Source organism: Benincasa hispida, chromosome 8 (assembly GCF_027475165.1).
Source record: "Benincasa hispida cultivar pf3 chromosome 8, pf3_genome.v1.1, whole genome shotgun sequence".
Classification (NCBI taxonomy): Eukaryota; Viridiplantae; Streptophyta; class Magnoliopsida; order Cucurbitales; family Cucurbitaceae; genus Benincasa; species Benincasa hispida.
This window is the reverse complement of record NC_143485.1, coordinates 37,214,044-37,286,132: the sequence shown is the minus strand read 5'-3', so window position 1 is coordinate 37,286,132 and position 72,089 is coordinate 37,214,044. Positions and strand designations below refer to the sequence as shown.

At 32.2% G+C, this 72,089-nt stretch overlaps 5 protein-coding genes across 19 annotated transcripts; 3 read left to right on the top strand and 2 right to left on the bottom strand.

The window, feature by feature from the left end:
* Positions 1 to 16,461: 16,461 nt before the first annotated feature.
* On the top strand, positions 16,462 to 21,620 carry LOC120083525 (Biotin/lipoate A/B protein ligase family). Of its 8 annotated transcripts, XR_016531624.1 has the most exons (8): positions 16,465 to 16,926; positions 17,376 to 17,641; positions 18,353 to 18,588; positions 18,711 to 18,859; positions 20,224 to 20,277; positions 20,376 to 20,479; positions 21,036 to 21,382; positions 21,472 to 21,620. XR_016531624.1 is itself a non-coding variant. In XM_039039307.2 (7 exons), exons 2-6 carry the CDS (start codon positions 17,463 to 17,465, stop codon positions 20,436 to 20,438), a joined length of 681 nt encoding a protein of 226 aa, XP_038895235.1. In that variant the 5' UTR covers positions 16,465 to 16,926; positions 17,376 to 17,462; the 3' UTR covers positions 20,439 to 20,479; positions 21,036 to 21,620. The 8 variants fall into 8 exon arrangements, 6 of the variants coding, with proteins under 6 accessions (XP_038895234.1, XP_038895235.1, XP_038895233.2 ...); XR_016531623.1 differs by having other exon boundaries at positions 20,224 to 20,479; XM_039039307.2 differs by having other exon boundaries at positions 21,036 to 21,620.
* Positions 21,621 to 23,425: 1,805 nt separating this feature from the next.
* On the top strand, positions 23,426 to 28,218 carry LOC120083230 (agamous-like MADS-box protein AGL65). 8 transcript variants are annotated; one of them, XM_039038895.2, is made up of 11 exons: positions 23,426 to 24,258; positions 25,034 to 25,093; positions 25,197 to 25,215; positions 25,375 to 25,439; positions 25,554 to 25,569; positions 25,654 to 25,718; positions 26,297 to 26,393; positions 26,660 to 26,707; positions 26,795 to 26,925; positions 27,114 to 27,483; positions 27,825 to 28,218. In XM_039038895.2, the coding sequence occupies exons 1-11, from the start codon at positions 24,074 to 24,076 to the stop codon at positions 27,831 to 27,833; spliced, it is 1,065 nt and encodes a 354-aa protein (XP_038894823.1). In that variant the 5' UTR covers positions 23,426 to 24,073; the 3' UTR covers positions 27,834 to 28,218. The 8 variants fall into 8 exon arrangements, with proteins under 8 accessions (XP_038894823.1, XP_038894820.1, XP_090172435.1 ...); XM_039038892.2 differs by having other exon boundaries at positions 27,822 to 28,218; XM_039038893.2 differs by having other exon boundaries at positions 24,028 to 24,258; positions 25,657 to 25,718; positions 27,822 to 28,218.
* Positions 28,169 to 29,557, bottom strand: LOC120083231 (chlorophyll a-b binding protein P4, chloroplastic-like). Its single transcript, XM_039038897.2, has 3 exons — positions 29,090 to 29,557; positions 28,591 to 29,006; positions 28,169 to 28,499 (listed from the first exon to the last, which is right to left on the bottom strand). Exons 1-3 carry the CDS (start codon positions 29,293 to 29,295, stop codon positions 28,366 to 28,368), a joined length of 756 nt encoding a protein of 251 aa, XP_038894825.2. The 5' UTR covers positions 29,296 to 29,557; the 3' UTR covers positions 28,169 to 28,365.
* A 502-nt stretch (positions 29,558 to 30,059) lies between these two features.
* LOC120083575 (expansin-A10-like) lies at positions 30,060 to 33,485 on the bottom strand. Its single transcript, XM_039039395.2, has 3 exons — positions 32,776 to 33,485; positions 31,565 to 31,850; positions 30,060 to 30,549 (listed from the first exon to the last, which is right to left on the bottom strand). Exons 1-3 carry the CDS (start codon positions 32,906 to 32,908, stop codon positions 30,243 to 30,245), a joined length of 726 nt encoding a protein of 241 aa, XP_038895323.1. The 5' UTR covers positions 32,909 to 33,485; the 3' UTR covers positions 30,060 to 30,242.
* A 34,968-nt stretch (positions 33,486 to 68,453) lies between these two features.
* Positions 68,454 to 70,380, top strand: LOC120082536 (thioredoxin-like 1-2, chloroplastic). Its single transcript, XM_039037744.2, has 4 exons — positions 68,454 to 69,177; positions 69,286 to 69,468; positions 69,595 to 69,759; positions 69,840 to 70,380. Exons 1-4 carry the CDS (start codon positions 68,938 to 68,940, stop codon positions 70,095 to 70,097), a joined length of 846 nt encoding a protein of 281 aa, XP_038893672.2. The 5' UTR covers positions 68,454 to 68,937; the 3' UTR covers positions 70,098 to 70,380.
* The last annotated feature ends 1,709 nt before the right edge of the window (positions 70,381 to 72,089 follow it).

Below are 72,089 nucleotides of genomic sequence, written 5' to 3'. Positions count from 1 at the left end.
TGTATGATCTCGGATTGAGGAAGACATAAGGTAGACGATTGAGTAAGTAGGAGATGAAGACTGTCTATTGTATAGACAATGTACTTGATCGTTTAAAAGATGAAACCTATCGTATAGACTTTGCTACTTGACCATGTAGCAACGATCAAGCGAGTAACTATCATATAGTCAACTCGTAGCTCGATCGTGTATGCTTTCAACGCTATCACTTAGTAAAAACACTTTTTACTTGATAGCATTTTTCGTGAGATTAATTTCAAATGAATCATCATCTAATTTTAGAAAAATAATTTTCCTTTTATCTCAAAGTTACCATAAAACTTCCAATAACCTCCCACTCAATTTGGTTATTAGAGAAAAAGAATAATTAATATATTATAAATAAATATGATAACCAACTTATCATATTTATAACATATAGTTTTAATATTTCATCATATGAAACATATAAACCATAGTTCTTTTTCTATTTTATGGTATTTAATATAAATCATATTTATATTAACTCCTCCATTTAATGTATCTAATACATCATATCAATTATATCACATATAATTGAATTTTCTCTTGTTAATTTGAACACTTCAAACTAACCCAAAATCTGATTCTCAACTTGTAGCAAGAGCTTTCTTCCTCGTGTATAGTTGTGTTCCCAACTCCCTAATCAGACAAATACCCAAAATGGTAGGCTTGTTGAGTCGGCGATCTGACCACTCTCATCCATACAAATCAAAAGACTGCCCTCATAGGCAAGAGTTCACAACTCACTCGAGATTCAGGTCATGTTACCCTGGTCATCTTGGTGAAATGTAAGTCTCTATTATGAACGACGTTATATAATGAGACTAAACATTTCGTGGTCCGATCTTATATAAACTCCTTTGTATAGAGTATCCCCGCTCACATGTCTATACATGAATGACCAGAATCAGATCATTAGTAGCATTTTACAATAACTGTATCACCTACAAAGCAGGTCATACTCATAGTGTCATTAGGATAAAGTACCAAGTCTTACAGACCATTTAGGTTATCACTTAAACATGATCTACCTGTATGTCTCTACATACATGTTTAAGCTACAAGTTAACCTTGGATGTTAGTTTATTGGTTTGTGGTTAATGCAACTAAAATATAGAATAAAATATCATATATCTTATTAAATAAACAATGAGTTTGTATAAAACATATACAAACTATAGGACCCTACGAGATTTAAGGCATCAATCCCAACAACCCACACATGTTGAAAGGGTGTTGCTGATTATCTTCCATACACAGTGACAACCAAGTTTTTTTTTTTTTAATCAAGTTTGGTTACCGTGGCCTCGTTTTATTCCTGAATTTAAAGCCCATTATCAAGTCCCATTTATATATTTCAATCATTATAGTTTAATTAAAATATATATATTTTCATGACAATTACTATAAAAATTAACTTTACAGTTTTTGAATGGTTTAAAAAACGTTGCAACAGTTTTTTAATTAAAAAACTGTAACTGATTGGCAAAGAATAACATCGTAGGGTTTGAGCCAAAGTGAGTTAAGCTAATAATTTACATCACCTTTTATTTTAGAGGGGGATTTAATTCCTCTCCACAATTGTTTTAAAACAACTTTGGTTTTGAATATGTTCTATAATTAATTATATTTTTTAAAGAATTAATGTAAATAATGATGAAATGACATATTTGTATTTTATTAAAAATTTAAAAGGTAAAATAGTCTAAAAATGTTTTTCAAACATTCTTGCTTTTTAATATAGTATAGATTATAGATTAGTGACCAATAGTTATGTTCTTCGAATCTTCCCTGTACTAAAACCGAAATATTATATTTTTAGAATTTCTTTCTTTTTTTTATGGATTCTTTAATAGTAATTTTCTTTCGATACTTAACCATTTAATTTAATTTTTAGTGAAAAAGTAAACAATTCATTCGAACATGTGAACTCTACACGACCATCCAAATTCTTAGGAAATTCTCAAATTTGTCTACTTTTGAACCCTTTTATAAAGAAGTTTTAAGTCCGTCTGACTTGGTGTAACCAGGCCGATTACCAATTAAAATTTTCTATGTGGTAAATATATTTTTCAAATAAAAATTTTATTTTTTTACTGGATAACAAAATGGATTGCATGGGATATTATAGGGTTCATTAGATTTGTAGGGTTTTTTTTTAATTTTAATCAAGTAAAAAGGGATTTTTTAACTTATTTAGGGAAAATGGGTCCTTTTTTTTTGTCCTTATCCGAATGCATCTCTTAGAGAGATGCATTTGGGAATATTTAATTTATTCCCTTTTTTTACCGCCTTGAATGCGTCTCTTTAAGAGACGTATTCATTAAAAACATTACAAATAGTCAAATCGTCTGAAGGTGTCTGTTACGTTGCAGCCTACACACATGACCCAAGACCTCGTCGATCGTGCATCGCTTTTTTATTTTGTCTTCTTTCCCTTCAATTTCAACATAAATTCTACCTACCTTCTTCCTTCATTTACGACCTAAACACCAGAGAACCATCTTCATATTTTCTTCCTATCCATTCTTTTAACATCTTGAAACTATTTCACCCCCAAATTTAACCACCATCGCAATTTCCACCATCTTCATAGTATTAATTTGTTTCAGTGCAATATTTTATTTGGTAAGTTATATTTTTGTTACTTAACAAAAATTTAAGTTTTTTTTTAATCTTTACTTTTTTTTCCCCTTTTATTTTGTTTACAGTGGATATTATATCGAAGAAAAATTCTACAAACAATCATTCAGAGTTTTTTTCTTTTGGTAAGGTGCAATATTTTCCTTTTAATAAGTTGATGTATTTTTTATAGTAGGTTAATTTTTTTGTATTGATTCTCATAATTTTTTTTTATATTGGGTTAGTTTCATAGTTTCTCATAAGGGGAGAATTACATGCAATTAATATTGGGTTATATATGTTTTGGTTAACTATTAAAAATAGGTTATTAGACTTCTAAGTGATTCTAGATTTTTTTTAAAAAAATATTTCACTAAGTCAATGATCTAATAAATTCAAAATCAAATGTACTATAAAAAATTTATTAGATGGACTATAAAAGAAATTTATTAGATGGACTATAAAAAAAATTAGAGATTTAGTAGATAATTTTGAAGTCTAAAGTAATTGTAATTATACATTCTGAGAAAAATTCTACAAAGGCTATGTATATAGTTATTTTTTATTATTTTTTATTTTATTTTTGCAAAGGTATTGTAATTAAAGTGTGAGATGGGGGAATAATCGAACCTCAGACCGCGAGATTGATAGTATGAACACTATGCTAGTTGAGCTACACTCTTGTTGGCTATGTATATAGTTATTTACTTTTATTTGAAATGATGTATTGAATATTGAATATTGAATGTTTGAATGTTAATGTAAATGTTATTGTTATTATTGTTGTTGTTGTTGTAATGTTACCGTTTATCTAGTCAAGTTATTCTAGATTATTCACCTTAGTATTGTAAATTTTATGATGATTAAAAAAATAAAGATTCATGTCAATATAAAAGAATATTTATTATTGATTTCCAAAATGATGATGCATGCCTTTAGTAACAATATTTATCATGATTTTGTATTTATTTTTTTATTATTATTTTGTTTAAGGTGGATATTATTTTTAAAAAATATTCCTTTACGAAAATAGGAATAACATATACTTATTTATCATGATTTTATACCTATTTATTATTATTATTATTTTGTTTAAGGTGGATATTATTTTAAAAAATATTCCTTTATAAAAATAGAAATAACACAAACTTATTTATCATGATTTTATACCTATTTTTATTATGATTTTGAACTTTTTTTTTATGTTATTACTTTTCATTTTCAACCCATTGTTCAAAAATATATCTTAAACAAATGAATTGATTTTTGAATTTAAGTTCAAATGTTTGAAATGAATACAACCAAAAAGTTAAATATTTTTTTAATGTAGTTGGCCTAATTAAACGTAAAAATGAAAACCTATTAAATGTTTTAAATGGTCAAATTAAAATTTCATTTTGAGTGTAAATTTTTGTAATATAGTTGACCTAATATATACTTACATAGTCTATGATAAATATCAAAATGCATTGACCAAACTACAATGGACGTTGTGGAATTTTTATGTTATATGCATGGAAATATTGTTAATGGGCCAAACGGGATAGAATATGATACGCAACCATCTCTTCGTATAAAAATGCATTGTCAAGTTGACTTCAACACATTAATCGATAGTGATGTTCCAGTGGAAGAGTAAGGTGATCCAACAAGACATCAAGACGTTCTTATTCGATCTAATGTTCAGAATGGGTATCCAGCAACCCCAATTGATCACTTTATACTTCCATGATGCCTTCTCCCTCAACATTTGAATTCTTTCCTGTTGGGATTGGTGTCCTAATTCTCCCGAAGTCTCTTTGTTTGTAAAGAGACATATTGTTTGATGAATAAGATAATTGTTATTTCATTCTGGAATTTACTCATATCCAATAAACAAAGCTCCTTGGTTATCTTATGTGATATACAAGTGGATCATGCCTTAAGTGATAACCTAAATAGGTCTGTAGTATAAAGATTAAGGTGGGATACCTAATCTTAGTGACACTACGGATACGGCCCACTTTGTAGAGGTTTGTAAGTGTTGTAAACTACTATAGATGGTAGATTCTGACCATTCATGTGGAGACGTACGAGCAGAGATGTCCTATACAAAGAGTTTGTATAAGACCGGACCACGAGATGACTAGACTCTGTATATAACGCCGTTGATACTAGAGACTTACATCTTACCTAAACAACCATAGATGACACGACTTTGATCCTGAGTGTTTTGGGAACTCCTGCCTTTAAGGGCAGTCCTTTGATTAGTATGAGTGAGAGTAGATTGCCAGCTCAACATGCCTATCTTTTTAGGGACTTGTCTGATCTGGGAGATGTAAACTCTATCCACAAGATGGAATTCACTCCTTTCCCAAAATAGGGATAAGTAGAGAGATTGCTCCCTTAAGGACTGATTCCAGGGCTTGAATATAGTGGCCACAACTTCTCTTTGAAAGAGAGGACTCAGTCATAGTAGGACTATGACTTATGTTCATTAGAGGGATCATTGGTACTTAAAGAGTTAGATGTAACTATAGGGGCATAACGGTTATTGGCCCAACTGTACTTACAAGCGATCTATGAAGGGTTGTTGCATGGCTGATTGGTTAAGATGGACACATAATATATTTGTCGTAGAGAGAGTTCAGTTGTCGGTCTTTAGTGGAGTGTCTGGTAGTTAATAAATGGTGGATCCAGTGACTAAAGATTTTAGTCAGTTATTCATGTACCGTTGGAGCTTCGAGCTACATGTACATAAGATCCCCTTGGTAACTCAATAGATTCAGTTGAGGATCAGTTTTTGGTGTTGGTTTGAAATGTTCAAATTGACAAGAGGTAATTCGATTATATATGATATGATCGGTATGATGTATGAGATACATCTAGTGGAGGAATAATGTAAATGAGATTTAAATTAAGTGCCATGGAATAGAAAAAGAACTATGGTTTATATGTTTCATGAGATAAAATATTAAAACTATATATTATAAATATAGTATGATAAGTTGGTTATCATTTATATTTATAATAATATTAATTATTGGATAATTAAATCTTTTTCTCTAATAACCAATTAAGTGGAAGGTTATTGGTGGTTTCATGGTAACTGTGAGATAAAAGAAAAATTGTTTTCCTAATTTTAGTAATGTTGAAATTTGAGATTTTGTGAATTCTCTCTCGGAAAAAAAATCTTACGGAAGTTGTTAAGTAAATATGATTTACTACGCGACAGCTTGACTAAGGTAAACGATTGTGTAATGTTTTGTAAGCAACAGACTCGGTACTAAGCGATGAGCTAAACGATTGCTTAGCTTTTGCTAGACGATCGCTTAGCTTTTGCTAAACGATTGGGCATCGACCTATACGATAGATTTCAGTCATCTCCCACTTGCTCAATTGTTTACACGATTGGTGTTTCCTCCATTCTTCTGCCTCAAACCAAGTCCACACAGAGCCCACCCTTTGGATTCTCACACCGAGAATACAAAGATAGCCTTCTTTATGGTGTTATACTCAACTCGACACCGTCGAGGTTCTGTGGAGTCTATTCATGTTGTTGAGGTGTTCGTGACCGAGGCGATCGCAAAGGACGAGTGCGCGGTGTTTGTGCTGTGGAACGGTCGTGTTATTTGAGCGTTCGAGGTTGCTGTGTTCGAGCGTTCATGATCAAAGAGTGTGGAGACGAGTCTACCAACGTGCGTAGAGATTTATCTTTGATTTCTTGTTGTATCATCTGTAATTTCTATAAATGCATAACTATTTGTTTATGTTTTGACTGTAATTTGTAATGTTCATACATGATTATAATTTTGGAATGATCTTTTCTGCTGCTCATGGAAATCCTCATGATCGATTTCCTTCAATTCGTATCAGAGCCAGGTTGTTCTGATATTCCAAATTATAAGTCTGTTTTGAACTTCATTTTACATCATGGTGGGTTTCTGCATTTGTGTTTAAATGTTAAGTGTATTTGTGGATGGAGTTGATGAATGTTTCGGGTTTAATTGCCTTTTGATAAAGCTTTTTTTAATTACAAAGTGTTAATTTGTAAGGGCCTTGGTGTTTTTGGACGTAATTAACTTGCAATCGAGTCTGTAATTCAAAGAGTTTAAGTTAGTCGAGTCATTCGTGATTAAGTTTTGAAGCATTGAGATGCAATTCTCAACGAAGAAGAAGACCAAGTGTTAGTCGTGTCATGTAGTCTAAGGTAAACGATCGTTGGGATTTAACTAAGCGATCGTTTAGATTTTTCTAAACGATCGTGTAGTATTTACTAAACGACCATTTAACTAATGCTAAGTGATGGGGTAAATCGTTTACTCAATCACATAGCGTTGGTTGCCCGATCGCGTAGGCGCTGGAGGTAGACGATCGTAGTGGGAGTATATGATGCTCATTGTTTAGTAAAAGGCGCGCGCTAGATGATCGTGTAGTTAGCAAGCCTTATCGCTTAGTTACTACATACACAATCGTGTGTATATGATACAAAGGCGCTAGCTAAGTGATTGGTTAGGTGATGGTGCTTTGCGGCATCGTAGTCGTTTACACGATCGTGGAAGGTGGGCATTGTGCGAAGCGCGCTAAGCGATCGCGTACCTCAAGCTTTGTCGCTTAGTAAAAGGTACACGGTCGTGTGGTATTTGCTAAACGATCGTTTAGCCCTGGGAGTGTTGATAAACGATAGAACAAAGCATTTATTTTGTCGTATAGACGACCGCGGAGAGTTTAGTACACGATGGTTGGAGACGCGATGCTTTACCCGAACGGTTCAAGACCTTGTTTGAACAGAAGACTCCTTGTCTTTGTAATAGTTAGCTCTAATTTTGTGTTTTTAAGGCAATTTTACCCAGTTCATCAACATTTATTTCTATACATGTGATGTATGGTGCTTATATGCCAAAGTGTTTGACATATAGTTTAAAACCCACCTTAGGTTGTGCAATTATTCATGCATCATGTATTATAAATGTTATAATCGAGCATGAAAAAATTACTTGAAAGCATGCGCATGCATCATGAAATATAAGAGTTATATTTTGCATGCAGTAAGCAGTATCATGCATCATCCTTTTATTATAAGTGTTATAGTCTAAGGGTGAATGGAAGCATGTTTTGCTTATTTCATTGTTGTTTTGTATAAGTATTATATAAAATAAGTATCAATGAATGAACAATGCATTGAGCATGACACTTAGGTTGTTTATAAGCGTTATGAATGCCTTGCATGTGTTAGCTTAGCATTGTGGTTGGTTTCCATTTATAAGTGTTATAAAAAAAATTAGACCTAAAATCAATAAGAAAGAGTTGCATGCGAACTTAGGGTGAACTCAAGTTTTTTAAAAGGGATTTAAAATTGGATTGAGATAGATCTAAGTTCCACTGGTTCTAAAGAGTTTAGTAACCTAGATTAATCTTTTAAAATCGGTTTAATAGGATTAAATTGGTTGGCATAAAAGATTAAATTTGTTGTAAATCTATCTATAAGGGACCTTTTGTCTAAGGCGAGTTCTGGCTAGGTTGGGATTCTTACGTTGACGGAAACGTAACACCTCTACCTGGGAACCTACCTGAAAAGGTGAATTAAATAGATTTTCAACAAGCATGCAATGATTTGGTCAAAGACTCCATTAAAGGGTTTAATGGATGATGATCAAAAGTTATTTAACTTTCCATGGTAAAAGTTACTCTTGGGAAAACCTAAAAGTCACTTAGTTAAAATCCTTAGCCATGTTTTTTCTAGGTAAGATAAACCCTAGGTTATAGAATACTCAGTGAGAGGAAGAGATGTATTTGATATATTTATGATTCCACTCACGTTTCTCCCTGTATGTTCACACTGTGAGATTCATGCTTGTCCTCGTGGTGCCCTGGGAGCATCCCCCTTTAGATGGTGTTTGTATGAGTCAATATCAAGGTGCACGGAGAGAGTGTTTATAGTAAGTGGGTGAAGAGTGTGTGTTAACATGTCCTATGGTTTCTCTCATTGGTTCACACCGTGAGATCATTATGTACTCCTTCATGACGCCCTAGGAGCGTCCCCTTGGGATGGGTTTTGTGTAGTTGGTCAAGATCAAGGTGAACTCCAGAAATGGATAGAGTCGCTTTAGGTTTTGCCCCAATCGAATTTTTTTCCTTCGTATTGATTTTTTGGGGCGGACCTCTAGGGCCTAAAATGGCGGGTCACACGTACAAGAGATTGTTAAGTAAGTTAATGATCTCTTGGCCAAATCAATGATGGTTAGTCTTTATAGGAGCAAGAGTTATTCTAGTATTAATGACTGGTTGAGAACTTCTCATCAATTCAAAGGAAGGATAACTAACCTCCCTTCAACAGCTTTTGTCCTAAACCTTTAAAGCATCATTGCGAAACTAGATGTCATAAGGGGTTCATATTAGTTTTGCTAAAACCTTATTGGATGTTGTTTTATTTTACAACGGGTATTTGTTTAAAACCTAACGTAGGTCAATGTGTTTTTCTTTTTAGCAACTCGTTAGTATTTCCGTTTAGTGCTTTTAATATGACCGACTACATACAATGGAAAGAATCGTGTGAAATGTACTTCATGGCGAACGACCTTGTATTTGTCATGGTTGAGGAGTGTCCCCAAGTCCCAACCCTTGATGCACTTCGAAATGTTTGCAATGCATATGAGGTGTAAATAAAGGCTAATTCATTGGCCTGACTTCAAATTTTGGCTAACATACTAGATGTTTTGGCCAAAAGGGTTGAGAACATGGTCATTGCACGCGAGATCATAGACTCATTACAAGATTTGTTTGAACGTCAGTTCTTACTTTTCGAGCATAAAGGGTGGATGACAAAAACTGTAGTGTCAGTTGTTCTGACACTGACCCACTACTCTCCAAAAGATGAGACAAGATAGTAAGTCTGATTTATTGGTCTTGGAGACGTGTTTGGTAGAGAATGATGATTTTGCCTAGATCCTTGATTCAAGTGCTACCAATCATGTTAGTTCCTCTTACCAAGGGTTCAGTTCCTGACAAATGTTGCCACAAGGAGAGATGACTCTTCGAGTCGACACTGGTGAGGTTGTTTCAGCTGTTGTTGTAGGCAGGTTGAAGTTATTTGTTAACAAGAAACATTATCTGTTACTGATAATGTTTTTGTAGTTCCTCATATTAAGAGGAACTTAATCTCGGTTTCTTGTCTCATTGAACAAGGTTATTTCGTCTCCTTTTCTGAGAATAAAGTGTTTATTTTCAAGAATGGAATGGAGTTGTTTATGGTTCAATGGAAATAACTTATATGTACTAAGGTCGTTAGTCATAAAAGCCTTGTTTAACACTGAAATGTTCAGTACGGCAACAATAGCTAAAAGACCAAAGGTTTCTCCTAAAGAAAATGCCCAAATTTGGCATCTAAGGTTAGGTCACATCAACCTCAATGGGATTGAGAAGTTGGTGAAAAGTGGACTTCTAAAGAGTTTAAAAGAAAACTCCTTGTCGGTATGTGAATCATGCCTCGAAGGCAAGATGACCAAACGACCTTTTACTAGAAAAAGTTACAAAGCCAAGGAAGCCTTAGAGCTTGTACATTCAGACCTCTGTGGTCCGATGAATGTTAGAGCTCGGGGTGGGTATGAATAATTTCATCTCTTTCATATATGATTAATCAAGGTTCAAGTATCTCTACCTAATGCAACGTAAGTCTGAAGCCCTTGACAAGTTCAAGGAGTATAAGGCTGAAGTTGAAAACTTGTTAGGTAAGAAGATAAAAACACTACGATCTGATCGTGGTAGAGAGTATATGGACCTCCAATTCCAAAACTATATGATAGAACATGGGATTACGTCTCAACTCTCGGCCCCTGGTACACCTCAGCAGAATGGTGTATCAGAAAGGAAATAGAACCTTGTTGGACATGGTTCAGTCTATGATAAGTTATGCTCATCTTCCAGACTCGTTTTGGGGTTTAGCAGTGAAGACTGAATGTTATATCCTGAACAACGTTCCCTCGAAAAGTGTTTTTAAAACACCTTTTAAGTTATGGAGAGGCCGTAAAGGTAGTTTATGCCACTTTAGGATTTGGGGTTGTTCGGCACATGTATTAGTGAATAACCCAAAGAAGTTGGAACCATGTTCAAAGATTTGCCTCTTTGTAGGCTACCCCAAGGAAACGAGAGGTGGATACTTCTATGATCTGAGTGAGAACAAAGTGTTTGTTTCTACAAATGCTATCTTTTTGGAAGAAGACCACATGAGGGATCATAAGCCATAAAGTAAGCTCATTTTGCGTGAGATCTCTAATGAGACTGAAACTGTTGAGGGTTTAACAAGAGTTGTTGAACAGTTCGACAGATCAACAAGAGTTGTTGAGATCGGAACGTCTAGTCAATCAGCTCAAGAGTTGAAACTGCCTCGACATAGTGGGAGGCTTATGAACCCACAGGATCACTACATAGATTTGACCGAAGCCCAAAATGTCATTACGAATGATGGGGTCCAGGATCCGTTGTCTTTTAAGAAAGCAATGGAGGATGTTGACAAAGATGAATGAGTTAAGGCCATAAAATAGGAAATGGAGTCTATGTACTTCAATAACGTCTGAGAGCTTGTTGAACTGCATGATGGGGTAAGTTCTATTGGGTGTAAGTGGATCTATAAGTGAAAGAGAGGTGTAGATGGTAAGGTGCAAACCTTTAAGGCTAGACTCGTGGCAAAGGATTATACCTAGGTTGAGGAGTTGACTCTGAGGAAACTTTCTCACCTATTGTCATACTCAAGTCTATCAAGATTCTCCTATCCATAACCACATTTTATGATTATGAAATATAGCAAATGGACGTCAAGACTGCTTTTCTTAATGGTAATCTTGAAGAGACCATCTATATGACTTAACTAGAGGGGTTCATAGTTCCAGATCAAGAGCAATGAGCTTGCAAGCTTAATAGTCCATTTATAGGCTAAAACAAGCATCTAGATCTTGGAACATTAGATTTGACACTACTGTCAAGTCGTTTGGCTTTGATCAGAACGTTGATGAATCTTATGTATACAAGAAGATCATCAACAACTCAGTAGCTTTCCTGGTACTATATATGGATGATATCCTACTCATTGGGAATGATGTAGGGTATCTAACTGACATTAAGAAATGGCTAGCTGCCCAATTCCAAATGAAATATTTGGGTGAGGCACAGTATGTTCTAGGGATCCAGATCATTCAGGATCGTAAGAATAAATGGTTAGCCCTGTCTCAGGCATCATACATTGATCAAATGTTGATCAGGTACAGGATGCAGGATTCCAAGAAGGGTTTGTTACCCTTCAGGTATGAAATCGTTTTGTCTAAGGATCAATGTCCTAAGACACCTCAGGAGGTTGAGGAGATGAGACAAATTCCCTATGCTTCTGCTGTAGGAAGCTTAATGTATGCAATATTGTGTACCAGACCCGACATTTGCTATACAGTAAGGATTGTCAGTCGGTATAAGTTCAATCTAGGATTTGATCACTGGACAGTGGTCAAGACGATCCTCAAGTATTTTTGGAGAACGAGGGACTACATGCTTATGTGTGGAGATAAGGATCTGATCCTTACAGGATACACGGACTCTGACTTTCAGACCGATCAAGATTCTCACAAATCGACATCGGGGTCAGTTTTCACTCTGAATGGAAGGGCTATAGTATGGCGAAGCATCAAGCAAGGATGCATCGCAGACTCCATTATGGAAGCTAAATACATAGCCGCTTGTGAAGCAGCTAAAGAGGCTGTTTGGCTAAGAAAATTCCTTTCAGATTTGGAAGTTGTTCCAAATATGGATTTGCCTATCACACTTTATTGTGATAACAGCGGGGCTGTGGCAAATTCGAAGGAATCTCGAAGTTATCGTCGGGGTAAGCTCATCGAATGGATATATCACCTGATCAGGGAGATTGTGCATCGTAATGATGTGATAGTCACGAAGATCACATCAAAGCACAACGTTGTTGATCCCTTTACAAAGGCCCTCACGGCTAAAGTGTTTGAGGGTCACCTGGAAAGTTCGGGTCTGCGGGACATGCGGCATCTTGTCTAGGGCAAGTGGGAGATGATACTGGGGTATGCCCTAGTTTATTATATATTGTATTGTACATTAGTCTCCCAAGTCATTAGAACAAGTGGGAGATTGTTGAGATTGGTGTCCTAATTCTCCCGGAGTCTCATTGTTTGTAAAGATACACATTCTTTGATGAATAAAATAATTGTTATTTCATTCTGGAATTTACTCATATCCAATAAACAAAGCTCCTAGGTTATCTTATGTGAACTTAAGCATGTATTGTGATATACAAGTGGATCATGCCTTAAGTGATAAACTAAATAGGTCTGTAGTATAAGGATTAAGGTGGGATACTTGATCCTGGTGACACTACGGATAGGACCCGTTTTGTAGAGGTTTACAAGTGTTGTAAACTACTATAGATGGTAGATCCTGACCATTCATGTGGAGACGTGCGAGCGAAGGTGTCCTACACAAAGAGTTTGTATAAGATCAGACCACGAGATGACTAGACTCTATATATAACACCGTCGATACTAGAGACTTACATCTCACCTAAACGACCATAGTGACACGACCTCAATCCTGAGTATTTTAGGAGCTTCTACCTTTAAAGGCAATCTTTTGGTTAGTATGGGTGAGAGTGGTCAGATTACCAACTCAACATACACACCTCTTTGGGGACACCTCTTTGGGGACTTGTCTGATCTGAGAGCTGGGAACTCAATCCACAAGATGGAATTCACTCCTTTCCCGAAACAGGGATAAGTAAAGAGATTGCTCCCTTGAGGGCTGATTCCAGGGCTTGAACAGAGTGGCCACAACTTCTCTTTGGAAGAGAGGACTCAATCATAGTAGGACTATGACTTATGTTCATTAGAGGGATCAATGGTACTTAAGGAGTTAGATGTAACTATAGGGGCATAACGGTTATTGGCCCAACAATACTTACGAGCGATCTGTGAAGGGTTGTCGCATGGCTGATTGGTTAAAATGGACACATAATATATCTATGGTAAGGAGAGTTCAACTGTCGGTCTTTAGTGGAGTGCCTGACAGTTAACGGATGGTGGATCCTGTGACTAAAGAGTTTAGTGAGTTATTCACGTATCGTTGGAGCTTTGAGCTACAGGTCCATAAGGTCCCCTTGGTAGCTCAATGGATTCAGTTGAGGATCAGTTCTTGGTGTTGATTTGAAATGTTCAAATTGACAAGAGGTAATTCGATTATATATGATATGATCGGTATGATGTATGAGATACATCTAGTGGAGGATTAATGTAAATGAGATTTACATTAAGTATCATGGAATAGAAAAAGAACTATGGTTTATATGTTTCATGAGATGAAATATTAAAACTATAGGTTATAAATATAGTATGATAAGTTGGTTATCATTTATATGTATAATAATATTAATTATTGGATAATTAAATCTTTTTCTCTAATAACCAATTGAGTGGGAGGTTATTGGTGGTTTCATGGCAATCGTGAGATAAAAGGAAAATTGTTTTCCTAATCTTAGTAATGTTGAAATTTGAGATTTTGTGAATTCTCTCTCAGAAAAAGAATCTCATGGAAGTTGTCAAGTAAATATGATTTACTAAGCGACAGCTTAACTAAGGTAAACGATCGTGTAGTGTTTTGTAAGTGACAGACACGAGACTAAGCGATGAGCTAAATGATCACTTAGCTTTTGCTAGATGATCGCTTAGCTTTTACTAAACGATTAGGCATCGACCTATACGATAGGTTTCAGTTATCTCCCACTTGCTCAATCGTTTATACAATTGGTGTTTCATCTATTATTCTGCCTCAAACCAAGTCCACACAGAGTCCACCCTCTGGATTCTCACACCAAAAATACCAAGGTAGTCTTCTTGGTGGTGTCATACTCAACTTGATACCTCGAGGTTCTGTGAAGGTTGTTTGTGTTGTTGCGGTGTTCGTGACCGAGGCGATTGCAGAGGACGAGTGTGCGGTGTTCGTGCTGTGAAACGGTCGTGTTGTTCGAGCATTCGAGGTTGCTGTGTTCAAGCGTTCGTGATCAAGAAGTGTGGAGACGAGTCTACCAACGTGCGTAGAAATTTCTCCTTGATTTCTTGTTGTATCATGCTGTAACTTTTGTAATGAATGAATGCTAACCATTTGTTTCTGTTTTGACTGTAATTTATAATGTTCATACATGATTATAATTTTGGAATGATCTTTTCCGCTGCTCATGGAAATCCTTGTGATCGATTTCCTTCATTTCCAACAACCCTTAGTATGCTAAGTATGGAAGAAGGACAAACTTCACATGTCCGTCCAAATGTCCATGACCAGTACATGACATACAAACATCGTGGTGAGGGAATACACTTTACAGAGGAGGGCCAACCATCAAGTGTAAGAGGTTGTGGCGATCGTGGACATTATGTGACTCAACATGATCGATCTAGGCATAGTAGAAAATCTTCTTTTGGTCATGAATGAAGAAAATTGTACATATAATCAAATTTATTAATCAAATTCAAATAAGAAAATGCACTGTAGTCTACAACACAACCTAAAAAATCTTGAATATTATTAAAACAGTTGAAAATTAATATCTATATTTCTACATAAGTTTCTAACAACTTTAAAAAAAAAAAAAACAATGATTTGGAATTAAACTAATTGAATACTATTAAAATTAATATTGAGTATATCAAATCAATCATAGAAATTTTTTAATCTCAAATTAACATTATTGTTCACACCGTTAAAAAATCAGTAATATTACTATTAAAATAAAAAAATGGGGGAATTAATGAAATGGTTGATTTTAAGTAACAATGATTTGGAATTAAACAAATTGAATATTATTAAAATTAATATTTAGTATAACAAATTAAACATATAAATTCCTTAATCAAAATAACATTATTATTTATATTGTTAAAAAATTACTAATATTATTATCATTATAGAAAACAAAAGTAATGAATGCGCCTCTCGTAATTTTTTTTAATTCTTTTTAATGAATGCATCTCTTAAGGCGGTAAAAAAAATTAACTCGATATTATAGGTTGCAACTAATCATTATCCTTGATTTTATTATTATTTTTAAAAAAATATTTTAAATTCTTTTGTCGGAGTAATATTATATCTCTTGCACTTAAAATATACAATTGTTGTACTAAAAAAACAATATAAAATTGCTATTATACTTGTTGAGTTTAGGCCTAAATCTTTGTGAACGATTATTTAATAATAATTTTAGTTATCTTTATTTGTGATATTATATTAGAAAAATTCTCATAAATAGAAAAATCCCAAAAATATTTATACTTTATAGCAAGTTCTAAAAATTTCCCAAAATGTTACTTTTTACTATTTTAAATATTTTTAAATATTTTTTTATATTTAAAAGACCCTTATTATATTATCCATTACAACAAATCTAAAGGTATGAGTTAATTTCAAAATAAGAGTATTATGTTCAAGTAATGAACTAAAATATATATAATATATGGATAAGATAAAGTATCTTATTCTGTTAGTTTGTTTTGTATTAGTTGCAAACTATTTAATTTAAATAATCAAAATATTCTCTCGTTTCAAATATTTCACACAATAAGCATATACAACTTGATCGATCTGAATCAAGAATGAGTTTTGAACATCCACTCACAATATGCAATTCACTTCTTTCAATATGCCTAGAATTGTGGGATAGGGATCAATGATACTAAGATAAGATATAAATTATAATAACATCTACAAATTGTGAAGTATGGACTTTGCACATATATTATATTAATTAACAAAATAAGTCAAATGGCAAAATAAAAGGGGTATTGGCATGCGTGAGGTTGAATCCCCCAACCCCAAATATTGCATTAGACTGCAACATTAGATCAATATTTAGTGAAATTTAAGTTTAGTTCATTCAAGACAGATCTGTCGTGTTTCATCTCCGGCCAACGCAATTAGGGCACGAAAATCTGGCGATTTTGATCATCATTTTTGTAGAATCGGTTCTATCGTTGCATTGATTTTTTGCTCTTCGGTCCTATTTCTGCAGCGGAAGATCATTCTCAGTCTCCGCCCTCTGCATTAGATTGGTTCTTTAAGTAGTAGTTTTCTGCAAAGCCACTCACTTGCCCAGATTATTCTTCGTGCACGATCATCGAAAATTGATTTTTTGTTGAATAATCCCAGAAATTTATATCTCTCTCGGCCAAGAGATTGGGTCTGGTTTTTGAGAATTTCTGGAATGGATCTGTTTTTCCTGATTGCTGGGAGTGTTTTGCTGGGAGTATTTTTCTAGTAAGATTTTTTTTTTTAATTCCTCAATCCTTCCTTCGCCTTGTAGTTCTTATTGGCTGTTTTTTTTCTTTTATTGAGTTATGCAAGCAAGTCTCATTATAGTATATACTCATTTTTTCTTTTTTGGATCTGTTGATGAACACTGTATTTCTCCATTGTCATTGATTCAGAACCAATGTGCAGGTTTTGGTTACTTTGACTTTCTTGTGTTACAAAGTTCTTTATGTACCTCGGTATATTACATTATCAATTGCTTTTGTCTACTGCATTATGTTATTCCATCTGTGCCCAGCAGCATCTCGGAGACGGCTAATATTTATCTCCATTCTAACTGTTGCCCCGATGTTAGAATTGCATTTATTTATTTATTTTGTTTTTAAATCTGAGGCTAAGGTGATACAATGATATAGTGGCTTAATTTGGAATGGACATGCTTCTTTGTGGTGCAGGGAGTTATGGCAGCTTAATTGAAGTCGACTTCTTTTTTGGAAGTAGGAGAAGAAAAGAAATCTCATTATCAAAATTAGGGCTTCCCAATGACGATGTATCAAACTAGAAACATTGGGTATCCTTTGATCAATCTTGTGAGATTGAAAGGTTTTCCTATTCTGCAGCAATTACAATTGGAAGAGCGCTTACTTCGAAACTCATCAGATAATTGGTGTATCATAAATGATGGAACAGATAATCCAACTGTTGTGGTGGGCATTTCTGGGTACATACCATAACATGTAGATGTAGTTGTACTTCGAATTCTGCATTTGTCTTATGTTGCTATCTATTGGAAGACTTAATTTTTCTTTTTCTCTTGATTATTTGGGGTTTATGGTGCTCATAATGATATAGTGACCATCAACCTTATATGTCACAGTTTGATGATACATAAATGTTATATTCAAATACCTGTACAAATATTTCCTATGAACCATTGAATCGTGCAATAAAGGGAAACTGTTATGAAATGATTGAATCTGTCACTACAAGTCTACAAGTTGGAATGAGGTTTACAATTTGACTGAGTTTCATTGCTCATTTTGGTGTTCCCTGTCTAATTCTTTTTGTCAATTCACCTCTTTATGGCTCACAAAAGTTGGGTGTCATTTTGTTGTAACTTTTCACCAAATCATTAAAAGGTTTGTTTCTATAAACAAAAAGCACTCTTTATGAACTGTTCCTGGATGTAGAAGAGTTGCTTTTTCAATTCCTTCTGGCTGCATTGATCAGTTAGAGAGAAACTTATTGAACTTTAATTTACATGAAGTCTTCTTTTGATATGGATTAGTAACAACTTGATGATAGTAATAATGACTAGCAATTTGGATGGTTGTGTTTAGCCTTGAGTAGTGCCTAATTCTGGGTCATCTGATCTTTTCTTTTGTTTTTTCTTATAGTTTATTCCTTCTGAAGATTTTTGAATTCTGCACAGGAAACCTGATGAGCTCCTTGACATCAAATCTGTGTTAGGAGATCAAATTCCAGTCATCAGAAGGTTCACAGGGGGTGGAACTGTTATTGTTGATCACAACACAGTATTTGTCACCTTCATATGTAATAAAGATGCTGTTTCCGGACTAAAACCATTTCCGCAACCTATCATGTCCTGGAGTAGTCAACTATATAATAAAGTATTTCAAGGAACTGACTTTTATCTTCGGGAAAATGGTAGGTAGATTGTGCTGTTTAGAATAGACGCCATTTCAACTTACTCATTTAACTTTGTGTGCATTCAGTTATGTATAAGATTAAACGCTTGGACATTGACTTTTTGTTTTCTTTGGACTAAGATTATGTCTTTGGTAACCGCAAGTTTGGTGGCAATGCTCAGTCCATTACTAAAAGCCGGTGGATCCACCATACATCTTTTCTGTGGGACTATGAGGTTAGGAATATGACATATCTGAAACATCCAAAACGGACTCCTGATTACCGTGAGGTATGGTGTACTGTTGCATTTTTTTCTTTCTTTCCAAACTGATTTCATGTTTCATCTGCTTATTTTTCCATGAGCAAGCGCAAGCCTTAGTACTGCAATTCAAAATGCAAGTATATTTAACAGCTTCAAGACAAATAAATTATTCTTTTTTTTTTAATTATTCTTACTAATAACTAATCATATTGTCTCTCTGTTAGTTCGCCTTTGTATAATTGAGAAGTTCCTTGACAATTGCCATATCTCTGGCTACTGTCTCCTAAGCTCATCTTACGGCTGCAATTAGGAATATCCATGTGTTGGGTTTAGTGAAAAACATTTGGGAACCAATCTAAATGTTGAGTCAGCAGATTTTCCCCCACCAAAATTAGACCTAAGTTAGGTGATGGCATGCGTGATGCCCAGCCCAACCTGAACCATATAATAGTTTGATTGGGTTGGTTCAAATTATTGTGGCTATATATTTCAAGATTGTGTGAAAGAATTGTGAAAATGATAGCACGGTGGCTAATTAGCCAGTCACACATCGGCTAAGTAGCTGTATGTTCTGTGTGAATGGTCAGTAAGCTCACCTAGAGCAATGTCGTTTGACAGCCATTGTAGTGGAGGTAGATCTTGTGGCTTCACGCCAAGGCTGTCAATGTAGATATCTAAAAAACCATGTTCAAACTCGAAATAGTGAAAATGATAGCATTCAATGGACCTATTTTCACACCCTGAACCTGAATTAAATGTAATATATAGTGCAACCTGCTATCTTAACTTATGAAAAACAACGGTAATATTCTTGAGACTAGAACCAATTATTTTATATAAGTTGTAAAGAGAATAAAGAATATAATGGAGTTATTTGGTAGCCACAATGAATTGGTCTATTGAGTAATAACTAGTAACGACCAAGATAAATAGTAAAGGGTTTATAGAGAATGAATTCAAATCATGGTGACCACCTAAGGGTTAGGTTATCATCATGTGAAATTAGTCGAGGTATGTGGAAACTGGTTTGGACACACAAAAAAAAGGTTATTTATGCAACCTAGCTCCATGATCTAGAAATTCGAAGTCTTTCTACAATTTCTTAGAGATCTCAGAAGAAGTTTGTAACCTAACCCTAATATTTTTTGTTTGAGTTGTTTGGGTCCTTTTGGACCAACATCCTTGTTACAATAAATTGGAGAAAGTGGAAGACTAAAACACATGTTGACATGGCATTCAGTTACAATATGATAATTGACACGGTTAATGTTGTCAGATGCTGCTTAATGTTGGGTTGTCTGAATTTTATTTGTACTAAATGCAAAACACCAAATTATATTTGCAATAAAATGCAAAATTCGAGCTTACTGACAAACATTTATATGTTTCAGGCAAGGAGCCATTTGGATTTTTTATGCAGCTTGAAGGACTACATGCCAAGACAGGTATTTATTGACAAAACAATAGAAGCAGTTGAAACTGAGTTTGCTACGAGTTTAAAGAAATTAAAAGAATGTGAATATTCTTTGACTGGAAACTACAGCCCCACAACAAGGATGCTGACAGAGCAAGAATTGGAAACAGCTGCAGGTTTATCACAAGATAATAAGCTTGACAAAGTCTTTGACATTGCATTATAACATCTTGGTATATGATTATTTCACCCCAAATATTAAATTTTACATGCCCCTCATTTATATTAATCTTGGAATCATTTCAAGTTTTAGCTTTATTTATTGCTTTGCAACCCCTTTCTCGCTTGGAATATTCTTGTTCTTGCCTGTTAACATTGAATTAGCATGGCCAGTCTAATCCGAGTCACAATGCACTGTTAGCCAACCCTCAAGGTATATTATATTTGTAGCTTCTTGAATTTCTAGATCGTAGAACGAGATTGCTTCAATTTGTGGTATATCCTAGACTGTCTTACAGATGCTAGGACATGTGTACGTCGTTATCAAACCAATTTTTGGGACTAGTAGTTAGTTTATCTATTAGAGCCTTCGCGGTGCAATTGAGTGGTGATAACTTGGTCTTTTAACGTCGCCAAGTAACCTCTGTGTGAAATTGGAAGGTTTGAGTATTGGTTCAATGTGTGAAGATGGATATCCTAGCTATCCTAGCTAGGGAGGGTGTATTTTTTCATAAGATGGAATCATGGAAGATGCAAGAACAATATTGTAGTTAACTTTCCGTTGTACAGGCGCAACCTTCTAGTTTTTGACGATTGCATCTCTCCCAACTCCCATCTTATTCTGTGGCCGATGAACACAGTGGATTCCTTTGATCGTCAAGTTGGGCAAGCCCTGCCTCAATTGTCTAGTCCTCTCGATCAATGATGAGGCCTCTTGTTAGTCGGCACCTCCTCACGGATCGTTTAAGGTGAACTATGGTGCGGCCTTCTTGAATGGTGATGTGGGTATTGGAGTCATTGTTCCCGACTCAAATGGTGATGTTATGCTTGGTATGGAAAGTCACACTTCTATTGCAGGATCTGTTGTGCTCGTAGAGGCTATTGTCATATTTAATGGTTTGTTTAGAGCTCTTGAGGTTGGTATTTCCCACTTTGGGCTAAAATTGATTTCCTAATTCTATGGAATCTTTTGGTTGAGAAAACCATATTTGCGAATGAGTTTCAGATTTTTGTGGTTTCTATTCGATATCCATCACAGTGGCTCTATCCATGACTTTCCTTTGGCCAATTGCAAGAATCATTATGTTGCTCATGAGTTAGCTATCCATACGCGAAGATTTGAATATTCAACAATTTAGCTTGTTAGTCCTTTTTGATTCGCATTGTCCTTAAATTTTCTCTCTGGCTTACTTTTGTTGTACCAAAAAAAAAAACTTCTGATAAAACAGAAATGAATAGTTGCTTCTCCATCTCATTTTAGATGGAACAATTAAAAAAAAAATGATTTTCTTGTTTTTCTCCCAAGTTATCCCCCTCAAATTTGAGTATCGATGAATGTTTTTTTCCTTTTATTTTTGGCCAATATCGACTTTGATTGATGTGGAACATTTTTCCTTCTTTTTAATTTTTGTTTTTCGTTGAAAAAGAATCCAACTTGCATAACAAAAATTGTCTGAAATCAATAAAATTTGATTACAGAATCAACAAAATTGAACTCTAACGTATAAACAAAACCAACAGGTTAATCCCATCAAAACAAAATGATTCAGTCGGTATCTATTTTCTACAATATATATATATATATAAGGAAAAAACTATTATACCCTTCCTTTAATTTATGAACTATAAATTTACAACATATGCTAATAAGAAATAAATAAATAATGATCATCCATAATAAGAACATGAAATCGAAAGTGTTGGAATATGAAATTGTTGCTATTTACTTTTTCAACAATTTAATCGTTTTTACTAAAATAGTTAATAATATTTTGAAAATTTTGATATTCTACGGCCTTGTTTGATTAATCATTTTGTTTTTTGTTTCTATTTTTGAAAATCAAGACTATGGTCAATACTTCTACCTCCAATTATCTTCTTTTATTATTTACTAAACTAATGATTTGAAAAACCAAATCAAATTTTGAGAGATAAAAAAAGTAGCTTTTAAAAAGTTGTTTTTGTTTTTTGAATTTGGCTAAGAATTCAACTATTGTACTTAAGAAATATGTAAATTATTGTAAGAAATGTTGATGAAATATTCTTCATTTAAAAAAAAAAAAAAAACCAAATCATTATTAAATGGGGCTTAAAAAATTAGCTAGGAATTTTTTTTTTTTTTTATTCTTCTCATTAGTTCAACCAAATACTATGTTCTCCCATTTCCTCATTATCACAACCTCTCTAATCTGCAAAGTAACTCAAAGCACATTATACATTGGAGCCTATATTAAATTTGTACAATGATTCGTAAGTTTGAGAGGTTATAATTTTAATTGCGGATATTATTCTAGCTACAAGTATTCATTATATAAACTAGTGAAAAGCAATCAAAGTTGTATCCATCGTAAACCCACCACCCAACACCTTACGCGCCCAACTCAACTCAACGCTTTCTTGCTTACAACCAATCCCTCAAAGTGATGAATGCCGTTAAAAAAAAAAAAGTACGTCATAGAACACACTCTAATTATTTCTTCTTCCTTTTTTTTTTTTATTGAATAAGCCAAATCTATTTTCAAGACGGTATAAGATGATATATATATATATATATATATTCTTTTTACTATGGTTTTTTTTTTCAATATATGATCATGTTCTTTTTATTTTTAATTGATACTATTGTGCTTTACCATTTAAATAATTTAAGCATGATTTAATTTAAATTTGGTTGGTGAGTATGTGTAACCCCACAACATTTGTGGGTTTGATAAAGGATCAAGAATAGGTTCAATCTATATGATGTTTAATATCCTACGAGTAAATTAAAATTTATTTTTAAATAATATGGTTTTAGTAATGGATGCATTATTTGTATTGGATGTAATAAAGTAGTTAAGTGTATAGATTTTTTTTTGTTGAGTTTGAATTTGTGCAATAAAGGAAAGGAAGGAAAAAGGAAGAAGAAGAAGGTTTATGATTATCAATAAGGATTGAAAAAGAGAAAATGAAGAAGAAGGATTATGATTATCAATAAGGATTGAAAAAGAGAAAAGGAAGGGAGGTAGAGGGGGTTGAAAAATAAACAAATTTTGCTGATTGGTTGCTCTAATTTTCACAGCCCGAAATCATAGGCTGACCTTTCGTGCGATCTTGTAAGCAGAGCATTGAATGAATGCCTTTGCCTTTCCCTTTCCTGTTTTGCTGCCCGCCATTCTCCCTTTCCGCCGGTCCCTTCCCTTTTAACTTCCTCCCTCTCTTCCTCTTCTTCTTTTTCTTCTTCGTTCACTTCCCCTTTCTCGGTGCGATTCATATCGTACCTCCCCCTTCCCCTTTCCTCACTTGGGTTCTTCCCTTTTTCTTTGATCTTCATCCCTTTTACTTTCTCTCCCATTTCCCTCTCTTGGATTCTCTCAATCTTCCCTTTTTCCCATTTCCTCACTTGGGTTCTCCCTACATTTCCCTTTTTGAGACTTCTTTGTCCATTCTCATTCTTTGTATTGCCTCTTTTTTGGAAACAGGGGAACCCCATTAATGGCTAGCTACCGAACTTTAATGACCTCTTAATCCCTTGGAAGAATACGGGGATAGAGATAGGGCTTTGTTGATTTCATTGCGTTTTTTTAAAAAAATTTAAAATTTTTTTATTTTTATTTTTTTTCTTTATAATGGGAAGGGTTAAGCTGAAAATAAAGAAATTGGAGAGCACTGGTAGCAGGCAAGTGACTTACTCTAAGAGAAGAAATGGGATTATGAAGAAAGCAAGGGAGCTAGCTATACTTTGCGATATTGATATCGTTCTCCTCATGTTTTCGCCAAGTGGAAAGCCGGCGCTATATGAAGGTGAACGCAGGTACTATATTCCACAAGCTGTAGCCTGTTGTTTGTATTCACCATTTTAGGCTGTTTGAAGTGAACGAATTGTAAACCCAACATTGTTGGTGATCGATTCTAGTTTTAGCTCCCGATGTTGTGTTGAAGCATTGGTATATGTTCGATGCCCGTTAATCTTGTTAATTCCCCATCTTGATTAGACGGGAATTTGGAAAATATGAACCATCGGTTCATCAGTATCATCCTAGGAAATGTTGTTTCAGGGACATCGATTGGTAACCATTTGGTTTTGGTTCTTGTTTTTGAAATTTAAGTCTATTTCATCCATATTTTTTAGAAGGATTTGTATTTTCTTAAGTAAAATGGTTGAATTCTTAGTCAAATTCCAAAAACAAAAACAACATTTTTAAAGTTACATTTTTTAGTTCTCAAAATTTGGCTTGGATTTTTAAACCATAGGTGAAAAGTATATAACAAAGGAAGAATTTTGGAGGTGGAACTAGTGTCTATGAGATTAATTTTCAAAAACAAAAACAAAAAACAAAATGGTTATCAAACACGACTTTAGTTTGTATTGTTCGTACTATGTAATTTATGGTATTTATCTTTGTATCTGGGACACGAAAGAAGTTTTATGATGCATAATTATTAGCTACCACCACAAAAGACTCTATATCTGAGTTTTCATGTGGTTTATGTTGAAGAGAATTAGAAACCACACAACAAATTAGAGCTTGAAAGGATAACTGGTTAATTTTCTGTCTTATGCTCAACGTGAATATTTAATTTTTCAGCAACATCGAGGAGGTCATTACAAAATTTGCTGAATTGACTCCACAGGAGAGGGCAAAAAGGTATGAGAACCTGTCCCGAGTGATTACGACTCAATTCCTTTGCAAACTTCTTTTGCAATAAGCTAGCATATATGGCTAATTTATTCAATTCTGTTTGGAACAGGAAAATGGAAAGCCTTGAAGTAAGTCTCTGCATGTCTGATTTTCTATTTTTAATCCTTCTTTGGAGCTTTTATCCTTTTCTTTTTTCTGCCTGCTTTTGTTGTACAACATACTTTTGAATTCTCATCTCTTGTATACAAAGTGTACTTATTTGTTGTATGTTCCATTCGAGCATATAGGTGTTGAAGAAAACATTTAAGAAGTTAGACCACGATGTTAACATAAAAGATTTTGTGGGTTCAAGGTATTTGTTTATATCCGTCAAATATATATTCAACTGTTCTGTCTGAATTTCAAGACGATTACAATAGATCTGACTTTCTTTTTCATTTTTCTCCTGTCCTGCAATATCTTGCAGCTCTCAAGATTTTGAGGTACCGAGCTTTTTTTCTTTTTCTTTGGTTCTCATAAAACGAGACTGGTTTTGTGCATTTTATTAATTTCGTATAATTTATCAGCAGGAATTGACCAATGAAGTTACCATATTGCGAGATCAGATTGGCGAAGCACATAAGAGACTGAGGTGCACCTTTGGAGCTTTTATTTTTAAAGTATATAGCCCTTTCTTTTTTTTGGGCCTTTTTTCATTTCAACTCAGCTTTCATTGAGGAAAAAAAATGAAAGAATACAAGGGACATAGGAACAAACCCAACTACCAAATGAAGCCAAACTAAAGAAAAGGGCTCCAATCATACAAAATAAGATGTAACGGGACAACACCTTTAGGTATTTAATCCTTTTGTACCAAGTGTCTGCTAGTCCCAAAGGTGAAATCAACGTGTTATTTTATTATAGCCTATGATAAAATGTTACATGTAAATGCTTTTCTTTATCCATAAAATTCTTGGTCAATGTTTATTACAAGCAGAGGTACAGCTAGAGGAGTAGAGGTGGGGGTGTAAATAGGAATATGGCGGATGATAGTAGAATTGGACGGAAGTGATAGAATCTGAAACCACAAGTTTGTGAGCCAAAGAGAAGTCCAATTGCTTAGGGGCTGTTGCTATTGGCACGAGCATATGCATGTTTAGTCATTAGTGTCAGGCATGGACATCATTCTGGTTGTATGTTGATTTTCTAGTGTTCGTCTTATCCCTTCAGCTATTGGAGGAATCCTGATAGTATCAACAATATGGAGCAGCTCCAGCAGATGGAAGATCTAATAAGGGAGTCCTTAAACCAGACACGTCTACACAAGGTATGTTACATGTGTTATAGTTGCATATATCAAAACGATTGTTTTTGTCCATGATTTCATCCCTCTGGTCTAAGGATATGTTTTATTTATCTTTTGGCTTGATACTTATATCAAAACACATGGGCTGCATCATTCTGGCATTGGTAACTTATTTTATTGAGGACAGAGGATGGGCTCTTCCATGTTATATATTATTTTCAAGATTCTATGTTATTTGTTTATAGAAGTTGCTGCTGGTACTTAAAACAGGTTCTGAAATTTGACAGGAAAATTTAAGAAGACAACAACTACTCTCACAGGACTTCACGGGCCAGGTAAGAGCAATACCTTTCCTGTTCATTTTTACAAGCATGCTTATGTTGTGTGTCTTGACACAGTCAACATATTTTCATTTACCACAGTATTCGGGTGGTGGGATGTCCTTACCTTTGTTAATGGACGAAATGCAAAGTACTCAACCCCTGTTATGGCTTCCCAACTATGGCACTCAACAGATTACTTTACCAAATGAGCCTAGCTTTCTGCAACCAGGGTGAGCCTTAAATGGATGAGATTAATGCGAATATCTGGTTTTTATAATCAATATATGTAATGTCTAATGTGTGTAGTGTGATTAAATAAAATAGTTTTCGGCTGACAAAAGTCAGAAAATGCTGTATTATATCTCAGTTTATGTGGGTGATTATATGCCCTAGAATTTATACTGGGGAATGTCTGCAGTGATGTTGAATGCTCATTTCCAAGCTATCCTAGTTTCTTCAACCCTGGGAAAATTGAAGCTGGAATCTCCGGTCATGTTGATAGCATGCCTCAAGGTGATGGGGCATTAAATGAATTAAGTGGAACTTCTTGCTCAACATTGCAACTTGGTGATCAATATCCATACCCTACATGTGATGGTTCCAGCTTCCAAGATGAAAAGAGACTGAAAATAGAGATGGAGATGAACTTGCATGCAACTTGTGTGGACACTCAACTAAATGGAAAGTTGGAGCTCTCTAGATCTCTATATGACGATGACCAGCATCCATGGGTTGCTATACCAGGGCCTTGTAGCATTCCAATGTACCAAAGCAATGCATATCACCATGTAGGTTCTCTTTTAACTGGTCCTTCTAAAACTTAGTGTAGTCCATTTGCACTTTTTGTCCATATTTGTAGTTCTAAAACTTTAAAATTGTGTTAAAGCATTAATTTACTATCTTTGTTTAATGAATACAAGCTATTGGTATTCAAATGCACCAAAACAATGAATGTTGCATATCCTCTATCTTGTTTGATTTCAAACTTTGCAGCTCCAAAGTTTTGTATTATAATTTACCTAGCATAAACCCAATACACAGTTATCAATTCCTTACCCTCTATTATTTTGATATGAGCTCTTCCCTTGTTGTTTCAATTCATTAATGATTTTGTCATCTCTTGCAGCAGCCAAATTGATTCCTATCGAATTTCACCAGTAATTGGACGGGTAACAGATTGAAGAAATGTTCCTCTTGATTGATGAATGATGTGGTCAGCATTTTTGTTGGGATAGCATCCTTCTCCCAATTGCCAGTCAAAAGTATTCGATATATAATGAGATCAGAATGATCTTCGCTCCTCATTTTGCCGTTTAACCAATATCCTCGACTTGTAAATACAATATATACGAGATCAGAGGTTGGTGTTTTAGGTTAGATTTTCTTTTTTTTCCCTTTCCCTCCTCATGGAAGAGCTGTAAAATATTTGGGGTTTTCTGGTTTCCTTAGCTGTACATTGAGCTTTGTAAAACATGGACGCAAATTTCATACTTCTTATATCATATTTCGAGAAAATTAAAGAAGTCGGCATGATTACAATCTTTCTTTCTCAGTTAAACCAAGTTGCATACTTTTATACTACATTTATATAACTGCTACCATCCTGTACAATGATAGTTCCCATGTCTACAATCACACAGATCACACAATATTGCACATATTTTATTGTCCTATCCCCTTAGTGTTTGAACTATAGTGTTGTGCCATGGGTCTGAAATGTGCTGCAAGAAGTTGTCAAATGGACCTTTTCCAGTCACATTGTGTTGAACAATGAATCCCAAGAATGCCAACATTGCCAGTCTACCTACAGAGATCATCAAAAGTTGATTAGCTACATTATTATACATGTAATAAGTGAGGAATTTGATTAGCTAGTTTGTTCCAAAGACATTTACCATTAGCAATCTCCTTTTCCTTGGCCTCAAGAGTTGGTTCAAAGTTGAGTGGGTTGAAAATTCCCCCTGGGTATCCAACATCATTTGGTGGCAAGCTGTATTGCTTGAAAATTGGATCTTGGTTTACACTTCCCGGGTTCTTTATATCTTGCCATCTTCTGATTTCCACATAATGGAACAGAATGAACTCAATCACAAAGAGAGTCGATGATGATGCGAAATACTCAGCTTTCCCTGCATCGTACCATTTCGGTACGTTGATGATTCCGAAACTTGTGAAGACTTCAGGCAATAGCATACCTGCAACTCCGAGCATCGCCCATCGGCCATTCACGAGCTCGGCTTGCACATACCACCTCAAGTTTTCAGGATCCTCTGCAAGTCCCAGAGGATCAAAACCATTGTCACCTGGCAGACTGCGAACAGAAATGTTTAAGTTGATTGTTTAATTCACATCTCCATTTCCAGATCTCTTATATATGTTTGAAATAATTTATACCTTCCATCAAGGTAAGCTGGCGATGGCAAACCTGGCAACCACTCTCCTTTCTTGGCCTCAACTTTGAAAGAATTAGGAACTGAAGAAGTTGTTGGCTTAACAGACAAACCTCTGTTAAACTTTCCCGAAGGCCGCGAAAGAAACCTCGATCTCAAAGTGCATGGCCGGAAGACAGAGGCCGAAGCCTGGGTCATGACAGTTGCCATTTTTTCAGCAAGAATGGTGGTAGAAGAAAACCTGGTTTTGGTTTGAGTTCAAGAAGTGTATTTTGGGCATGGCATTGTAATGGCATTTAAGATTATGATGTTCATTTGTTTGTCGGAAATCAAGGGTTAGAAAGCAATAAACTTGAGGATCAAATGGCTACGACGAGTTTTATGAATTTTTGGATGAACCAATAGGAACAAAAGAGCCTTATCCTTTATCTTGGGGTCCGTTGCCATATCCATAAATCAAAATCTTTGTATCAGTTGGTTGAAGAAAGATATTGTAGGCCAATTTTTAGCCCATGATAGAAACTTGATTTTTCCTACAAAATGGGAAATCTTTTACCACGTGGGATATAATGGATGGCTAATCATGCTAGCATATTATTTTAGATATAGATATTTTGAGTCTTGTTAAATTATATCACTATTAGATTACAAACTTTCTCAAGTCATTTTCAAGATATTTAGTTCATAGACAACTAAAAAAACCTCCATTTCAAACTTTCCACTTTGGTTTCGATATGTTTCGTTACAAACTAATTGAACTAACAAGTAATTATTTGACGTGATATACTAATAGACACAAGAATGAAATAGGCTAATTTGATGAAATAAGGTCATGCAAAATTTTCAATAAAATGATTAATATAAATTCCACTTGCCTTATCCCATTAAAGTCTTGTATTAGTATACCAAATCATCACTTAGTCCAATCATTATGACACATTATCATTAAAGTCCAAACATTCAAACACAAAAAATTATTAAAAATGATGTGAGGAAGTTTTATTGATCAACTTTTTTCTTTTAAGACTTGAGCAAATGGATATAATACGATCGTAACATGTCTCTACTCCTAAACATAGATACGTACCGTATCAAAAATTTAAAAAATCTAATACATTCGAATTAACATGTGGTATTTGTGTGATTTAAAAAGTGTTTTAAGGGAACTGTCTGCCAACAAAAGTTTGTCCAAAGGACCAACTAGAAGGAGCAACCTTGTAAGACACAAGTGAGTGACCATCACTAGTAATGACCTTAAAAGAAAGGGATTGTCCTACAAGATTATCATTGCTTTGCCAATTTTGACCCCAATTTCTAACCATTGCCTTCCAACTATTCCTACCCCCTTTGATGTAAACTGCATGAACATCTCCAGCACCTCCCACATTGCTTATTAGCACCAAATTGAAGTTTGGATTCCCTTCTATTCTGAACTTTATTCCTCCCTCTCTTGCACATTTAACCCTACAAATAATGTTCAATTTCGTTAGACATAAAATTTAAATTATGTTTTATAAGCCGATCATAAAAGTGAAACTCGAAGAACCTATTGGATATTTTCCAAAGTTTAGGTTTTATATTAACACAGGAGGTTGAAAGTCTTACTTTCTTTTTTTTTTTTTTGAATAAATAGACACAAATCTCAAGTTCAAGACTAAACTTGTAATTAAACTGAGTTTCCAAGAGCTGGTTTTTATGATCATAATTTTTTTTCTTTTTAATAATTGTGTTGGTTTGTTCACCATTTTTTACAATAGTTTTTATACTTTTAAGTGAACACGTGAATTTATAGCTAAATTTTGAGAAAATTAGCACAATTTTAAAAAATAGAAGATAAAAACTAAGGCTGATTTTTATTAAAATCATTTGGCTTTTGAATTTTTTTTCTTACAATTTCGTTTCATACTTCCTATCTAAAGAGTTTGAATTATTACTCAAATTTAAATAATAAAACAATTTTTAAATTTTTTTTTTTTTTTAGTTTTCCAAATTAACTTGATTCTTTAAAACATAACGAATGAAAGAATCCAATGATGGAAGCATGATTTATATACTTAATTTTTTTAAAAAAAAAAATTGAAGTTGGTTTGGTTACCATTTAATTTATTGTAACTAAGACTCAATTTAATAATTATTTGGTTTTTGAAAATGATCTTTGCTTTTCTACCACTTCTTTTCCATGGTTTCATATTTACTAACTAAATAGTTAAATTCTTAGATAAATTCATGAACAAAAACAAATTTTTAAAAATTATTTTTTTAGTTTTCAAAATTTGATTTATTTTTTTTATTAAAAAAAACTTTTACTAGGTAGAAAACAAGTTAAAGAATTCAATATCTTAATATTAGAAAACCAAAGACAAAAAATCAAAGGATTATCAAATGAATCTGATTAAACTATTAATTTTGTCTTCGATAAATTTGAAATTTTTGAATGATTGTAAGTGATCTTTTATTCATATTCTTAACAAGGACGTACCTTCGATAAGCGACGGGAACGACCCCGGCGATGGATTGAGCGATGGTTTGGAAGGCAGGTTGAGAGAGATCAAAATGGTGGAGGGAAGGGGCGCACCAACCGCCGGGAGGACAGAAGTTGGTGGCGGTGACCACGACGGAGCCGGGAAGGCATTTTTGGTTATTCACACACTTAACCTCAAAACAAGCCCCACAACTCAGCCCATTGTCGAACAATGCTGGACTCAACGCCGTCGTTTTAATCCCATAGTCCGCGCTATATACATTTCCATAACCACACGCCCCACCTGCAAAAAAATCAAATATTCAATTAAAATCATTATCAACATCAACGTCTAAAATAGGGAAATTATCATAAATGAAAAAAAAATATATCAAACTATTTACAAATATAAATAAATTTGATCGATAGATTGTAATAAACTCCTATCTATCGTTCTTTTTATCATCAAGCAATAGAAGTTTATCGCAGTCTATCGTTGAAATTTTTCTATATTTATAAATAACTTGACTCATTTTGCGATATTTGAAAATAGTCCTTTAAAATATCAATGTCAACAATGAAAATATTGGCCCTCAATTTTATAAAATTGTCGATAATGGATATTTCTAGAAAAATTATAAAAATACCATTAAAAAAAAAAGTATTCGACACCATTTTAAACAAGTTAAATTTTTTGTCATTCCTATCATATTCACATTAGTGACATTTTATTGCTTATTTTTCTATGTTCATTGATTTTTTTTACGATATGATAAAAAATGTCGATCAACCTTTATGTCGATGTCGATGGTATAAAAATGTAAAAATATCGATTGATATTATGATGAAGATTAAATGTTTAATAGAGAGAGAAGGGGAAAAAAGGCATGATTTGGGAAATTTTTGCATTTTTTAAAACATTTAATAAATGTTGGATGATTATTTTGTTTTGGAAATTAACAACACTGCTTTTAATTATAGATTTTCTTTTTGTAGGGATAATTAACTTTTGAAAATTAAAGAAAATTATATATTATTATTATTTTTTAAAATGGTCCTACTTAGGATAGAGAGATGAAAACATAGTAAAAAGAATAATGTGCGTTTTTAAAAACAAGAAAATATTGAAAAACATGTTTGTTTTTGATACCCGTAAAGTTAACGAATCTGTAAAACACAAACTTGAATCAATGAAAAAAAGTGGGAGTTTCATTAGTTAGTTTACATACCCAAAGTACCAGATGCATCTGGGCCGCCATAGAAAGTAGCATGACCGTCATTGATCCACCGTCCACGTCCACCATGAACCAAAGACCACAAACCAAAAATCCCCATTACCATTATCCCAATGGTAACTCCCATTTTAATTCAATTCTGATCTTAGTATTGAGAAATTTAAATGAAACTCTTCTATATGTATACAAACACACACACACCAAGTTTTATAGCAACTTTGGGGTCAATATGTGTAGGAAGTTTTTAATTTGGATTTGAGGATGTTATTCCCATTTACAACTCTCCATCCCCCTTTTCCTCAAACCACAAACCATTATTATATCATTTCTTAATTTCACACGTTTGTTTGTTTCTTTTTAATAACTTCCCATGTCTTAGAGCATCATTTATTATATTCCCATTTTTTGGGATTTTATCTTTTGCACTTTAAAATTAATAATGAGAATCTATTAATCTTTTTATTTTATTGAGATTTTCAATAATAGAAAAATATGAAAAATTATTTACACAACATAGCAAATTTTTAATTTTTTTTAATAGTGACGGATAGATGTCTATCGATGACTGTCACTGAAAATTTTTCTATTTTATTTTAATTATTTTGATTTTTTTTCGAACGCCCATTTAATTTAAATTCAATTTTGGAAAGAAAAAAAAAAGTCAAAAACTAGTTTTAAAACCAATAGGACATAACGCAATGAATGTCTCCTTGATGAAAGGATCAAAAGCAACTCATATAAGACTTGATTGAATGTATAGTAATGTCATTTCATTGGATTTTAACCTAATTGTCCACACCCTTAAATCTTGGGATTTTTTTTTTTTCTCTTTAAATCCCAATAAGCTAAATTATAGGCACACTTCTTTAATATGTATATTTCAACTAGTCAAATGTGTTAGGGTTTGAAATTCTAATTAAGTTTATTTTTTGAAAAAGAAAATGTAAGTATTTTACTGCTCTAGCAAAGTAACCAACTATGTTAGGGCTTCAAGGTCTAAATTGTTAAAGTTGAAATTTTCTTCTAATTTGTAATATGATATTCTAAAATGGAAATTTGGATAAAATAAAAGCATATGAAACTATCCTACTTTTTAATTAATTAATTCACTAGAAGACGTGAAAATTTTTATTTGTATATATGTTTTAGCAAGTTTAAAAGGTAAAGGCTACCTTGTTATTTGTCCTTGTTTTTCAAATTAGTTGGGCAAAATACCAATATACCACCATAGTGGAATCATGCTTGAAAAGTTATTGAAATCAAAGATGATAACAATTATAAATTGAAAAAATATTATTATATTAATCAAATTTATGGAAAACATTATTTAGAAATATATTTTTTTTAATGTATAATAGGTTACATCTATTTTTGTGTCGTCCACCTAATTGTCTAATCACATTTTATCTTGGGACAAGCTCTTTTTTCATTTTGTTTCAAAATATTTTTAAATTTTACTTGTTGTATGGTTAGAGTGAGCCATGATACAAATAAGTATTCTTCTTGAAATATGCTTTATTAACCAGTAAATTTATTTGAATAAATAAATGACATGCTTTAAGAACAAAGAACATCCGATGAAAATAGTAAATGGCATAGTTGAATCTTAAACTTTTAATTGTACCTTTTTTAGTTAAGTTATAAATTTAGTTCTTTGAAGTGAATGTGTCTATTTAGTTCCCGAACTTTCAAAATTACAAATTTTGTCTTTGAACTTTTAGATTTTTTAAAATTCATAGATCTACTAAACACAAATTAACATAAAACTCTAAAACCTATTAGTTACCTTTAAAAGTTCATAGATCAAGTGGACATAAAATCAAAATTTATTTGACTCCATTTATAAATTAATTTTTTTCCACAGAATATAACACTATACATATAGGAAGGAGATACACAATTTTCTTTTACTTATATAAAAAGTTCTATCTCTAATTGAGTTATATTCAAATGATATTATAAGAAAATACCTCTTTTCCAACGCTTCAAATCGTCGAAAAATGGTAAAAGAATGCGTCAAAAGATCCACTCCCGACGACAAACTTATCGTCGGGAGTTTGGTCAGGATATGTTCGTCGGGAGTACAACTCCCAACGTGGAAACACATACCGTCGGGAGTTTGACGCCTGTTGTATGGCGTCAGGAGTTTGGAACTCCCGACACATATCTATATATGCATCGGGAGTTCTTCGAGCCAACCATCGGGAGTTTGATTTCAAAAATTCAAAATCGGAAGCCATTGGGAGATGAGAAACTCCCGATGTTTTTCGTCAAGAGATAGTCATTTTGTTAATTTTTAATTTTTAATTTTTTAGTTTGATCTGAATAACCTATATAATATTATTAAGGAACTAAAAAAATACTCACATACGAAATAAAACAAACAAATAAAGTCCATAATATTCTTTATTACACAAAATAGAGAAAAGTTGGCAAAATAGTTTACAAAATAAATATGTCTTCACAAATACATAGAAGAAAAAAACATAAAAACAACATTCCAACACATGATCTCGAACACAGCATCTCTAACAACATTTTCAAATTATCTCCAAACAGTATCCTACAAGAAAACAAAACCATAAGGTGAATCCTACAATCCTATCAAACAAAGAAAATCCTACAATCCTATCAAACAAAGAAATGAGTAACAATCTTACAAAACAAAGAAAATCAACACACTCTCAAGACTATATGTTCTCAACCTGAAACCTCCACAAACACACAAAGACCACAAGTTAAACTCCAAAAAAATAATTAATCTTAACCCATCTCAAACAACATTCAAAATTCATAAACTTTCACAATCAAACAAAAGCTATTAGATGAATCTTACAATCCTACAAAACGAAGAAAATGAACACACTTTCAGGACTACATATTCTCAACCTGAAACCTCCACAAACATACAAAAACCATAAGTTAAACTCCAAAAGAAACAAGAAATTCATAAATTCATAAAACTTCCACAAACATTCAAAATTCATAAACTTCCACAAACAAACAAAAAAAAAACTCAAGTTGAACTCCAAAACAAGTATAAGTAATCTCAACCCACCCCACACATCTCACACAACATCAAAATCCAGTTGTTTGGCTACCATTACTGTAGGATAGCCAACAATTCATTATCATAAAACTACTAGTAAGACATAACTACTTTACTACCATAACTGCTTAATAGCAACATATTAGACAAGTAGATAATGAAGTAATCATACCCAATTTGATGGCCATTCTCTCTGTGATCGTGTCATATTTTTAATCTTTTTTTTTTCATTTCTTCCATTTATCTTGCATGATCTTCTCTCATTTGTTTTTTAACGTCTTCAAGTTCTTTAATCCTCGAATGAGACTGTTCAAAATTGCTTTTAATTCCCTCACCTCTCTACTTTCCATTCCTTGATTATATGACGAACTCGATGAGTTGCTACCCCTTCTTGACTTTAGGTTTAGGGCCCCAACCTAGGCCTTTTATATGACCAGGTCGTCTACCCAAGATCGTCTCATAAATTTCGTCCCCTGTTAATGGGTTGGGAACCTTCTAGAATGGGGTTGGATTATAATTCTAACATTTGATTCTTCACATATTAATGAAGTGCATAAGTACGAATGACTGAATTTACAAATGAAAAACAAGATGAAAATAAAACAAAATTGATTACATGTGCATCCTCAATTGTCTATTCACGAACTTGTCACCTTTAGAGTGTGTTTCTTTAAATAGGTCAACACGTCCTACTTTCGACCTTGTTTTTCCTGTAGCTTAGACTGAATTTGCAAAAACGAATTCAATCCATCTATGTGGTCGAACGAAAATTTCTCTCTATTCTTTTTTTTCATCTTTGAACTTTCCTACATTCGAACAAAAAAAATTAACAAGATATTCTATAATAGAAAATGAAGTAAGTAATACACGCTCTCAGTTATTATAACATGAAATTCTTCATTCTTGAAGCAATCACACAAAAAATGTCAATTTTCTGGTCTATTCTTAAGCCAGCTAGGCAAGTTGACACGTGTTTATTGAGGGTTGCTACATTTCCTGTAATATTTGTGCAAATCTGCCCTGAATTTTTTGAACGAGTTTTGCATTTGATGTTCAATAAAATTATTAAGTGGTTAATCAGATAAATCAAGCACGAAATGAGTCAACAAATGAATTAAGGAATAATTAACATATATGATGTTCATGACAATCTAAAAGAACAAACTTATAAACTTACCAACAATTGACTCTTAGTCAATTCTACAAATTCTTTTGGAACATCAGCAAAAGTACGACATCATACTGGAAATTTTGACGGTGACACCAATCGTATTACTAGGTCATATCGAATATTGACAAATCGGCTTCTTCTCCCTCTCTTTGATCACGATCGGAATTCTCCCATGTTTTTTGACATATTTTTCCAACTCGATATTTTGTGAATTCTTGTGTTTCCTTCGAGTGGATGGAGAGCTACTATCTGAGGAATAAAAAATTTAAACTAGTTTAGAATGTATTTCAGTCAACAGAAGATGTGTACAAATACTAACCTGAAGTGTCACCTAGAGAAAATCCCATGTTGCCTAGATATATCTCTTGCTCTTGGAATTCTTCCTCCTACCTCATGTTGCCTATTACGGGTTGACATCATATCTATACAATCACAATATATATATATATATATATAATCAATATTAAATATGTGTAAATAGAGAAAAAAATTTGAGTAGATACATGATTAGTCATCGCCGTCATCTAAATCAAATTATTCGTCAGCACTTGAACTGTTATTGGGAGATAATTATTCTTCATCATCGTTTATGAAGTCATCATTGGCATGCCGAATAATTGGTCGTTCCACAACTGTAGGATCAACGTTGACTCTCCATAAAGTAACCTCCACAATGGTTTCATCCACTCAAACTCTACCGACAATTTCTAGTAAATCTAATTGTTCATTTTTAACATCCTCTACTTCTAGTATATCCCATATTCGCTTATTTTGAACTTCTTGAACATCTTTCCAATTGCTACCATATTTTATTTCGTTGAGGTAAAAGATTGTTGTGCTTGGATAACAAAGATGAAAGGCTTATCAACATACCAAAAGCGCGATGTGTTGATCAATTTGTATCCTAAATCCATATGTGTTTTGTTGTTATTTGTGTCAAACCATCTACACTTGAACATAAAAACACGTCTTCTATTTGCATATTGGAGATTAATGCTAAATTAATTTACAAAATTCTTCATGTGGAAATCAAATTATTCATTTATTTACTTACTTTTTGTTCTTGCAAAGGAATCCATTCATTTATTACCAAAGTTTTAACACTTATGTCCATACAATCATAATGAATTATCAAAAGTTAATTGAAAACAATTTTCTAATTATGTGAAATTTATGGTACTAAACATCCATTATGATAGCTATAGAGGTAGCTTTGGACGCTGCCTGGCAGAAGCCTCAAAACCATAAATCTGTTGCTAACCTCCCTTGCTTCTTTCTTCAATTACATCCTAAATTCAACTTGTTGACTCTAATAAATTTACAGACACTTAAACACACATTAAGGCCATCAAACAAGAGCCAATTACAAGAATTACAACATAATTGAAGAGAATTTAATGCCAAAACTGATAAACTCCATATCAGTTCACCATTTTCGTACAACTTATGCAAAACACCCATCACGCTATAATTAACATGAATTGTGTGCTTAAATCATGCTTTGATACTAATTGTTAGTTTCAACAAGCATGCAGCGAAAGAAAATAGAATCATTAAACACAAGCATGTTCATCAAATGGAAAGAGAGTTTCAGAAATACCTATGAAGATCTTCTTGAAACTTGAAAATCAGCTGCAATCTTCTCCTTTACTGGACGTGAACCACCACTAGAACTTCCCCACTATCCTCTAGAAGCCTTAGATTGAGTTTTGGGACTCAAAATAAGCTGAATTAAGGGAAGAATTTGAGAAGATACACACTGATTTTGAACCAGCTGAAGAACCTTTATTCAACCTCAAATCTAAGGTAAATTTAGCAGTTTGCATGCACATTTCTAGTTGGAATTTTGTGTGTTTTATGTAGAAATACCATGCAATCAGATTGCATTCTCAATCCACACCTTCTAATAGGAGATTGAAGTGGAATTTTGAGATAAAAGGATGAATAAGGTGCTTCTTCCCAAAGTGGAAAAATCTCACTTTTTAGGATTTTCAATTTTCAAAATTCTTGTTTAAATTTGAAAATATTTTCAAAATCAAAATTCAATTTTCAGTTTTAGTTATTTAATTAAACTGAAAAATATTAATTTTACCAAAAATTATTTCAGCTAATTAATTTTTCTAATAAAATTAATAATTAATTAAATAATTTAGTTATTTCTATTAATTTAATATCAAATATTAAATTAATTTAACATTAAATTCACTACCATAAATCTCTATTCATGATATTAATATTTAAATCATACTTAAATATTAACCGATTCTCTAATTTCATTTAATTCTATAATTAAATGTGTAATTATATTACATATAATTACTAATTCCCTTAATTTGAATTTAAACATTTCAAATTAAGTCATCACGTTATTCTAAGGCTTATTCCAGTTGTGAGCTAGTAAAAGGATCTAATAGACCTACATATCACGGGCTCTAATGATCTGAGATTAATTAGCTAAATTCTTTAAACCGAATTAATCTAGATATATTGTGTCCAGTCGATATAACTATGATTAGTAAGTTAACTTTTCACAGGTTATTGTTGACTTTTTGGCCCTCAATCCCAAATTAATTAATTTTAATTAACTAATTAATTAATATTTTGATGATAACAAACTTGTTTGTTAATAATTTTATTATTTTGAATAGTCCATAGCGTAGAGCTTGGAACAACGATTTCGAGGCATTTTGAATCACCGAAATCGGAGTTCGAATGAAGAAGATATAATAAACAGAATTGTAATGGAAACATACCCAAGATGGTGACGTGACAAATTAATCATCAAATTGGACCAATTAAAGAAAGCCACTTGAAGCTATAGGGTGGGTGACATATGGGACTTTAAATTTGCAATTGGTGGATTTTAGTTTTTATTGAAAGAAAAGAGAATTAAAATAAATTGATTTTGTAAAAAATTGATTTTGTTAAATTAAAAAAAAAAAGAAGGAAAATGAATTTTAAAAAATTGAATTTAATATTACTTTATGTTTGTGTTTAACGGCTAGTTTTTGACAAATGGTAGGCTTTTGTTTTTTGTTGGGCTTTAAAAGAAATGTTTTTAAAAGATATATATTATTATATTATATTTTGTTTGAGTCTGACAGCTAGTTGAGTTTAAATCTTAACTATTCAATTTAACTTTTTGAACAATCCAATGACTCAAATTAAAACTCTCTTTTTACCCCATTTTCCTCTCTTTTTATACTTCATCTTCTCTAAAATTATTTTTAACTTTTCACATTTTACAATCTTCAAAATTAGCAAAAAAAATGTCACCATTGTTACTCTCTCTCTAAGCTTCCAATTTCTTTCTTTTCATCTTATTCTTGAGAGAAATTTCTATTGTATTGTGAGGATTAAAGTGTATGAGCTCAATCTTGTATACCCACTCTTTTTAGAGAGTTTCATAGTGTGATTTAAAGTTTCAAAACATTGTAACGGTTGGATCCTAACCCGTGGAAAGGATCGGGTTTGCTCTTGAACCCGTAAAAGGAGCAAGGTAGCGGTTCGGCTCTCATCCATGGAAAGAGTCAAAAGAAGATTTTTTAGTCGAAGTCCCAAGAGGCGCTTGGAAAAGTGGATGTAGGTCGTATTTGACCGAACCACTATAAAAACCACGGTGTCTTCTTCTCTATCTCTTTTCTAGTTATTCTTGCATTTAATTTTAATTTCTTGATTTTGTTGGTTGAGATTGATTGAGTATATTGTTACATAATTTTTATCAATCTTGTTATTTAGCATAAATTAGAGTTTTTATCAATTTAATTTAAAAATATCTAATTAGATCAAATTGAACATATTTAAGAAAAAAGTTTAATTAAACCCTATTCACCCCCGTCCTTCCCTCTAGGGTTGCCATACCGATCCAACAATTGGTATCAGAGCCTGGGTTGCTCTCTTGAAATTAATGTTCTTGATAAACTTTATTATTAGAGCATTATGGCAAACCTAGTAGCAAATGGAATTGTTGAAGAGCAATCTACTTCTAGACCTCCTTATTTTGATGATTCAAATTATGCATATTGGAAAGTTAGAATAAAAATTCATTTGCAATCTATTGACTATAATTTGTGGTTAATTGTTGCCAAAGATCTTTATGAACCCATGAAAAAGGTTGGTAATGTTGATAAGCCTAAATTAGAAGAAGAGTATGATGAAAATGAAATGAAAAAGTGTTCTTTTAATGGTAAAGCTATTAATTATTTGTATTGTGCTTTGAGCAAAGAAGAATTTAATAAAATATCCACGTGTTCTTTCGCTCAAGAAATTTGGAATACTTTTGAAATTACTCATGAAGGAACACATCAAGTTAAAGAGTCTAAAATTAGCATGCTTGTTCATAATTATGAATTATTTAAGATGGATGCTAATGAGTCTATAACAGATATGTTTACTAGATATATTAAAATTATCAATGCTTTGAAGAGACTTGGTAAAGTCTATACAACATTGGAAAATGTTAGGAAAATTCTTAGGTCTCTACCTAAAACTTGGGAAGCAAAGGTGACAACAATCCAAGAAGCAAAAGATCTCACCAAACTTCCATCGGAGGAACTCATTGGTTCACTCATGACCCATGAGATCACTATGAAGGAACACTTGGAGGATAAGGCCAAAAAGAAGAAGAGATTGCATTAAAGACCATCTCCTTGGAAATTAACTCCAAAGATGAGGATGTCCTTGATGAAGATGACATCACCTATTTTTCACCTAATTACAAAAACTTCATCAAGAGAAAGAAGCAATTCAAGAAACACCTATTAACCCAAAGAGAGTCAAAAGGTGAGAAAAGCAAAAAGTATGAGGTGATTTTTTATGAATGCAAAAAATTAGGTCATATAAGAATAGATTGTCCCCTCCTCAAATCATCGAAGAAATCCAAGAAGAAGGCAATGAAGGCTACTTGACCCAAAGAGATTTAAAAGGTGAGAAAAACAAAAAGGATGAGGTGGTTTATTATGAATGCAAAAGGTCGGGTCATATAAGAATGGATTGTCCACTCCTCAAATCATCGAAGAAATCCAAGAAGAAGGCAATAAAGGCTACTTGAGATGATAGTAGTGAAAGTGGAAGTGGAAGTGATGGTGAAGAAGTGACATACCTTGGTCTTATGGTCCATAGTGAAAAAATGAACTTGATGATGAGGTAACTCTAGAATCCCTTTCTTATGATGAATTGTTTGATGCTTTTGAAAGTATTCAAAATAACTTAGAAAAACTTAGCTCAAAATATGTTGTGCTTAAGAATAAATACAATACTTTGACTAGTGAAAATAAGTCTTTACTTGATGAAATTACTTGCTTTAAAGAGAATAAGCATGTATGTGATTGTGATGAGGAAAATACATTGCTTGAAAAAGTTAGATTTCTTGAGCATGAATGGTTGTTAAAAGGATAATTTGATTAAATCACATAAAGAAAAAGAATTAAATGTTTTGTAAGAACTTGATAAAACTAAGGAGTCTATTAAAAAAAGTTGACAATAGGTGCTCAAAGATTGGACAAAATAATTGACGTAGGCAAGCTTTTTGGTGATAAGAGAGGTTTGGGCTATATTGATGAATGTTCTGCTCCTTCAAGTTCTAAAACTATATTTGTTAAAGAATCTTCTATCGTGCGTAATATGCCTAATGTTGTGTCTAATAATGCTAAATCTAGTTTTGTACCTATATATCATAATTGTGATGTTGAAGGTCATACTAGACCTAAATGCTTTACATTGAAGTATGGTCACACTACTTCAAAAAGAAACCTTTCTCAAATAGCAAAGTTTTACAATGCTCCAAGAAAGAATTTCTCCAAGAGTAAAGTGCATAAATTTGTTGTTAGAGATAAATCATTGTATAACGTTGTTTGTTTTTTCTTGTGGCAATTATGGGCATAAAGCATATTCTTGTTACATGTCTAGATCTAACACTTTTAAAGGCTAGTTGCATAAATAGAATTTAAGCCCAAAATAATAGAATATGTAGTATAAAGATAAAATAATTGCATATATAGATCAAAAAATGGTAAAAGACTAAAAAACCAAACCCATGCCTAGCCACCATTTTTTTCGCTTCTTCCCAGTTTTTTCAAATTAAAAGCTATCACTGATAGCAGCTATCAGTGATGACCATTGATAAGTTCTATCAGCTGCTATCGTTGATAGCTTCTATCAATTGCTATCGATGATAGTTGCTATCAATTATTATTAGCTATCATTGATTCACTTTCAATTTTAGAAAAATTAATAGAATCTTTTAGAAAAATTAATAGAATCTTGAAATATTACCTTTTAATTTGCTATCAATTATTATTAGCTATCATTGATTCACTTTCATCAATTAGAATTAACGTTGAAATATTACTACTTAAGGCTATCAATGGCTATCAATGATAGATTTATAAATAGTGATCAACTTTGAAAGAAGACCAACAACTTTGATTACCATAGTAGTTATCACTAATAATCTTTTATCATGGCTATCACTGATAGCAACTATCAGTCATTATCACTGATAGACTTTCATCAATTAGAATCAACCTTGAAATATTAACACTTAAGGCTATTAATGATAGATTTCTATAACTGGTTATCACCTTTGAAAGAAACTTGATATATAGATATCACTTAAGTTTTATCACCGATATCACTAACATCACTCATATTGTGGTTATCAGTGATAGCTTTTTTCACTGATAACATCACTAATAAGATGCTATCAACGATCTCACTGATATCATGCTATCAGTGATAGTTCTCTATCGCTGATAACATGCTATCAGTGATAGTTTCTATCACCGATAACGTGTTATCGAATAACTTCTATCATCAATAGGATGCTATTAGTATTAGCTCCTATCATTGGTAACATGCTATTAGTAGTAACTCTATCAATCATAACCACTGAACACCTTTTTGCCCCTTTCTTGTCCTTCCCAAACATTTATAAGTCTCTTTTCTTTTCGATGATAATTTCTATCACTGATAAACATTCTATTAGTGATAACTTCTAGGCATTCCACATACATTTTAATTCGAGATTCAACTTTATTAATTAAATTCACTAAGTTGGCTATCAATGATAGATTTCTACAAATGGCTATTAACTACGAAAATATAATCAAAGATTAAGCTATCAATGATAGAAAATATTAGTGACTATCACTGATAAACTTTCATTTGCTATTTATATTTATTATTTATTATAATAATCAAACTTAATGATTGGCTTGTTGGTGTTAAATCTCTTATGAATTGAATACTTTCAAGTCACACATATGGAACTCAGCCTCATAATTCTTGTGAAAAAAAGGAGAAGAAGAAAAAATTCAAATAAAGGAAAGAAAAATTTTAAAAATACGAGAAAGAAAAGAAGCAAAAACTGAAGAAAAAGAAAGAAAATTAAATAGAAAAAAGGAAGCAAAAACTGAAAAAATGAAAGAAAAACTAAAAAAGAAAAAGAAAAAGAAAGACAAGAAGTAAAAAATCAGAGAAAGACAAGAAAATAAAATAATGAAAAAAAGATAAGAGAAGAAGCAAAAATTAGAGAAATGGAAGAAAATAAAAATTAAAAAAAAAGGAATAAGTAAGAGTTGAAGAAAGAAAAAAAAAAAAAGGAATAAGTAAGAGTTGAAGAAAGAAAAAAAAAAAGGAATCATCAAAAACTGAAGAAAGAAAAGAAAATTAAAAAGAAGGAAATGAAACAAAAATAAAAAAAATAAAGGAAAGAAGCAAAAAATCGGATAAAGGAAAGAATTAAAAAAAAAAAAAAAAGGAGAAGAAACAAAAACTAAGAAAATAAAATGAAAAAATGAAAATAGGGAGGGAAGAAGCAAAAATCAAAGAAGATAAATAAAATAAAAAGACTAAAAAAAAGTTGTACAACAAAATAAAATAAAGGAGGGCGAAATTGAAAAGTAAAAAAAAAAAAATCAAAGATTGACTAGTCAACTCATCCATATTTGTAAATATTTTTAAAATGTAATATATTTTTAGATTTTTTCTCTTATTGTACTATACATTACAAATATCCTACTTTTAATGCTAATGCAAAAATGAAATGGATCCCTAAGTTTGTAAATGCTAACACTATTGAACCCAAATAAGTGTGAGTACCAAAGAATCAAACTTGAATTTTTTGTTTGTACACTACAAGAATTCTGGGCTTTAATATCGGTTTAAAACCGACATTAAAGAGTTTAATGTTGGTTGACAACTGACATTAAAGTTAATATTATAAAAACCCTTTCATGTCGGTTTTAAACTGATATTGAAGAGGGTGTACAATGTCAGTTTAAAATTGACATTAAAAGGCTTTAATAACACTATCTTTAATGTCGGTTTAAAACCAACATTAAAGTCCATGATTATTATCCATTTTTTTCAATTATTGTCTTTTTTTTTCAATTATTGTCTGTGTATTCAATATAATTATTGTCCAATCAATTTTTAATGTCAGTCACAAAGTTAAAAATGACATGTCCTTAAAACCAAGGTAATCAACCTGTACATGCACAAAATAAATTCTTAATTGCTTGCTTTCATAAATCCATAATAATAAGTTATAAAAGAGGAATTGGAGGTGATAATTTAACTCTAAAATCAAGGTAATCAACAAATTACCAAAACTCATAAGCGTTACATAGCAAAATTAAAATTTTGATCCAAACAAGAGCGAGAACATAATTTTAAACTATAAAATACAAACTAAAACTTGTAAATATCCCCCCTAAAAAAAAAATCAAAAGTGTACACACACTTGTTGTCATTATATAGTGTTTTCCGAATAGTCTTTCAATTGCTCCTTCATTTTGTTCTCTCCACCATCCACCACATATTTGATCCAAATTGAAAGCATGACTTCCTACAAGCAGAAAAAAATGGACAAACAACATATAATAAGAACTTATAAAAATATATTAAAGAATGTTGCACATCAGGAAAATATGTCATCTGTTCTTCAATGTTGCACATCTTCACAAACTTAATATACAATTCCAACCTTTCAAAGTTTATATAACAAAAGTTGCTCATAACACAAAATATACACTAGTTATTTTCCCTTAGCTAGAATTGAGCTTAAACCAATAAGCCAAAAACTAATTAAACTAAGGTTATTTTCCCTTTGCATTACGTTCATAACCCACCCCAACTAATCCCAAAGTCCTTGAAGGGTATCTCCAAATGTCTCAAACTCTTTCCACCTTTGAACACTCTTGAGGTACTTAAGATTATATCAAATCCAAGAAAGAACAAATTTTAAACATGGAATTTACAGCAATTGAGCTTTCTTACCTCAAAACACTTTCTACACATTCATCAATGAAAGTGAAAAATCTTGTTTAAAGACCATCTCCCCACATCTCAAACTTGTCTACAGAAGTGACGGTCTTTCTACAGAATACAGCAGGAGCCTTTTCCCTTCCTCTTATGTGAATGGGTCGATAGCATGAGATCCTACATTATGAATTGTCCAGAGATAACATAACCATTTCTTGCATTTGGATCTACCTTTCCATGTTCCAAATGGACCATAAATGTTGTGGAACCTCCCAATTTGGCACTCAATACCGAAATCCTTAGTATAATGTTTGCACAACTCCTTTGTAGCAAGCTTCTCCAAACCATAAGCATCTTGGGACTACGAAACAAACATTACCACGGTTTTAATAAGCACATGTCTAACAGTTGTTTTGTTTCCAAATCATTAACACATAAGTAAATATGAACATTAGTTTCCAATTGCTTAAATTCAGGGTAGATGCAAGCACTAGAATCATAGAAAAACCTGCACTCACATGATAGAAAAACCCACACTCACACTAGTAGCACAACTATAAATGTTACATTATATAAACATGGGGTAGGAACTCATACCTTATCTTTTATCCAACCTTTCAAATTAAATAATGCTCTTTGACCTGTTTATATTACCAAAGTGACTGAGGCTTAAAACATGTTATATTTAATTCTTAAGTTGATAAAAAACAAACAAACAAACAAACAAACTTTCATAATTGCAACCTCTTTACATTACCAATGTGCATAAATGGTACATTCAAGGCAAAATTCTTGTAGTGAATGTGTTGGATCTAGAGTTTCCCAAGAAAAACCATAAAAAGGTTGCGATACCAAATCTTTACTCCTTTGTTGCACCTGCAAAACAAGAAAACTCAATAGTTGAATAAATGAGAGAATATTCTTTTTCAAGATCTTGGAGAAGAGAAGCTTGGTTACCTAGATATGAGCTACGAAGACGATGGAAAATTTTCGACAACATAACGATGCTACCACAACAAAACCAATATTTACCTTGAACTTGTTCAAAGAAACACACTCCCAATAATATTCCACAACCACTTGTTCTCAAATATAATTTCGAGATATATTTCGAGACTCATGTCCTTAGAGTTAGACTCTTTCTATACATACTTCGAGAAAAGCTAACAATGAATAAAATACCTAACAGATGGAAACATATCACAAATCTAACATGTAGTTTGAGATATATTTTGAGACTCGTGTCCTTAGAGTTAAACTCTTTCTATAAATACTTTAAGAAAAGCTAACAATGAATAAAATATCTAACAGATGGAAACATATCACAAATCTAACATGTAGTTCTATGGAGCAATAAAAAAATCTAAACATTCAACAATCAATCAATAGATCAGGATTTGCACATAACTAAGTTAAGAAAATACCTCTCTCTTCTTGCATTTCTCATAAACATCAAAATGATGTTCTTGACATTTGCTCTTCTCTGAGCAATGTTCTTCAAGACCTATAGTATTTGGAAAAGGAAATTTTCTCTAATACAAAATTAAATTTTGTTGCTTCTTCAAGTTCATAAGTTGTTCATTACCCTACATGAAGAATGTCTGAAGAAACCTATAAGGAGAGTTTTGAAGTACTAAACTAGAACAAAAATCTTGAAGTAAACAAACCCAAATACCCATTTTGCCTCTTTTTTCTTCCACTCGTTCTAAGTGTCCACTATAGAAATATACTCATTTTGCCTCTTTCTTGATGTCTTTTCTCTACAATCAAACAATATAGAAACTAAAAAAAAATTCACAGGCAAGTTTTAGGGATAGGAAACAAGAACAAAGAGACATTCTAATTGAACTCCACCAACTAAGGGAGTTGCAAAACTGCACTTGGTACTGTTGGCCTACCTACAATCGTTTGGCTACTTGAGCCAAGCAAGAGAACACTATTTAATATCAACTGGAAAAGACAAATCCATAAAAAAATACTCATTAAAGTTTGCTCAAGATTAAATACATAGAAGAACTATAGTCAATAACAGTATAAAAACGCACACAAATAACAAAAAACAAGTAGACAAGGTATTAATAGAAAACATGAAAAAATCAGTAGAACAATATTCAATTGTGACAAGACCAAAGGGCATTAGAAACTAACAATAAGATTTTGAATAAAAGCTAACAAATGATGATATGTGTTATATTTTCTTTAGTTAGTCTAAAGCAATTATTCTTACCAAATAAAATATATCATTATACATTTTAGCCCCATCTATGACAAGTTGAAAAGTGCAGCTTCTCATATATGTAAAACAATTGTTTTTTAGGAGCTCTACTATATTTTGTCACACTATCATAAAAAACAAAGGAGCTTTTATATATTTATTCATCTAAAAACTTCTTTACAGCCCATCAAATTAATGTTTAAGTCAAATTAGGAATGGAGGTTTGAAGATTGCGTGTAATACTAGAAATTTTAAAGGGAAAAAATGAAAATACGTTTGTCGGAGTAAGGGAAGAGAGGGCCTGGTTTGCCGTGGATGGTATGAGCGTTAAAGGCTGGTGGAAGTCCCAATTTGTTGGCTTGCAATTGTCACAAAAATATTTGATCTCATTTGTTAGAGCTCTATTTTCAAAATTTAAAAGGTATTTGTTAATTTTTTTCAAAATTTAAAAGGTATTTGTTAATTTTTTTCTTTCTGAGGGATTCATTTTCGATCAAATTTAAAAACTCAGAAGTAGAGTAGTGAAAATTACGGGGACATTTGGCCAAGAACGAACCCGACGGTGCGTATAACGAAGACACACGAACGATGATGCGTGACTGTGACACTTCGACTGAGACACGCAGATTTGGCGGAGACACGCGAACGACGATAGAACGAGTGGCAGATTCGGAGAAGACACACAAACGACAACGGAACTAGCAGACCTAGTGGAGATACGCGATGAGGCGGAATAAGCAGCAGATCCGACGGAGACACGCGAATGACGACGGAACGAGCAGCAGATCCGGCGAAACGACCAACAGATCCGAGCGATTGGATGCGGCAACGGGGGTTGCACGACAAACAAACTTGTACGGAGGTCAGATCTACACCAAGTCAAACTCTTCGCCCACGATCGACGGACGAATGGCAAGAGGTTTAGAAGAGAGGAGTGAGAAAGAATAAGGTCTGAAGAGGGAAAGGAAATGAAAAAAAAAAAATGGTGTGGGGGGGGGGGGGGTCGGGGGGGAGGGGATAGAAAGTGAGAAGATAAATTAAGCGGGTCTTCAATGTCAATTTAAAACCGACATTAAAGGTACCCCTACAATGTCGGTTTAAAACCGACATTAAAGATCTGCTTTAAAAAAAATAATAAAATCGACATTATACATCCGATTTCACTTTTTCCAACCAACATTAAAGCCCAAAATTCTTGTAGTGGTAGGTTTGTTTGAAAGTCTCCAAGAAAAATAAGTGGTACTTGGATAGTGGTTGCTCAAGGCACATGACCGAAGACCGATCCAAGTTTATTTCTTTCTCCAAAATAGATGGAGGCATGGTAACTTTTGGTGACAACAAGAAAGGTAAAATTATTGGCAATGGCAATATAGGTAATGAATCTTCTATTTTGATTGAAAATGTGCTTTTAGTTGATAGTTTAAAGCATGATTTACTTAGTATTAGTCAATTGTGTGACAAAGAATTTAGAATTGTATTTGATAAAAATAACTGCATCATGAAAATGCTTGTAATAGAAAAGTCATGTTTGTTGGAAATAGGGATGAAAATGTGTATACCATTGACTTGAATTATTGTCCTATTATTGATAAATGTCTTTCCATATTGCAAGATGATTCTTGGTTATGGCATAGAAGACTAGGACATGCTAGCATGCACTTAATTTCAAATATTTTCAAAAATTCTTTGGTTAGAGGTCTTCCTAAATTTAAATTTGAAAAAAATAAAGTTTGTGATGCTTGTCAAATGGGAAAGCAAACTAAGTCTTCTTTCAAATCTAAAAAATCGATCTCTACTACTAGACCCCTACAACTATCACACATGGACTTATTTGGCCCTTCTAGATTTGCTAGCTATGGAGGAAATTATTATGCATTTGTGATAGTTGATGATTTTTTTAGATTTACTTGGGTTTTGATGATAAAATATAAGGATGATGCTTTGAAAAGTTTTATTACTTTTGCTAAAAGAGTTCAAAATGAAAAATGATTTTTTATTTCTAAAATTAGGAGTGATCATGGAGGAGAATTTGATAAAGATGCTTTTAAAGCTTTTTGTGAAAAAAATGATTTTTCTCATAATTTTTCCTCTCCAAGAACTCCTCAACAAAATGGTGTGGTTGAAAGAAAAATCGTACTTTGTAAGAATTTGCTAGGTAAATGTTGAATGAGTATGGTCTACCTAAATATTTAATGGTGGAAGCCGTTAATACCGCTTGCTATGTCTTAAATAGAGTTTTAATTAGACCAGCTTTAGATAAAACTCCTTATGAGCTTTGGCATGAAAAAATTCCAAATATTGGATATTTCAAAGTTTTTGGTTGCAAATGTTTTATTTTGAATAACAAAGAAAAGCTTGAAAATTTTGATTCTAAGACGGATGTTGGTATTTTCCTAGGATATTCCTCTACTAGTAAAACTTATAGAGTTTTCAATAAGAGAACTTTAGTTACTGAGGAATCTATGTATGTTATGTTAGATGAATCATGCAATAATATTTTTAACGAGTCTATTTGTAGTGATGATTTAGAAATTTTTTTGGAAATTTACTTATTAGTGAAAAAGGCAAAAAAATTAGCTCAAGTATACAAGAAGCGAGCATCAATGAAAAGAAGGAAGATGATACTTCCTCCATGCCTAAAGAATGGAGATATGCTTCATCCCATCCCAAGGATTTGATTCTTGATGATCCCGAACAAGGTGTGAAGACTCATTCTTCTCTTAATTTATTTAGTAATTTTGCTTTTGTTTCTCAAATTGAACATAAGAGTTTTAAAGATATCGAATATGATGAGTTTTGGATTTTAGCTATGCAAGAAGAATTAAATCAATTTGAAAGGAACAAAGTTTGGGAATTAGTCCCTAAGCCTTCTAATGCATCTATAATTGGAACTAAATGGTTATTTATAAATAAAATAGATGAAAATGGAAATATCATTAGAAATAAAGCTAAACTTGTAGCTCAAAGTTATTGTCAAGAAGAAGGCATAAATTATGAAGAAACTTTTACACTAGTTGCTAGATTAGAAGCTATTAGAATGTTGCTTGCTTTTGCCTCTTATAAGAATTTCATTTTGTATCAAATGGATGTGAAGAGTGCCTTTTTAAATGGTTATATTATGAAGGAAGTTTATGTAGAACAACCACCAGGTTTTGAAAGTTTTAATTTACCTAATCATGTTTATAAGTTGAAAAAGACTCTTTATGGCTTAAAACAAGTCCCAAGAGCTTTGTATGATAGGCTTAGCAACTTTTAACTTGAAAATGACTTTAAAATGGAAAAAAATGATACTACTCTCTTTATTAAGGTTAAGGATAATGATATGCTTAAAGTGCAAATATAAGTGGATGATATTATATTTGTTTCTACTAGTCCATCTTTGTGAAGAATTTTCTAAGTGTATGCTTAGTGAGTTTGAGATGAGTATGATGGGAGAACTTAGTTTCTTTCTTAGACTCCAAATCAAACAACTCAAGGATGGTATCTTCATTAACCAAGAAAAATACACAAGGGATTTTCTCAAGAAATTCAAATTCAATGAAGGTAAAATTGCAAAAACTCCCTGAGCACTACCACTAAGCTCGACAAAGATGAAAAATGTATTTGTGTGGACATAAAGACTTATCGAGGTATGATCATATCTTTATTTTATTTGACTGCTAGTAGACCCGATATTATGTTTAGTATATGTCCATATGCTAGATTTCAATCTTGTCCTAAGGAATCACATTTGCATGCCGTGAAAAGAATATTTAAATATTTGCTTAGAACTATTGATGTAAGCTTGTGGTATCCTATAAATGTTGAATTTGATTTGGTTGGATATTTCGATGCAAATTTTGCCCGTAGTTTACTTGACCGTAAGAGTACTAGTGAGACTTACCAATTTCTTGGAAGTTCTTTAGTATCTTGGTATAGTAAAAAGCAAAACTCGGTTGCTTTATCCACTACCGAAGCGAAATATATTGCGTTTGTTAGTTGTTGTGCATAAATTCTTTAGATGAAACAAACTCGTTGTGATTTTGGATTAAAGTATGATAGTATGCCCATATTTTGTGATAATATTATTACTATTAATTTGATTTAGAATTCTATCCATCATTCTAGGATTAAGCATATTGATATTAGACATCATTTTATTAGAGAGCATGTACAAAATGGTAATATTATCCTTGAATTTGTAAGCTCTAATAATCAATTAGCGGATATTATTACCAAACCTTTGAACGAAGAAAGTTTTTTTAAAAATAGGCTTGAGCTTGGTATTATTGGTTGTGATGCATCTTGATTTTCTATCATACTTGATATTATATTATATAGTGCATACTGATAGGGGAAGAATTGAAATCTTTGTATATGTCATATTTTTTAGGGAGTACTTATACGTTTATTGTTCTTTTTGATGATTCTAAAGGGGGAGAAGTATAAGAAAAATGTGTTGAATGTATTATCTAGGGGGAGAATTAGTTAAGGGAAGAAGTTAATTCTTTTAAATGAATTTTAAGCATAAACTTTGTGATGATATGTATACCTGATATTAAAATTACTTGTTAGTCATATGTATTGTTATGGTTATATGCATTTCAAGTTATTCTTCTTCTATGGTTTGTCATCGTAAAAAAATGGGAGATTGTTGGCTTTTTGACCTTTAATCCCAAATTAATTAATTTTAATTAATTAATTAATTAATATTTTGATGATAACAAATCTGATTCTGTTTATTAATAATTTTATTATTTTGAATAGTCCATGATTCTGAGGCATCTTGAATCACCCAATCGGAGTTCGGATGAAGAAGATATAACAAAAAGAAGTGTAAAGAAAACATAGCCAAGATGGTGACGTGGCAAACTAATCATCAAATTAGACCAATTAAAGAAAGCCACTTGGAGTTATAGGGTGAGTGACATATGGGACTTTAAATTTGCAATTGGTGGATTTTAGTTTTTATTGAAAGAAAAGAGAATTAAAATAAATTGATTTTGTTAAATTAAAAAAAAAAGGAAAATTGAATTTTAAAAAAATGAATTTAATATTATTTTATGTTTGTGTCTAACGGCTAATTTTTTATAAATGGTGGGCTCTTGTTTTTTGTTAGGTTTTAAAAGATATATATTATTATATTATATTTTGTTTGTGTCTAATGGCCAGTTGAGTTTAAATCTCAACCATTCAATTTAACTTTTTGAACAATCTAATGGCTCAAATTAAAACCCTCTTTTTACCTCACTTTCCTCTCTTTTTATATTTCATCTTCTCCAAAATTATTTTTAACTTTTCACATTTTACAATCCTCAAAATTAGCCAAAAAAAAAAAAAACCACCATTGTTACTCTCTCTATAAGCTTCCAATTTTTTTCTTTTCATCTTATTCTTGAGAGAAATTTATATTGTATTGTGAGGATTAAAGTGTGTGAACTCAATCTTGTATACTCACTCTTTTTAGAGAGTTTCTTTGTGTGATTTAAAGTTTCAAAACATTGTAACGGCTGAATCCTATCCCGTGGAAATGATCGGGTTTTCTCTTGAACCCATAAAAGGAGCAAGGTAATGATTTGACTCTCATCCGTGGAAAGAGTCAAAAGAAGATTTTTTAGTCGAAGTCTATAAAGAAGATTTTTATAGACCAAACATCTATAAAAATCATGATGTATTCTTCTCTATCTCTTTCCTAGTTATTCTTGCATTTAATTTTAATTGCATGATTTTGTTGGTTGAGATTGATTGAGTATATTGTTATATAATTTTTATCAATCTTGTTATTTAGCATAAATTAGAGTTTTATCAATTTAATTTTAAAATATCTAATTAGATCAAATTGAGCATACTTTAAGAAAAAGTTTAATTAAACTCTATTCATCCCTCCTCCCTATAGGGTTGTCATACAGACTCAGTTGTTCATAATAACGATTGGATCAATAACCTTGAACCAAATCGCGCGAATTGCTCGCGAACCAAGTGCATTGAACATGAACTGGTCGAACCATGAACTAAACCGCTCACGAACCGCGTCATTTTTTCCATCTTGGAGCTTTGCATCATTGTGACCTATATTTACAACACTACAGGAAAATCTTCGTCCGTCTCTTCGTAGCGTTGCAACGCTGTTGTACAATCGTTTATTGTACAACGGCGATTTGCTCCGATTTATGCCTCGTTTCTCCAGGAACGTCGCTAAAAAATTCACGAACGACACTTACAAAGAATTACAAACTTGATTGCATATTAATGTCCAAAACAACGGGCTCGTACAAACCAATTTGTAAAATAAACCAGTAAATTCTACATAGTCCAATCCCAAAACATCCATAATTGCAAAACTATACATTCATCAACATGAAACAAAGAACAGTAATGCAACCCACCATTAAATGAATTTTAATTTCGAAAATATTAAAATTAGGACCAAGAACCTAACTCTGATACCATTTGAAGGACAGTGAGGTCCGATGTGAAAGCGAGATTGGTCCTAATTTCAAATTTCATAGTGAATTAAAATTACTGAGAACTAAATGATGCATTCCAACAAAATTTACAGCATGCTTGAAAAATAAACAGAAGAGAGATCAAGGTTTGTATTTACACTTACCCTTGAAGACGAGATCTTCATGAATTACTCCCTTATTGGTCACAAACTCTTCAAAAACGAACACCTAAAAACCGCAGAAAAAACAACCCAATTTGGACACCACCAAGAAGTAATTCTTTATATTCTCCTTAGGGTAAGGTGAGAATAACAGGAGTTTTAGGTTATGTTAGTTTTGGGAGAGGGAGGAAGAATTTTATGAGAGGAGAAATTTTCTGGAGAAAATACATTGGGAGAGATTTTTCTTCACACAGACCTTATGTGATCGTCTTTTAAGATGATGAAGAAAAAACGTAAAAAAAAAAAAACAAAAACAAAAATTCCCCACTAATACGATTGATTATTAGAGAAAATAAGGGGATGAGGTTATGACTTCCTCCTAAATTAAATTCAAAATCATTTAATTGAATAAAAATTTAATACATATATACATACATACATACATATATACATATATATATAATGACCAACTTATCATATAGTATATATTAAGCTATATGTTATATCAAATATAACGCATAACCTATAATTTTTATATTGTATCAAATACAATATAACCTATAATTTGGATTCTCTTAATCATTTATGGTATTTAATATAAATCAATTTATATTAAATATAATTATATGAATTTAATCCATATAATTATTATTTGAATCATATTCAAATATTTATTTCTCTCATAATAAACTTTATATAATGTATCAAATACATTATATTAATTATATCACATATAATTTATTTAAATTAATTATATCATATATAATTAATTCTCTTAATTAATTTGAAGCATTCATATTAATCCAAAATTAATTCTCAATAATCCCTGTTGAGCTACAGAGGGGACCTTATGGACCTGTAGATTGAAGCTCCAATGGTATTTGATAATTAATTAAACTCTTTTAATTAAATAACTCAACATCCATTAACTGTCGGTCATTCCACTAAAGAGCGACAGTTGCAATCTTCGCACTATAGATATATTTCTATGTCTATTAGATATAACTAGTCAATAGTGCGATGACTGGGCCAAAATTACAATTTTGCTCCTGTAGTTACATCTAATTTCTTAAGTACCACCAATCCTTCTAATAAACAATAAATCACAGTCCAACTATGACCAAACCCCTCTTGGGCCAAGAGAGAGTGTGGTGCCACATTATTCAAGCCCCAAAATCAGTCCTTAAGAGAACAATTTATCTACTTACCCCGACATTAGGGAATGAGCGAATTCTATCTTGTGTAGGTGTGTCTCTAACTCCCCGATCAGACGAATCCCCAAAATGGTAGACATTTTGAGTCGATGATCTGGCCACTCTCACCCATGCAAATCAAAGAACCGCCTTCATAAACAGGAGTTCACACTCACTCAGGATTCAGGTCATGTCACCTATGGTCATCCTGGTGAAATGTAAATATATGTTATTAACGATATTATATAATGAGACTATTCATTTCGTGGTTAAGTCTTATACAAACCCTTTTGTATAGAACACCTCCGCTCATATGTCTCTACATGAATAATCAGGATCAAATCATTTTGTAGAACTTTACAACAATTTTAACATCTACAAAGTGGGTTGTATTCGTAGTGTCACCAATATGAGATACCCAACCTTATCTATCTATTACAGACCATTTAGGTTATTACTTAAACACGATCTACCTATATGTCTCTACATACATATTTAAGCTACAGAAGATAACCTTGGATGTTAGTTTATTGGTTTTGTAGGTTAACGCTACTAAATATCGAATAAAATGCCTAAGATTTTATTAAATAAATAAAGTGTTTGTACATTATAATTACAAACTACAGGACCTACGAGATTTAGGACATTAATCCCAACAGTATAATATTCCTTCTTAGAAGTTGGAAGTTCGATCTCATATTCTGTAATTGTTGTATTAAAAAAAAAAAAAGAAATGATTAAGTTATCTATGTGAATAAATGTGAGTGAGTAATTATAGAAGAAAACAAAATAAGGTGAAGTTGAAGGTTCTTGTCTCAGTCACAACCTTTATCATTATCTCTCCTAAGCCCTATCTGTACTGTTTGGGCATCACTAGCATGTGCCATATACAAATAAACACAAACAATATGATAACCTAGGATATGAACTGTCTAACCATGAGAGAGAAATTATTTTAATCAGAAGAAAACCCTCAAAATTTCTTTACCTCCAAAATTATTCATATTGTTAATGAGAGGCTGTCAACGAAAAATAATTTTAAATGACCAGTGAAATTAATGCTTCTCAAAATTAGATTTAAAAAATCTTTTTTTAAAAAAATAGATAACAAGATAAAGAAATTTATGAGTAGAAGTAGTATTTAGTAGTTTAATTTTCAAAAAAATAAAAATAAAAAACAAAATGAAAAGATAGCCTAAATAAATTATACAAAAAACCAACAAACATTTGACAATGCTTCAACTCTGCCATAGTGAGCTACTTATCTTACAGTAATTGACAGATACTAGAGGACAAAATTATTCTCCTATTTTCGTAATTGTTGTACTAAAAATAATGTTTCAACTCATTAAAAAGTTAGTGACCTTAAGATCCTAAAACACATAAATGCATAGACATAATATAGGGACAAAATACACTTTTGGTCCCTGAAATTTGGAATTAATGTCTATTTGGTTTTTGAGATTTCAAAATAAACACTTTAATTTTTAAGGTTTGGTGAAAAATGACGTGGAAGTTAAGTTGGAAAAGATATGAATTTTGTAATAATATAATTATATTCTCTCATTTTCTCTTATATTTTCCTTCTTCTTCGCACATCGGACAAAGCTTGTCAAGATTAGCTGCAGCCTCATCGTTGGTCGTGCCTCAGCCTCCATCCATCTCACCTTCTTTGCCATCGATATTGTGATTGAAGAGTCATCCATTACACATCCAAATATGATTTTCCATGTGATCTGAAATGTCAAAATCAAAATCAAGTTGGTTCAACTAAAAAAGATATCTGAAAATTACTCCTCCTGAAAATAAATTATTTTGGTTTTAGCGTACACAATTGGCTTGAATACTGGTAGCCACAAACAAATCTCCTCTACTTTTAATTATTTTTTTGGTTATACCTCCCTGTCTCCTTTTCATTTCTTTCTCATCGTATAATAAAGGTAATAGTAACTGGTTGGTCTCTAAATTTCAGGTCTAGTTTTTATTTGATCTCTAGATTTCAAAATGTTACTCTTTTCTTTTCGTTCTTAAGTTTCAAATTTTGTTTTAATTTAGTCCCTTAAGTTTCAAAATATTACAATTTTACTTTTAAAATTTGAATTTTGTTTCAATTTTATCCATAACTTTCAAGATTTTACATTTTTAACCTCAATTTTTCATTAGATACTTACTTTTAATCATTGACGTCAATTCTTATTAATTAATTAAAAATAACTAGAAGCAAAATTTTAAATGTGATAAAAATAGTGAAACTTAATTACTTATAATTCTTTTAACGATATAATCAACCACTAATCTCCACATTATTTTCCATTAATCACTAAGTCCGAAACTCAGTGATCCATTAAATAAATAAAAAAACCTCATGTAAATCCAAAGTTCCAAATTATGGACTCCAAACTCAGATATTTATGAATCTCAAACTTCATAGTCTCCTTAAACAAGTTCGTATATACTTGATTTCTAAGTTTTTAATTCACATCTGCACCCCCAAATGCTCTTAAAAGGTTAATATTGAGTAGCCCAATCAATTGTAGGGATATAAAATTATTCTGAAAAATAAAATATTTACATGACCTAGATCACAAAGAATATATGTATAAAAAAATCCCAGCCAATTCACAACATTATTGAAAAGATTCCATATATATTAAGTCAGAAAGATTGATGATATTTAAAATATGAGCATAGGCAGAGGAGATGGGGATTGGTTATTGGCTAATGCGAGTGGTTGAACTTGAAAATGGGGGGATTCCTTGGAATTGGAAAATCAGAGCTTGGATTTTTATTTTCTTTTTTTTTTTTTTTATCATAAATAAAATTAAATGAAAACCAATGGGCTACCAATACATATATCTTTCTCTTGCAAAATGTCACATGAACAAATCCCAAAGAAAAAAAAAATCTTGGGTTGTAGCATACAAAACCATACAAATAACACATGGTCACTATTTGCCAAAACCAGTAGGCCACAAAACTTTTTTAGTTTCATAAAACCTCCTGTGTACAAAGTAAATGCTGCCATCCCTTCTCATCCACCTTTTTCTTTTTCTTCTTGTACTGTCCCCTTTTTTTTTTATTTCATTGTTATCAAAAACTGAGAAAAAAAAGTAATATTTATCCATAAACTCATGAGTTGTATTAATTTTTATCATAAATTTTATTCGATTTAGTTTTTATAATATCTAATTTGTTCGGTTTAGTTTCTATAATATCTAATTTGATCTCTCATTTAAAATTGTTGGAATGTCTTTTGAACTTAATATTTGACACTTCGAACGGCTAATAATATATGTGAACCTTTTTTTGTTTTTTAGAAGAGTGTATAACTTTTCGGTTTATTATTTGTTGTGGTTGTTTCTTTCTTTTTTTCTTATTTTTTTTTTCCAATTTTGGACTTTTTCGGTAAACATAGTAAACTTTTGTATTTCTTTCTTCAAGTTTAATAAATTTAATTGTTAACTCATGCATACTTTTAAATTAATTTTATAAAATATATTTTTTTTCTATCTTTAGAAATCTTTCTATTTCGAGATGGGTTCAATACTCTATGATGTACTTACAACAATTATCGGTGATAGCTTTCAATTTAAGAAAACGAGAAGAAGTGCGAAATGGGGGTTGTGTGTGGGTTTTTTAGTCATTTACCAATATGACTATTACTTATAGCTATTATCAACAATAACTGGTGCTAATTTTGGGTCATATCTCTAGTATGTTTATTCTTGTGTTAAATCTTTTATTATTTTGAGTCTGGTTGTTATTTATGCAACCAACCCTTTTCTTCAAGATTAATCAATTTAATTGTTAACTCATAGACACTTTTTTAATTAATTTTATAAAAATATATTTTTTTCTATCTTTAGAAATCACTCTATTTCAAGATATGTTAGATACTTTATCATGGAGAAAATTAAAAGGATATTTTCCTTTTACAAACTATTTACGAAAATATTGTTGTTTTCAAACTATTTGTAAAAATATTGTTTTTTTTTAAAAAATAAATCGAGGGTTGAAAATTCGACCTAGTCCTTTCATTTGTACGTCGAACTTTGAACCATCGACCTTGCCCTTCCTAACATTATTATTGAGTTTGTTTAATTATCATTCCAGAGATCTTCTTCTATCAAAAGATCGTATTTCTAAATTTTCATAAGGTCCCCCTGGAATTCCTTCCAAATCTTGTTGAATAATTTTTACGGATTCTGTCATCTCAGCAAGTCTGACTAAATAACGAGCTAATGAATCTCCTTCTTTTTGCCACTGAACTTCCCAATCAAATTCGAGAGCGAGATTATGAGAGACAACGAGAGTTTGAGAGAGCGTGAGCGTGAGCGAGAGCGAGAGCGAGATTTTGATAGAGGCGAGAATACCGTACAAATTTCTCTTTTTTTTTTCCTTTTTAATTATTACACATTCCACATTCCACCTTCTTCTTTCTAATCTTTTTTTTTTAATTTTCCATTTTATAAAAAAAAATTCTAAAAATATTTATTATTTTATTTAAACTCTAAAAAGAATAAATTAAAAAAAATAATAACTCATAAAAATTAAAAAAAAAAAATGTAAATTAAATATCTCATTTATATAAAAATAATTACAAAAATCAATATGTCCCACAAGGCGAACGTCGTTGATTTCAAGCTGGTTGTCGTCGTCGACTTCGAACTTGAGGTTGCTCGGGTTCTTCTTGACGTTGCTCTGGTACCTCTGCAGGCGCTCATAATATAAATATTCATTATACTCTCCATGACCCCGACGTCTGCAAGATATTTCTCTATTAGTGCGATATCGCCATACAACATATGATCGATGAATGGACTGATCGTACAAAACATCGGGATCAACAGGTCCTGGGTTTAAAGCCATGATCTGAAAAAAAGAAATATATATATATATATATATTAAAATTTATTATAATTGAATAGTAGAGAAAAGTGTGAAGGCAAAGAATAATGTAAAACTTTATTGATTACAATAAAAAAAAATTAAATATACAATAGATTATTATAAAAAAAAAAATTGAATATACAATAAATTATAATTAAAAAATTATATACATTAAAATGAATATATAATAACAAAATTATTTATTTTTCAATCCCTAACTATCTGGAGCCCGTCTTAGTAACGAAGGACACTTCCTTCGATTATGTCCTAATAGTTACAAAATCCACATCGTTGTCGAGTGGCTGGTTCTGTCCAATCCATCTCATTGTGATAACGTGAATTTTTCGGTCTACCAGGTTTTCTCAGCAACGATGGATCAGGATGTAAGACGGGCATATTAGGGTGCGTGATCCAGTAATCTTCATGCGGTACAGGTTGAAATTGAGGAGAGTAACATTTAGCATACGTTGACAATTTGTAGTAGTCCTCAATAAAATCTTCGTAGTTCATGTTAAAATGTGAGCAAACGGCCATAAAATGCATAGAATGTCGAATGCTTGCCACTTGTTACATGAACAGTACCGCTCGGACCTGTTTAGCCTCAATATTTGAATGTTTCCTCCTTTGGCATTGAGACTACGACGTATGATCTTCACATGAAACACACCTTCAAACCGATCGTATTATTGTACTTCATGTTTACTAGATTGTGCAGCCCATTCATTTATTTTATCGTGTGCATACCTGAATTTTTACTCCACTTAGTATTATAAAATATGTTTGAAATAAATTATTAATAATATATATATATAATATTACCGAGTGTATTTATCTTGACGCTCCAATGCATCCCTTATTTCTTCTCTTCTTTTCTCGAAATAGTTCACCCATTTGAAGAATGTTATCTGAGCAAGAGCATTTATAGGCAACATTCAAGCTCCTTTGAGGACTCCATTCATGCACTCTGATAGATTTGTCGTCATCCACCCATATCTGAATCCTCCATCATATGCTTGAATCCATTGCTCTAAACTAATGTTGTCAAAAAAACTCAGACAGCTCCGATTTATTTCTTTGATATCTTCAATTGCTTTGTTGAACTTTCGAATTTGAAACTGACACCCGGCACGATAAACATAATTTTTCAATAAATTAAATTTATACTTTTTATTGAAGTTGCTGACGATATGTCGTAAGCAGAAACGATGGTGACATTTCGGTCCCGTCCAACCATTTGCTGGGTTGTTCACTGCTACAATTATACCAGCATGTCGATCTAAAATTAAACACACCTCTTCATGTGTTACAATTTCTCTCAGGTGTTTCAGGAACCATCCCCATGAGTCTGCGGACTCTTCATCAGCAACGGCAAACGCAAGTGGAAGTAGATGGTCGTTCGAGTCAACTGATGTAGCAATCAACAGTTTTCCTCTATATTTTCCGTACAAGTGTGTACCATCTATCTGAATGATCGGCCAACATTTATTAAAAGCTTCTATACAAGGACCAAATGCCCAAAATACAGAAGTTAGGATAACATGGCCTTCAGTAAGCATTTTTTTAACTCTCCACTCTACTTGTGTTCCGGGATTGGTCTGCTTAACCATATATAATCACCTAGGCAACAATTTGTAAGACTCATCCCAATCACCGAATACTTTAGCCAACGCTTTTCTTTTTCCCTCCCATATCCTATGGTAAGGAACATGATATCCAAGGAACATGATATCCAAACTTTGATTTGATGTCGGACTGCAGTTATGCCACACTGATAAATAGTTTTTCTCTTACGGCGTCACAGAACTCCAGTGCAATCATTGATGAATCCAATTGCACGTGACTTTGACTTAGTTCTAAATAAAACATGTATGCTGCTCATCATACTTAGTGATCTCGAACAAGCCATGCGATTTTTTCTTTATTGCACGAAGTTTCCACTTGCAACCTTCCTCCCACTTCTTACACCGAATTGTCCAAATCATCGGTGTAGATTCAACAACCTCGTATGGTACGTGACACTTTATAGCAAAACATTTGACCGCGTGTTGTAGCATTTCCTTGTCTTGACAAATCATTCTTTTATACATTTGCATATTGTCAACTTCTACAGGAGCTACAATTGGGTCATGTTCCCGAATGCTATCCAATACATTCATATCCAAACCATTGAATATATCTGAAAGCATCTCATGTTCACGACCATCGAAATCCAACTCTTCAAATTCGTCATCCGTTTCTGTTCTGAAGTCTCTGTACAGATTGTTAGCCGCTATATCTTCATTATCACATGGCGATGCAACTGACTCCGGATCAGGATCGATACATTAAGTTGGATCTTCAAACTGGTTAAATGATGTATCAGGATCCACCCCTATCATATTTACATTTACATACAAATGCACTACATTTGGTACTGGCATTGCCATTGAGAACATCAAGTTCATAACTTGTGCATTCGAAATAGGGAATGACATATATCTTATTGATACTGATGTTCTAGATTTGGATGTCTATATATTATTTCTATCTGATTTGCTCCCATATCTACACTAAGTAACATCTCAATCGTTTGAATGAATTGTTTAAATACAATACCATTGTTCACATTTATGGTAAAACTCCCACTTGGTGGTTGGTCATACTCAACTCCATCAATACCATCAATCATATTACCATTTGTAAACAACAAAAATCCCAAGCATTTGCCTGCTATTTTCTAAAAAAAAAAAAAAAAGACAAACATCAATTTTTTGTATTATACTTTTTATAAGAAGTATATTAAAAAATATTAAATTTTTTAGTTTATAAACATAAACTTTTTAAGTTTTATGAACATCAACTTTTTAAACATAACAATAAATTAAACTTTTTATAACTATTTTTAAACATAGCAATAAATTAAACTTTTTATAACTATTTTTAAAAATAACAACAAATTAAACTTTTCAAATTAAAATGAGGTAAACTTTTTAAAACTATTTTTTCAAATTTAATACAAAATAAAAAATTAAATTAAATTAAAAATTTTCAAACTATTTTAAACTATATTTTCAAAGTTAATACTAGAAAATATCAACTTATCACAATAAACATAACAACAATAATTTTCATATGAATAAACTAAAATTTTCAAATTATATTAAACTTTTGAAACTATACTAAACTTGTTAACTATCACAATAATTTTGTATTAAATTATAAATATCAGCTTCTTAAACATAACAATAAACTAAACATTTTAACACTATAAACATCAAAGTTAATACTAAAGAAATCAAATATGAATAAATTAAAATTTTCAAATATCATAAGTTCAACTCACAGATTCGATGATAGTTCTCTTTTTTCCTTCAAAGTGACAACGTTCGCCATTTTTTCCTGTTATTTGTTATCTGACAACAATTACAAAAAATTTTTTAAAAAAACTAGAATCTATATAAAAAAAATAATAATATAAGAACAAAAATAAAATTTATAATTATTCTTAAAAAATAAAAAATTTAGTAGAGTAACGAACCAGTATAGTTGTGTGAGAATAATTTGTATTAAACGAAATACAAGAAGAGAAATGGAAATGAAAATCGGAGGAGAGGAAGATGATTTCGAAGGCTTATTTTCGAAGGCAGTGAGGGGGCAGTGAGCTATGAAGGGGCAGTGAGCAAATCAAGGGGAGAAGAGTGAGCAAAATCAAGGACAGTGAGTCTTCAAAAATTATTGAGGGAGTGATTGAGGAAAAATGAAGAGGATAGTGGTTTAAAAGGATATAGGTCGAGTGTTGAACACTCGACCCACGGGTTTAGGGTGGTTGAAAAGGCATTAAGGCTATGGCAGAGGAGCATGAATGCGTCAATGAATACATGGAATCGGAGCAGGGGAATCGGATAACGTCAATACATGCAGGGAATCGTGCAGGGGAATCAGAGCGGGGGCAACTTGGTGATATATATACACTTTTTCAGACTTATGGAAAGTAAATAAAGTGAAGACGATTTCCATGTGGCAGACCACTTCAGCTGACTGGTTGGCCGTTTAATCCATGTGGCAGACTCAATCTTGCTCTCGTTCACAATCTCGCTCTCTCCTACAATCTTGCTCTCTCCTACAATCTCGCTCTCTCAATCTTGCTCTCTCCTACAATCTCGCTTTCAATCTCGCTCTCTCCTACAATCTCGTTTTCAATCTCGCTCTCTCAATCTCACTCTCTCCTACAATCTCGCTTTCCATCTCGCTCTCTACTACAATCCCGCTTTCAATCTCGCTCTCTCTTACAATCTACTTCACCCACTTATCTTCCTTGTCAAGGGTTGGAGTTTCGACTTATGTATGCCAGAACTTCAACCTTCGACAACCTAATATACAAAATTAGCGAGATTCCCTTCGAGAGCGAGATCCTCATCATAAAAATTAGCGAGATTTCCTTTTCCTTGTCGATGGTTGAAATTTCAAATGTCGAAACTTCAACTCTTGACAACCCTAATTTACGTATTGTTTCCATGTTTTTCTCTATTTGTCGAGTTCTCAACGTTCGACCTCTACATTAGTCGAATCCTCAACCCTCGACTTCTAGCCTCGAAATCAAACAACAATATTTCTCTAATAAGTTTCAAAACAACAATATTTTTCTAAGAAGTTTTGAAAACAACAATATTAATATTAAAGGTCCCTTTATCATGCGGCGATGAATATATTTTATAAGGACAAAAGTTATATAAAAATCTCTATGGTGAAGAATTTTTGAAAAATTTAACACTGCATTTACATGGATGTTAAGTGAAATTGGAATGCATGCAATTTGAGGTTGTACTTTATTATTAATCATATTTTTCTTCTAAATGTTATCACACATATCTACACCATTCAATTTATATATACATTTTTAATTCACATTTTTAAAATATAAAATGAAAATAAAGAAATATAGGGAAGTACATACAAACAAATGTGGCTAATGTAAACAAATAACTCAAACAACAAGTTATATTGTTTTGTCTATTTTTCTGATAAATTTCATTTCAATTACAAGTGTATTTTAATTTTATTGTCCAACTACTTTATAATATTTTTCTCTTTCTTTATTTTTATTAATGTCACATATTTAAAATTTGAACTCAATTACTAACTGTGTTCAGTCAAAAATCTTATTTCTCTATTAAAAATTATGTCTCAAAATTTTTTACCACATTTTGTTATTTATATCTTGATTTGAATGAAGAAGAAATAGATATATTTAATTTTCACAATTTTAGTCTTTATTTTAAAATGTAGAATCATTATCAAATCAAGGTGATTATACAAATTAGATTGTTTTGGGAATTACATGATATATTTTTTAATAGATATATTGTACAATTATATATATAGCTTCGTAATAAATATATAATTTTTAGGTACTTTCTTTTCTCCTTTGTTTAATGAGAGTTATTTATTTATTGAACTCAACGAAAAATAAATGCTCAAACGAAATTTAAACTTTATCATACAAATTATGTCAAAAACATTATAAATATTTTATGTCATTAACCTCATAAATATTTTAACGTGCATCGCACGTGTCTCCAACCCATAAAATAAAAGCTTCCATCTTTGAAAATATGTTTTCACGAAAGGAGCAAAACTAGTTATATATTTACTCTGGTCATTTTTAGAATAATAAATTCAAACTTAATACATCATCTTTGAAAATATGTTAGGGACCATTCACCCTTATATGTCCTTTGATACGTATTTAGAAGATGAAATTCAAATTAAAATACATCTTATAAATTATAATACAAAATACGTAATCATAAATACAGAGTAATATAAAATGCTTGTTTGGTACATAACGAGGAAGTACATTAGATAAATAAACAATAATGCAATAGGAATAGATACCATTCATTTCATTCGTTTAATAAATTGATTATTAATACGTCGTCATTGTATGATTTTTTAAACATAAATCAACCTTTTAAAATCAACATCTTTTTAAATTAAAAAAGAGAGAGAAAAAATATATATTTCTTTAAAAATCAAATTAATAAAACACTCTCCTACATTCCTATGATCCTACCATCCAGATTTAAAATGTAGATATTAATGAAAATATCAAGATTTTGATTTTATGGAAATTTTCTACCATATTTTATAAATAAGGTAGAATATTTATTGTTTATATTATATTCACATTAGTAATATTTTGATGCTTATTTTTTTGTTATATGATTTCTTTTACAATATAATAGAAATGTCCTAGGAAGTACATATACTTCTAATCTTGCAGAAAATCGATATCAGATATGGATATGTTTAAATACGTGACAGATACATGTCTGATACATATTTTGAAGTATCTGATTTTTTAATTTTCAGATACGTGTATCTGCTTCTAGATACGACATACATCGTTGGGTCTTTTTTTTTGTTTTTTCAAATTTAAGTCCAACCACTTAAAAACCCAACCCATAGCCCATTTTATTTAAAAATCCCCTTAAATCTAGCAATTTAAAACAAAATATATTGAAAATAATGAAAACAATAAAGAATAACAATATAAACGATTAAAAAAAAGCTCAAAACGTAATTAAATCTTCATTTTCTCTCTCTCTCACTATCTAAATCATGATTCACATCTCGCTTCATCTCCAACTTCATTCTTTAATCTTCATCTTCTACTTTTATCCTACTGTCTGTTCTAATCACTCAACCACCACTCGATGTTGCTGGATTTTTTTTTTCAAGTTTTCACTATCTTCTTAAATCTACTTTTCTCTAACTTAAAATAAATATTATAACAATTAATTGAGCATTATCAAATATATACACACACGTATTTATATGTTATTTTTTTTAGAAATTGATGTATCGTTGTTTCATATATCCATATTCGTGTCTTTGCTTCTTAGAAAATACCAATGTCAAATTCAAAAAAATATCAAATATTGATATGCCAATGGAAATGCATTATCATATCTACTGTCCACTGCCACGTGATATTCAGAAGTAAGGAATAATGTTATTTTATTTACAAATGGATAAAAGGGTAATTACATAATACAAAAAATGTGAAAAAACGTCGGAGTAGGGGTAAAAGGGTAATTTAAGAAAATAAATATGTGAAAACTCAAAACTGTAATGTGGTGAGTAAGAAGCTGTGTCTGTTTTGGCAAAAGAAAGAATCCTTATCCAAAAATGTCAAAGATAACGGAAACGTGAAATTATTGAGAGCTGGTAATCCCGATATTCCCGTTCCGTCCTCACAAACTACACCCAATTCTCAATTATCCAGCCTATAATTTAGACATTCAAAACACTAATCCAACTCTAATCAATCGCTAATTATCCATTTATCCTCATTAAAGTAAAAAAAGAATTTTTTTTTTTGAGAAAAACCCGAATCTTACCCTCTCTCTCAATCCGCGTTCCGTTTCCATTCAAAATTATAAATCTTTCTTTCGGATCAAATGGATAAAGTTCAATCCGAATCAGACTGCCCCACTTGGTCCTTTTTCTTTCTTTTTATGTCCCCCTCTTCTTCCTCTTTCTCTTTCTCCTTCTCCTTCTCCCTTTTCCCAGCTTTTTTCCAGCTCAAAGAAACCTCATTCTCTTCCGTCTCTTCATTTTCCCTGTTCCATCCTTTCTTTTTGCTTTTTTCTCCCACTTTTGGTTGAAATTTGAATCATCAAAGGTGGGTTTCTTGTTGCGTACTCGATTCTGCGTCAACAGAGATTAAATCTGGGGCCATTCTTTTCTGGGGTTCTTCTATTTTATGCTGATAATCTCTATACGGCCCTTTGATTTCTCTCCGCCATGGCTTGTTCGTTGAAGATTGCCTTCTCTGTTTCAGGGCTTAAGGATAATTTGCGTTGCTCTAATTCATCTGGGATTTCTGGGTTTTCTACTTCTATTCGTACTTCCAATATAAAAGGGTCGAAGCAGCCAGGGTTTCCTGTTTTGACCGTCGATTTCTTGGGAAAACCTATAGTGATTTCGGATCAAATTGGTGTTAGAAACTCAAACCCTAAAGCCCCAAATCGCCTTACAATTAATGTAAGGTCTCCCCTTTCTTTTTGCCTCTTTGCTCTCTCGTTTATGAATATTTCCAGTTTGAGATTTTCTGGGTCTGAAATTGATTTCTAGATTGATTTGTGGTTTTAGGCACAGGCTTCTATCTGTATAAGCCGAGCTCGGAGATGGTGGGAAAAAACCTCAAAACCTAATATGGTGGAGATCCACTCTGCTCAAGCCCTTGTGGATGCATTGCTTGATGCTGGTGATAGATTGGCCATTATTGATTTCTATTCTCCTGGCTGTGGAGGTTGCAAAGCCCTTCATCCTAAGGTATTATCTTTGTTTGCTACTTGGATTTTGGTTTGCCTCTTATTGTAGAAATTTGTTATATATTTAGCTGTCAATTTTGATCTTGGATTTTGGGATGTTGCTGATTGAATCCATTTCTAATATCAGATCTGTCAACTGGCTGAATTGAACCCTGATGCAATTTTTCTCAAAGTTAACTTTGAGGAGCTCAAAACCATGTGCCAGGCTCTTCATATTCGTGTTCTTCCTTTCTTTAGATTCTATAGAGGTGGAGAAGGTCGTGTTTGTAGCTTTAGCTGTACAAATGCAACTGTAAGAACACTATCCAGTTTCTAAAACTTTCAATTATAGAAACAAAGACAGAACCTTACTTCCTTTTTATTGATCTGCAGATTAAGAAATTCAAGGATGCATTGGTGAAACATGGAACTGACCGGTGTAGCATCCTTCCAGCTAAAGGATTAGATGAATCCGAGCTCGAACGGTTAGCAATGGCGGGTGAATTATCATTAAGTTCACCATCACCATATCTTAAGGAAAGAACATTGAAGGATCTAGTGATGAGAGAGATGGATTCTTATAGTTCTTGGAGTAGAGCAGGCAATAGTATGGAACTCATGGAAGATAATAACTTGATTCTTAAGCTCTGAAGGAAAGCTGTGATGGCACTGAGCAGATTGGAAGATTATTAGTTGTGGAGGGAAAAATTTTACTCCATGCTTTTGTATTTGTTTAGTAGATTTTTTATTTTTCCTTTCTTTTTGGGATTGTTGTACATAGTTAGGATTTGGGGTTTTCCCCTCCATAAGCAAGGCCTCTGTTTTTTCCCAATGTGTGCCTTGCCCATTGTGCCCTGCTTTTGCCAACTCTGTTGAAAGAACTGGAATTAGCTTTCTGTTTCAGTTTTTAATACACAGATGAATCTTTTGATTATGATGATTCAACTCTTCTCATTCTTTTTCACCTTTTTCTCCTCTGTTTCAAGAGTGGCTCAAAAGACAATTTAAATTTGCATTTCCAAGCTAATTCGGATTTAGATTTAGATCCATATGAATGATTGAACTGATTTTTTTTTGAAAAAAAACATAAAACATGAAACTAAGTCTTCATTAAGGAGAAAGGACACTAAATTTAGGGTAAACAATCTCCCAATGGGCATCATGATCTTCCTGTCAAACAAACAAACATCTACACATGGCAGAGAGTTGGCTACAAAATTACAAGATTGTTCAAAAAACCAAAAGAGACATCGCTAATACGCTTGATATTGGCATCCAACATGTTCTTCGTTTCCAACAAATTGACATTTGGATTGTTAAGGACCCTGATCCTAATGATATGATATCCATCGAGTTAGACTCCACAAGCAGAGGTTGACACCGAATCGCTTGTCCTTCCAACGATGGGAGAATTGAATTTGAAGCATAAGGACACTTGAATTATGATCAAGTGGGTATAAGTCAATTATTGATCATCTTAAAATTTGAAAGAAATTTGGTTCCATCTCTCTTAAGTGTAAAGTAAAGAACCAGATTCTCATGGAGAAAGGAAATTGTAGTATGGAGTCTTCTTAACCCTTATGTTTAACTTTGATTCATTTCTTGTCATTTGGAAATGTCATCGTTGTGGAAAAATCATTTAATAATGCTTGTAGCAGAGGTGGATTTGATGATCTATTTGTCTCTTAATAAGTATTTTTTACTTCCAACAGTGAAAATTTACGTCAAAGTAAATTGAACTTAACTAACATATAATGTGTTAATGATCAAGGTTAGTGGTTTAAATTCATATCCTTACCCTTCTACGACATTTTAATCGGTGACTTGATATTGATATGATCCTACACTGACAAAATCTTGCTGTGTTATTTGTCTCTTTTTAATCAATAATTCATTGTCCCTAAATCATACTTCCCGATGGTGACAAAATGTTCCTCAAAAGTTGAAGAAAATGAAATAAAAAAAGATGTAAAAGTTAAAAAAAAAATGCAAATACATCAAAACAAACCTTACATTGCTTGTCTTATGTCTGTTGGATTAGAAAATGAAGTTCAATGCCTTCTCCTCATCTCCATTTTCAATCTTGTAGTTTTGTTAATTTTTTTAATATGATACAATAATATGTATTTTAATGTCATTGTATACTGATCAATCATGTCTAGTCTAGTACCAATTTCACTATAGCTTAATTGAGTAAAATATACATCTCTATCAATAGGTCAAAACCTCAAATCTTTCACTAAAAAGAGTGTCAAATTAATATCAATTTTTTTAAAAAAAATAACTTAAAATTTATATAAAATACAATACAAAGTTTAGTGATAATGATCACATTTTTTAATCACAAAAATTAAATTTAATTTGGATACGAGTATGGAGATTATGGAATACTCTAAGTGTACTTATAAAAGTAATAGAAACATCCGTATGAGATCTAAAATCAAATAAACGTAAAAGTAAAAATTAATTTTCAATGTTGGAAAATAGGGTTTATAAGTTTAATATTTAAAAAAAAAAAAATTAAAAACCAAATGATTATCAATCAAAACTTCAATAAGCATATGGTTAAATTACAAGTTTGATTTATGAACTTCAAATTTGTGTCTATTGGTCATTGAAGTTTGAAAAGAGTTTCTCTTAATT

Coding starts and splice junctions, on each gene's coding strand:
- LOC120083525 (XM_039039305.2), top strand. CDS start 17,463: ATGACGATGTATCAAACTAGAAACATTGGGTATCCTTTGATCAATCTT. Junction 17,642..18,352: donor GTTGTGGTGGGCATTTCTGG/GTACATACCATA, acceptor AATTCTGCACAG/GAAACCTGATGAGCTCCTTG. Junction 18,860..20,223: donor GGACTCCTGATTACCGTGAG/GTATGGTGTACT, acceptor TATATGTTTCAG/GCAAGGAGCCATTTGGATTT.
- LOC120083230 (XM_090316308.1), top strand. CDS start 24,074: ATGGGAAGGGTTAAGCTGAAAATAAAGAAATTGGAGAGCACTGGTAGC. Junction 25,719..26,296: donor GAAGCACATAAGAGACTGAG/GTGCACCTTTGG, acceptor TTATCCCTTCAG/CTATTGGAGGAATCCTGATA. Junction 26,394..26,659: donor ACCAGACACGTCTACACAAG/GTATGTTACATG, acceptor GAAATTTGACAG/GAAAATTTAAGAAGACAACA.
- LOC120083231 (XM_039038897.2), bottom strand. CDS start 29,295: ATGGCAACTGTCATGACCCAGGCTTCGGCCTCTGTCTTCCGGCCATGC. Junction 29,007..29,089: donor CCAGCTTACCTTGATGGAAG/GTATAAATTATT, acceptor TTCTGTTCGCAG/TCTGCCAGGTGACAATGGTT. Junction 28,500..28,590: donor GGAAAAGGAGATTGCTAATG/GTAAATGTCTTT, acceptor TGATCTCTGTAG/GTAGACTGGCAATGTTGGCA.
- LOC120083575 (XM_039039395.2), bottom strand. CDS start 32,908: ATGGGAGTTACCATTGGGATAATGGTAATGGGGATTTTTGGTTTGTGG. Junction 31,851..32,775: donor AGATGCATCTGGTACTTTGG/GTATGTAAACTA, acceptor ATTTTTTTGCAG/GTGGGGCGTGTGGTTATGGA. Junction 30,550..31,564: donor GTTCCCGTCGCTTATCGAAG/GTACGTCCTTGT, acceptor CATTATTTGTAG/GGTTAAATGTGCAAGAGAGG.
- LOC120082536 (XM_039037744.2), top strand. CDS start 68,938: ATGGCTTGTTCGTTGAAGATTGCCTTCTCTGTTTCAGGGCTTAAGGAT. Junction 69,469..69,594: donor GCAAAGCCCTTCATCCTAAG/GTATTATCTTTG, acceptor TTCTAATATCAG/ATCTGTCAACTGGCTGAATT. Junction 69,760..69,839: donor TTAGCTGTACAAATGCAACT/GTAAGAACACTA, acceptor ATTGATCTGCAG/ATTAAGAAATTCAAGGATGC.